A 71,865-nucleotide genomic window follows, 5' to 3' on the forward strand; every position below is an offset into this window, starting at 1 on the left:
TAACATATTCATTCTTCAATTGTACAAAAATGAATGGTTATCTCCACCACTATAGTTAATCAAACTATTAGTATTGTTAATATGTAGTCTAAATATAAAAATTTGTGCGAGCTATTAGTGTGCGTGTGTATACGTGTGTGAACCCCCCCTTTTTTTGATGATGCGTGTGTGAAATTTCATCTCACAGAATTTAAAGTAAGGTCCATTTTCTCTTGACTTAATTTTAAGCGAAATTCATTGATCAATAGATAATGGGTTAATGTGTAAATTTTTTCTAAGAATTTTCACTCGGGAGTATTGGGTATCTGAAAGTTTTTTTTGGGAGTAAATTTAAAAGTTGGGTATCTGAAATTTTTTTGAGAGTAAATTTGTCAGAAAAGTTTAAAATTATAGCAATATTACTCTTATTATAAAAAAAAATTTAAAGTTGACTGTTAACATTTTTAACCGTATGAGATAATATTCTTACAATTTGAAATTTCAAGGTCAAATTTGCTTTTTTTTTTAAAAAAAAAAACTTCCGCAGCACTTTTGAATAAAAACTTCCCCATATATAATTCAACTAAGGCAAAATCATAAGTACTGCGATATTAGGCTTCAGCTTTCGAAGGTCACTTTCTTTTTCGTTTTCAGTTTTTCCATGGGATTGATTACTATGGACAGCTACTGATTATCTGAGTACTGTTTATAGTAAATGGACAAGACATGAAGATTACTTGCGTTTTCATGCTTGCTTCCATTTATATACATAGACAGAGAGACATCATTATTGTGCTTCATGATTATTCTTTATATATATATATATATATATGTTGTCGGTTTGTGAACCAAGCTGATTGCTGCGTAAAAAATTATGAGCTGCTTCTTACTTCTTAGTGGGGATTTGAATTGAAGTAAGGTTGGAAACGCGTTAACATGCATCAAAATCTTGACTTTGGTAGATAATCAGATTCCAATGAATGCACTGATGAAGACCTGTGGTTGGATTATAACCAAGTTTGTGTTGGAGCAATAGGATGCTTCAAAGTAGCATCACACCTTCTTTCATATTGAATGCGTTAGGTTAACTTACAAGCAAGTAAGGGGCAAGAAAACAAGTTAGGAAAATTGCTACGAGATTTCGAACATTAATCACCAAAAATTCTAATCAAATGCATCGTCATTTTTTGCATTAAAACTTATTATTCACTTGTTATAAAATTTTCTAATAATTATATTTATTCCTTGAAATTATACAGTAATTTTGCAAAAGAGTTTGGCACTTGGCCTAGCCTACCCTCATCAATTTAGGTGGGGCTGCATAATAAATGTAAATACATTTTTTTTTTGGAGAAATTTGGTAAAAAATTATTGTTTGAAGACTTAGGGGGTGTTTGGGAAACTCAAAACCATGGTTTCAGAAACATTTTTCCGCAAAACGAGGTAATTCCTCCACATATTTATTTTGTAATCCGTAAAAGCACTTCTAAAACCATGGTTTGGTTTCTATCCAAACACCCCTTTAATTGGCTAAAAAAACCCTAAATTTAAGCTCGTGAAATTATAAACTGTGTGTGCAACTTTTCTTTTATTGTGTACAACATATCTTTCGTTATATGCCAATGACTTCTGTATTGATGATTATTGCACACAGTGAAAGAAAAGTTAAACTTATGGATCATAATTGCATTTGTTCAAATTTAGGTCTTTTTAGCCAATTGAATTTTTAAACAGGGATTTTTAACTAAATTTTTTTTTTCTATCCTCATTATAAAGACTAGTTATGAAATTTCTTTTGGTTTTATTCATAAGCTTTTAACCTACTTTATTTATTTTATTTATTATTTATTTCCTAGGCTACCCCTCGTCAAGGATCAACAACTAAATGCGAATTTAAATCATTAAACGCCAATAGTGGGAGGGGTATTTCAGAGAAATCAGATATGAGTACAACTTTTTCCCAAATTAAATGCAAATGACTCAACCTATGTATGCGTTATGCAATAACAGCTTACAGCAAGGACAGGAGGTAATACTTGATGCAGGGCGGTTCGTAGGCCATATTTAAGGGAGAATGACAGTCAAAACACTTTGATAAAAAAACATTGAAAATGAGGGATGAATTGAGATTGTGATTAAAAAAAATGTTAAAAAAGTATTTAGTATGCGTGATTGTTTATTACTATCTCCGATCCTTAATACAAGACCTTATTTGACTTTTATTTTGATATTAAATATAAGACCCCTAATCCAATTCGTCTTTTATATTTATGTATTTTTTTTCAAAGTAGTCCTTCTAACAATTATAATTCTAGTCAATACACTTGATTAGTAAAGATATTTTAGAAAAGACAATATATATTTATTACAAATAACTAATTTAACTTCTTTCCTTAATCTCTCAAATTAGTCAACTACCTCTTATGATTATGACAGGAGGTAATATTTATTTAGAATTGGACAAATCCATATATGTAAAATTAAGAAATACCATCATACTTATATGAGATTTTTTAACCTCATGTAATAAAAAATTATTCATACTAAATACTCTTTAATAATTTTTTTAATTCTAATCTTTACCCCTCATTTTTAATGTTTTGTATCAAACAGAACCTAGAAAACTGATCTAATAATAATTTAATTGAATCCTGAACTAGTGATATTTGCAGCTCATCTTTAACAAAAAGTTTTTTAATTCCTAATAAAATATGAGTATTTAACTTTTATTTGGCAGGTTTTTTCAAATCGCTTTTATTATCCATGCGAGAGGGGGCGATGGGTTTGGCAAGGGCTACGACCCTTTAAGCTTTTAATTTTCCAAAAGAATTATATAGGCATTATGTGTGCTCCCTTCTTAAAATTAAACATTATATGTCTTTTTTTAAGTTGAGGTTATAAATTTGAACCCGGATATGAGTTATACAGAGAAAACCTGACCGCACAGAATAACCTGACATGCTCATGATTTACATATTGCCAGTAACAACAATTTCTCTTCTTTCTTGATGCCTTCCGCAACATAACATATTACCTGCGGCTGGGAAGGCATAGCCAAAGGCTTACTTGTTAGCAAGAGAAGTTGTAAAAGCACCGCGTGAATCTTCAAATGAAGATCTCAATGGCATTACCAAATTCAGAAGGCTGCTGATGCGGCCAAGGAACTGTTCAAGAGTATCTGGGCAATTGGAAAGGGAAGAAGGCTACTGTTCTAGACATATGTATCATAAATAAGTATACATAGATTTAACTTAGAATGAATAAACATATTTAAAAGAAATATATAGACTTGATACTTGGCCTGCTGAACTTATCTAAGAACTTCTCCATATTGACTTGTAATGGAAACTGAATGCTTTGATTATTGTAATGATAGGTCCGACTGATCGAAAAGCATTATTATGACAACTAAACATCACTCCGCTATAATAATTCTATTATCACAATGCATCTAAGCATAGACGGGGGAAACAATAATATTGGAAGCTCAATCCAATTTTGCATAATCATCCAAGATATCAGCAATCAACTTCGAGACAGAACTCCCTTTGAACTGCATACACAAAACAGAGCATGATATTATAATTTCTTTGCACCATATAGACTAAACAAAAGGCTTGATGACTTCCCATAAGTGAATACAAAAGCACGAATCAAACAAAATGATGATAGTTCCAACGTATACTATGCATCATCAGGACAGATACTAACAGGTATTTTTCAAAAGATTTTATTTTTCCAGTCGGGGTTTGTCCAACAAGAGCCCCAGAGAATGATAAATTGAGAAAATGTTTTGTTAAATACATTGATTCTGGATATTTTTATGAATAAACAAAACCATTGCAGTTTTCATCTCTTGAAAAACGGTATCAGTGATTTAAAATATAAGAAAATCATTTATTTCATTCTTTTAGCAAGGAAAAAATATTGTTCATTATTCCGTCATCTGAATATAGCATATACAAAAGGAACTAAATATCTGATAATAGAGCAGAGAGATCATCCCATCTTGCCATCAGGAAACGAAGAAACTGTAAACAACTTTTAAGCAGTGGTGGATAAGTGATATAGTCGACATAATTTAATACTCCATATCTTAGAATAAATTAAAAATCAGTCCAAACAATATCAGACCTTGGCACAGTCCCATGACGACGTGGATCATACTCTGTTGCTTGTTTGAGAGCTCTAGCAAAAGCTTTGAAAGTTGCCTCAATAATATGATGAGAGTTTTCCCCAGCAAGCTGCGTGAAAAAGATTAAATATTAAAAAGAAAGAAATCATTCAACAACAACAAGAACAAACCTTATCCTACTAAGTAGAGTTGGCTATATAGATTGCATAACGCTATTATACTTTGTCGACAACCAAATCTTTAGACAAATTGTCACTAAAAGATTCTGTTCAATAATGAAGTGTTCTTTTTGGTCTTTTTCTACCACTTTACATAGGATTCAAATTTGTCTGCTCCATCCTCCTTATTAATGCTTCCAATGTTTAAACCACTTTAAGCGATTTTCTACCATTTTCTTCTCAATAGATGTTATGCCGACTCTTCTTCATACATTGGTCATTATGGATCTTATCATTTCTCATATGTTCAGGCATCCATCTCAATCTTCATCCGGGCTACCGCAACTTTATGTTCTTTTTATTCCTTGTAAAGCCCTACATTCACTACTACAAAGCCTGGCTAGTCTTATAACAACTGTTCGATAAAACTTTCCTTGAAACTTATTAGGTACTTTCTGATAACAAATAATTCATATAGCCTTTCTCCATTTGGACTATCCAGCTTGTATTCCATGTGTAACATCCCCATCAATTTCACCATTATTTTGTATAATTGATTCCTATTATCTTAACCTTATCACTTGTGGCATGATATGGTTTCACATTTTAATCTCCAAATCACTTTTAACTTGTCTCTTATCGAATTTTTAGTGCATATATTCTGTCTTATTCCAACTCCAGTGAAAATCCTTCAATTCCAAGATTTTTCCTCATAACTCAGGTTTAACATGATATCTATAACCTTTCGACATCCTTATTCATTCATTTAAGAATTTTGAAAGTTCTAGTCAGTAGAATATGCAAAAACCACAGGCTATAATGCAGGTAAAACAGAAAAATCAAGTGGGTATATCAATGCACTTAGAATATATGAAATAATATGAAATATCTTCTCAGTCATATATGGCATAATTGCAAAGAAGTTTAATATGATATCTATAACCTTAAGTTTATATTTTCACAGTGATGCATTTATAATAGCTACATAAGAAGATTAAAAATGAAATTATACGCATTAATACCTGCCGAATGTGGAGCGTCATACCGGAAGTATTCACTAGAGACTGGAAAAAATGTTCCACCAACTACAAATAAGGATGGCCAGAGAATTTATCAGAATCAAATGAGATTAACAAATAAGGAAAGAGAAATAAGCGCCACAAAAATAACTGTTAATTTGAAGCGAAGGCATTGTGGTTGTTAACTGAAGGGGGGGGGGGGAATGAAATACTAAGAGATGTGCACAACCTGAGTGTCATAGGTTCCAACTCTCTCTGTGGGTATATCCAAATTATAACTTAGATGGGGTCGACCAGATAAATCCTGAAAAAGATAAGTGCAGATTGCCATTGTAAACCATAAATTAAATTATAAGTGAAGCTTATGAATGTCATAAAATTTTGATTGAATGCGATAGAATTGAGGACTAGAACAACTAAGATTAATGAGACTGAGAATATTAGATCATGGAATTGCCATTGTGCTAGAGTCAAGGAACTTTATTTGACATCTTAAAGTCGACGCCAACATTTTCATAGTCCATTTAACATAGGTGTGGGAGTAGTCTACTTCACACTATTTTCCTCCCCAATCATTGGAAAAAAAGGTATATCCAACTTACCAAGGAAACATGTATTAATGCTTCGTCAAGTGGGGCAGAAAAGTCACCAAACCGATATATACCTTTCCTATCACCAAGAGCTTGCAGTATGGCCTGCAAATTAAGTAACATAAAACTATTAATTTCAATAAGATGATAGATGACAGCAGATTCAAAGAGTCTAAACTATGCACAGCCCATGGTTTTCAGATTAGAATATGCATTATAATTGTCAAAGTAGTCAATATCGCTTAGATGCCATGTGCAAGGATGGATGAAAACAAAATGTAAGAGCTTGAGCATAGGGTAACAGAAATTTAGAGTTTTAAAAAGAATCCTTGCTACAGAAGTCACCAAATTGAATCAAATAGTACTTCATTCAAATTCCAAGCCAAAATTTTGCAACTGTCGGTTTATCATAAAATAGAATAATTTTTTATTGGATCAAAAACATATTTTGAATTGGTATGCTGGAAGTACCGTTCCAATAGCAAGAGCAATATCTTCATTCGTGTGATGATCATCAATGTGAATGTCACCAGTTGCCCTCACATGCACGTCGAACAGCCCATGCGAAGCAAGTTGCTGAACAATCAAAAGCAAGTTTAGTTTCAAACTGTTACTCCAAACGTCAATTTTGATTCCGTAAGAGCCATTACTTTAGTTTCCAACATAGGTATTAGAGGAAAATTTCTTAATTTATGATCACATCATGACAAATAGAAACTTCCATTTAACACAGGTAATTAATCAGAAGTGAATTTGTTATTTACTCAACTGATTTCTGCTTACAATGACCTTATGCATTTACATATCAAAGAGCTTAGTAACTAATAACACTTATATGGTCCTATGTATAGTGCTGATGTGCACAATAAGTGTGCCAATACAATTAGGTCCATCTTCTCAATACACATCACAGATGGACATCCCCTTCAATCCAATACTGCAGACCTTGAAAAGAAACAAAAACAAAATATAATCTAGACAAGAGTCGAAATCACTGACATCGAGCATATGATCAAGGAACGGAATTCCAGTGGTGCTATCAGCAACTCCAGAACCATCCAGGTTTATTTTGACCGACACATTAGTTTCTTTTGTGACTCTCTTCACCTCTCCGATTCTAGTAGTTCCTGAAGATGATCAAACAGGCTTACAAAATCATTGTTTCGAGCAACTGAATTCGAAATAGAAAAGCAGAGTCTGGGACAGACCTGAATCAACTGAAGACGTCGTAGTGGATGAACCGTTGTGTTCCACCCAGCCAGCAGAAGAGATAGTTCTGAGAGGGTCCATTCGAATGAGATTACAATGATTTACCGCAGAGATGGAGCGATGGAAAGATGTTGAGGTGGGAAAAAGAGTTCTGGCGAAAACCAGAACCCTAGATTGAGGAAGCAGGAATGAAGGGCACTTCGAAAGACAAGGAGTAGCAGAGCCGAATAGCTCCATCCCAGTGGGAGAATCAGGAAGCAAACCCAGGAAAAAAACCACACTCGTCCGCGGTCACTTACAATATTTTAAATCCACATAATATATATATAGGCAGGTCCCTGCCCTGTCTGGTCGCGTGCAGGAACGAGAAAATGCAGACCATTGGGCATTAGCAATTGGATATTCTTCCGCATAAATATAAAAAGCCTCGAAGAATGATTTTTAGGAGTTACTAGCTCTACGTGTTTGATTTTTATTTTGATTTTAAATATAAGACTACAATCCATTTTATCTCTCATATTTATATTTTTTTTTCGAAGTAGTCTTTCTGACAATGATAGTTCTAGTCAATACAATTAGTAAGGATATTTTAGAAAAGACGATACCTATTTAGGGTAAATAACTAACTCAATTTACTTCCTTAATCTTCTCAAATTAGTCAACTGGCTCTTATAATTAGGACCGGAGGTAGTATTTGTTTTAAAAGACGACCACTCACTCAAGGAATGGAATTTCTGTGGCAGAATCTTTGAGGCCATTGTTTCAGGGGTGTTTGGCTATCTCCCCAAACCATGGTTTGGAAAAAAATTTACCAAACACCCTATAAAAATCTCAAACCATGGTTTTGCCCCCTAAAACCATGGTTTTGGATAAAGCCACCAGGAGCTGCTTCTACTTCAAATTATTGAACGTTGGTGGTGGGTCCAGGAAATGTTACATAGAGCAAGCATCAATTATTCATTTATTTGCTTCCTCCTTCACTCTTCATCGAGCTCCTGATAAGAAATAATCATATTTTTTGTTGGCAAAATAAATTATTTTACAAAAAACATATTTACTTATTTTATTAATATATATACGTATTAATTTTTTTTATTTATATTATTTATGTCTTATTTATTATGTTGTCAAAATATATATTATTAACAAATTTATTACTTCAAATAAACATATATTATGAAATATATCTTATATGTAATTATCATTTAAACTTGTGTCTTTTTTAGTAATTTCTACATATAAAAAAGCACTTCTGACAACAACTATCCAAACACTCTCACTTTATCAGAATCACTTTTTCAGAAAATCTATTCTTTCAAAATTTATTCTCTCAAGAATCTATTCTCCAGAAATTATTCTCTAAACCATGGTTTGGCTTCGTCCAAACACCCTATAAATATCTTGTTATGTTGAATGCATCATTCTTCTTTATTGCATTCTGCTCATAAAGTCAATTTTTAAAGTTCACTGTGTCAACAAACGTTTCATTCATTCAGATTCCAACACACTTGTCACTTTGGCTAGAAACTTTTTCCCTGTTGTTACAATGTTATTTTTATGAATTGCTTTCTTAGCTTTGATTATGTAAGTTTACTTCCCTTTTGTAACCTGTAACTCTTTTTAATTAATTTCATTTTCTTTTTGGTTAGCAAAAAAACAAACGGGAGAATGAGGGTTCAAATTTCAAGCTTTGTAAAAAAAATTATTTTTTTGGAAAAAATTAATTACCATACAATGAAAATTTCTGATGAAGATTTGTTATTAAAATGTTTTTTAATATTTATTTTTAGGAGTTCATAGTAATTTTTTTACAGTTAAAAAAGTTATCAACTCGAGCACTTATCACTGTCAATAATAAAAATAAAATATTCAAACTAAATTAATCCTAATCATTAATTGATATGTAGAGAGTTTAAGATAATTTTTGTCTAACAAGTGGCAAATTCACAGGAAAAACCACCTCAACGGACTCCAAATCAACATCTCGACATGTTTTAGGCCCAAACAAACCGAAAAAGGACCTTTGGCCCAAAAAAAAAATTCCCCTGGCTCCCCTGCGTTTATTTTCTCCGCTGCTCGAGCGCACCGAGGGAAGGGAGCGCTCAAACACAAGCCCTGGCACTAAAAACAATTTCCCCATGCGGTGGGCGAATTTCCAAGTAAATCTTTTGGCACCCTTCATAAAAACTTATTTCCTTCGTCCTAAAGTGACTTGTGGTTGTGTTTTGCTGCACGAAAGGGGAGCAACCACGGTCATGGTGCAGGCAGAAGGAGAAAATTTCAAGTGTGTAGTGTGTGTTTAGCAAGAGGCACAAAGTGAATGTAAGAGATATTCTTCTTGTTATGAATTATAAAAACCTTCGGTTGAGGCATATTATATGCATTCTTATTCAAGCTTGCTTTACAGGCTGCCGCTGTGGCGTTAAGAAGGAAGAAAGATGAAATTTTTTGTGTAAACTTAGCTGCTAGAGGATTGTGTTGCTGAATTCTGAGGTAGCCTCCCACCTTTTCAAAACTTCAAGTTTGGTTGTTGAATTAGAATAGTCGTGATCCCATGAGTTGTTCTCTTATGGCAGCAATTAGTGCTAAACTACAGCCAAGAAAATTTAAGATATTTGATCAATAAGTCAGTGGAGGAATAGGAAGAACATAACATGAGGATATTACCTTTTGGTCGGACTTGAGTTGTGTGTTTGGGAATTTTGTTGATTGGCACAAAAATGGGATTCATGGAAATTGGTATGCTAAAAATCTGAGCTCTTGAAAGGTTAAGAAACTGCGGTATGCGGAACACGTTGGGTATGCATGAGTTGTGAAATGTGATGGGATTTTGATGTATGTATGTGGGCTGTTTTTTGCTTTACATTTGAGCTGATAAAATGGAGTGGGCTAAGTACATTTAACGTTTGCTCTTATTTCCTCAGTAGGCTGCTAACTTGTGGCTGTTTAACTTAATCAAAATATTGCAAATGAGGGGTGATTGGTTTTTGGATCCGAAGATTTGCGTATAAGACAGGGTTTGGCCCTTGTTTTTTGTCAGAAAAAAATATTATCATAACTTAATTGAAGATCTACACATAATAAAACCAATGGAAAGGCACCAGAGTAAGAATTTATTCAAGATTTAAGTGGAAGGGGAAAAGCCTTAGTTTAGAATATGTTGAGTTTAGGTGTTACATGAGTTATTAAAAAATAGTCTGTGTTTTTGTCTTTTAGTTCTTAAGATATTTTAATATGGGTGATTCCTTCAGTGGTTTAACCAGAGTTATAAATAAAGTCCGTTTTACAATCCATGAAAATACCAATTTCAGGTTAGTGACATTGTGTTAGATTTCCTTGCCAGCATAGCATGCGTTGCAAAGTAGAGATTTTGTTCTTTTCCCCCCGCCCCCCGGGGGGGATTGGACGCATTGATATTTCAGCATGATTTTACTGTTTTATATCCATTATTCCTGTATCTTTTGTTGCTAGATGCTTTCAAGTTTCAGATTGAATTTATCAAGTTCTCAACAACTTGAAATTTGTGGGCACGGTGATGGAGAACCCCAAACCACATTCGGCTGCCTCCCATTCAGATTTATATGTCTATCTCCTCCAAGCAGGCATCAAATCCAGAGACACCTTCATTGGAAGATTGGTTCATGCTCGAATAATCAAAGAAGGGCTTTACCTGGGCATCTTCTTGATGAACAATCTCGTTAATTTCTATGCCAAAACTGGGTCGGTCTTTGATGCTTGCCATCTATTCAATGAAATGTCAGTGAAGAGCACATACTCTTGGAATACAATTCTCTCAGCATTTGCCAAAGGTGGCAACATGGAAGCTGCACATCACATTTTCGATGAAATTCCTGAACGTGATTCTGTTTCCTGGACTACCATGATAGTGGGTTATAACCGGATGGCTCTTTTTAATAATGCAATACAGCTGTTTTTGGGGATGATTTCAAATGGAATTTTGCCAACTCATTACACATTTACGAATGTTCTTTCCTCGTGTGCTGCAATTGAAGCACTAGATATTGGCAGGAAGGTTCACTCCTTTATTGTGAAACTTGGGGTCTCCAGTTTCCCTCCTGTAGCAAATTCATTGCTTAATATGTATGCAAAGTCTGGGGATTCAATGACTGCGAAGGTTATTTTTGACAGGATGAGTCTGAAAAACATATCTAGTTGGAATACTGTGATTTCGATGCATGTACAATTTGGTCCACTTGACCTTGCTGTTTCTCTTTTTGAGCAAATGACTGAAAGAGATGTTGTGTCCTGGAATTCAATCATCTCTGGGTACAATCAGTGGGGATTCGACATAGAAGCCCTTGAAACCTTCTCTTGTATGATTAGTAGTTCTGCCCTGAAGCCAGATACTTTCACTTTGACTAGTATATTATCAGCTTGTGCCAATCTTGAAAACTTGAAATCTGGGAAGCAAATCCATGCATATATGATAAGAAGTGGCATTGACATCAATGGGATGGTGATAAATGCACTAATCTCAATGTATGCGAAATCAGGTGGCATTAAATTTGCTCGAGGAATTGTTGAACTAACCGGTACTTCAAATCTCAATATTATAGCATTTACATCCCTATTGGATGGCTATGTCAAAATTGGGGATGTAGAGTCAGCCAGAGATATATTTGATTCAATAAAAGGCCTTGATGTAGTTGCTTGGACGGCCATGATCGTTGGCTATGAGCACAATGGCTTAGTAAATGATGCTTTAGAGCTCTTTAGATCAATGATTAGGGAAGGTCCGAAGCCAAACAGCTTTACTCTTGCAGCCATATTAAGTGTTATTTCAAGCTTGGCTTCTCTGGATCTTGGCAAGCAAATTCATGCAACTGCCATGAGATCGGGAGAAGTATCATCAGTTTCTGTTGGTAATGCTTTGGTTAACATGTATTCAAGAGCAGGAAGTGTGAAAGATGCAAGGCAAGTATTCAAACAGATATGCCGCCATAGGGATACCGTGTCATGGACTTCCATGATTATAGCTCTAGCTCAGCATGGTCTTGGGAAAGAGGCCATAGAGTTGTTCGAAAAAATGCTGAAATTTAATATAAAGCCTGATCACATCACTTTTGTTGGTGTGCTATCTGCATGCACACATGTGGGATTGGTAGAACAAGGGAAGCGCTATTTTAATTTGATGAAAACCATTCATCATATTGAACCCACCCGTAGCCATTATGCATGCATGGTTGACCTATTTGGACGTGCTGGATTGCTTGAAGAAGCATATAATTTTATAAAAAATATGCCTATCGAACCAGATCATATAGCTTGGGGTTCTCTTTTGGCTTCCTGTAGGATTCATAAAAATGCAGATTTGGCTAAAGTGGCAGCTGAAAGGTTGCTTCTTATTGATCCCAACAACAGTGGGGCTTATGCAGCACTTGCTAATACGCTTTCAGCCTGTGGAAAGTGGCAAGATGCTGCAAAAGTTAGAAAGTCAATGAAGGATAATGCAGTGAAAAAAGAACAAGGATTTAGTTGGGTACAAATCCAGAACAAAGTCCATGTTTTTGGGGTTGAAGATGGGCTTCACCCACAGAAAGATGCAATCTACAACATGATTTCAAAAATCTGGGAGGAGATAAAGAAAATGGGTTTCACTCCAGATACTGATTCTGTACTGCATGATCTTGAGCAAGAGGTGAAGGAACAGATCCTTAGACATCATAGTGAAAAACTTGCTATTGCATTTGCATTAATAAATACTCCAGAGAACACCACACTGAGGATCATGAAGAATCTTAGAGTTTGTAATGATTGCCATTCCGCCATAAAATATATCTCTAGGCTTGTAGCCAGAGAGATTATAGTTAGAGATGCTACCCGTTTTCACCATTTCAAGGACGGTTCTTGTTCATGTCAGGATTATTGGTAGAGGAAAGGACAAAATTTTCAAGTTGAGTATGACTGCAAAATTTGTCAAAACATAGTTTACAAGTAGTTGTTGTATTGCATCTGAAACACGAAAGCATGTATACATATGCTGTCATTTTCACCCTTCTATATTGTATTAATTGGCCCTTAACTGAGGTTTTGCTTCATACGTAAAGGAACAACTATGACAAGAATTTTAAATTAGTTGCTTGTGCTTTGAGGTTCAATGTTATGATCCATGCCTAGTCAACGGTCTGGATGGAGAGCCACTCATGATCTTCACATGATGTAATTTCTTTGATTTGGTGCAGGTAGGTGAGAATGTAGACGACTGCTTTGTTGATTATTCGATTCTTCTTCCCAATGTATCTAGGTTAGGTTGGGAAGTTTTGAGTAATGAGTGTAGAATCGTATCTGAACTTCAGCAATGAACGTGCTGTGAATCTTAGTTCAACGGTCATGATTCCTTCTTTGAACAAATCATTTCCTGTCTTTATACACAAACACCAATCTTCTGATGCCAATGCCCTTTGAATAATTGGGATTTCCGCCGCAATTCTTTTAGGCAGACCGTAACCTCTTTTTCTTTTGTTTTTTTCCCCCTTTTCTTTCTTTCTTTCTTTTTGGAGAATATATCATTGCTGGATTTAGATTTTAGTAAGAGATAATGAGAGTTTATTCCAATCATCTGTCAACTAAACAAATGCTTCAAATTACATGAAATAAAATGCACTGTTTCATATGAATTCTTTTACATGAACTTAGATATACTTTATGGCTATTTATGAGAAATATTAATTAAGATACAATTTTTCTTTATTACGATTATAATTGATCACAACCATAAAACTGTAACGAGTGCAAATTAGATTAGTTAGTGGAAGAAAAAACATAGAACGAAGGGAATTAATTAGCAGAAGAAACTAGAAGGGGTGTGTGCGTGGGATCATGCGGTCAAAGTCAACATTTGGTAACGAGGAGAATTTGTGGGCGCAGAGATAGGTGTGTACTTCCTTTAATTTCTCAATAATTTAATTGTTAGAAAATTATATTGATAGGGTAAATTGTTCGATTTTGTCAAAAAAAAAATTAAAAACAAATCAAAGATATTCGAGCAAAACGTTATAGCTATTCAAGGTTGTAAATAAAATTAATGAAAATTCATTGAAGGCTGGGTCAATGAATATATTGGCCTAAAAAATATCTGGAGAGGCCTAATGTAATTCATCAAAATATATACTAGTATTATATTTTCAATTCACAATTACTTTTCCCAAAATTGTTTGGGAATGCATGCGGGATACCACCTTCAATTTTTAATATAAAAGTTAGTTTGACATTTAATTTATTTCTAAATTAAGATTTCAATCCACTTTATCTCTCATATTTATTTATTTTTTTAAGGTAGTTATTGTAGTAGTTGTTCATATCAAATGCTTCATCAAATGGTAGTTCTAACTAATACATATAATTAGGAAGGGTATTTTAAGGATAATAACACATATTTATTGTAAATAACTAATTTAACTAATTTTTTTAATTTATTCAAATTAACCAACTAGTTTTTATATTTAAAAATGAAGGTGGCGTGTGTATATATAAAATATAAAGAAAAAGGTAACAAGGTCGTTGAGGGTGGTGGTAATATCCTCTTGGAGCACTTGAGGGTGCCATGGTGGGCTCGTGTGTTTAGTGACAATATCATGAAAGTTCTTGGATAGTAATGTTAAATGCAAACTAGCAAATAGAATAGAGTGAGCACTCCTTCCCATCTTTGTTGGGAGGGCATTTTTCAAAAGTAATTTTTAATCTTAAATATAAGTTGCTAATTACGTCATCAATTGTCAGCAAAAAAAACTAACTCATCAATTACTGTTTTCTCATTTTCTCATTAATTCAGACTGAATGGAAGTGCATCTGAGAGCGTGGAGCTGAAGCTGAATTTTGTTCATTGTGACTGAAGGATTGAACATCCATTGATGAATTTTTAACTTAATTATATAAAATAATTAAATACGTTTTTGTTTTTTTGAGGGGAGAGAAAGAAGCAGATTGTCACACCCAAAAATAAAAGATAAAAAACAGAGAGGAAGCAAGAAACGGAGCATGAGAAAGCGGGGCGACCAAATGATGAAGTGTCGAACAGGAAGGTAGGCCACGTCTTTGAAAATCATTCATGAGGAGCCCCTCTCTGTTCACACCGCGTGCTTGTGTTTTGGCGCGTGCTCCGTTTTATTTTTACTAAAATTAGCTCTTTTTTCCCTCTTATTATTCCTTTTTACCCCTTTTTCTTGTTTTCTTCTACACAGCAAAAGCTACCGAAATCTGCAGTTGGTTGCAACCTTTATTCCTATTAAAAGAAGTTCCCAATTTTCACACCAAAATAAGAAACCCGACACAACAACAACGATTGATGATTGATTAAAACGTCGCCACCTCATTCCTACATCGTCATTCCAACACTCGATGCCTCACCCTTTGAGCTGTTAAGCTTCTCCACGCGACAGATTACTCTCTCTCCCTCCCTCGTCCCCTTCCTCTTCATTTTGCCCCCAGAGTCCATACGGTCCCCTTTCCCCATCCTTATCTCTCTCTCCCTCTCTCTTCCTCTAAGGGGACCCCCATGGCTTCATGAGCTTGAGATTTCTGATGGGGTTTTCGTTCTGAAGAAGAAAAATTCATTTGGGGCTCCAAGTTTGACACTTTTTTTTCTTTTCGTGAATCTGGTTGGGAATTGGATTGGATACTGTGTGAGCTTGAAGTTTGGGGCTCTATCTGAAGGAGGATTGAGAATATCTTTAAGTTTTGTGAATATTGTGGGATCCAGAGATGTCTGCGGGGGCATCTTCTTATTGGTGTTACAGATGCAGTCGGTTTGTGAGGGTCCGGAGGCAGGACGTGGTGGTGTGTCCCGACTGCGACAGTGGATTCGTGGAGGAGATTGAGCAAATGCCTCGGCCTGCATCCATTGTGGATTCGCGGCCGCGGAGGTTCCCGGCGGCTTCTATGTATATGATCGGCAACAACCACCAGAATTCTGGACGCACTCTGCGTCCTGCTTTGAGGAGGGCTCGTCGGAGCGGTGGCGATATTTCTATGGTTAATCCGGTTGTCGTGCTCCGTGGATCTCCTAACCGGGCGAGTCATGATTCCGGCGGTGGACATGGGCGCGGGTTCGAGCTTTACTACGAAGACGGCCCTGGCTCCGGTCTCCGGCCTCTGCCTCCTAACATGTCAGAGATTCTTCTGGGATCTGGAATTGACAGGCTTCTGGAACAGCTTTCTCAGATAGAAATGAACGGTATTTCGCGATACGAGCCACCTCCGGTTTCCAAAGCCGCTATAGATTCATTGCCGACGATCGAGATTCACGAGAGCCATCTTGCGACGGAATCACACTGCGCCGTCTGTATGGAGCCTTTTGAATTGGGCACAACTGCTCGTGAATTGCCTTGCAGGCACATTTACCATTCGGAATGCATCTTGCCGTGGCTCGCTCTCCGGAATACGTGCCCTGTTTGCCGGCAGGAACTCCCGGCAGATACGCAGAACGTTAATGGTCCTGTTTCCGGGCATTCTCTCTCTTGGAACGACGATGACAACGTGGGATTGACCATTTGGAGGCTTCCTGGTGGTGGCTTCGCGGTGGGCAGGTTCGCCGGTGGGAGAAGAAGCTCTTCTGATCGTGAGCTTCCTGTTGTGTACACAGAAATGGACGGTGGCCTTGGAAACGGCGGCGAACCGAGGAGGGTGACTTGGTCGACGACGACAGAGAGTCGAGGAAGAGACAGTAGTGGAGGTGGAGGATTCCGCAAAATGTTTCGCAATCTTTTTGGTTGCTTCAGCCCTGGAGCTCGAGCTCAATTCTCCGCTTCTTCTTCATCTTCTTCTTCTTCTTCCCCAGAACCTCGAACCTTCAGGAGTAATATCTCTCGTTCTCGTCCCATCGTGAATACCACAATGCGCTCCCGAAGAACCTGGTCTCTGGATGGCAACGGCGGAACCAGACCTTGGTAACATAACAGAGGGAAAACCAAGAAGAAGAAAAAAGTCAGAACTTTGTTTCGGGGTTCATCAACTGGTTCAATTGACTGTTTTGTTATATATTCAAAACACTGAATCCCCATTTTTATCTTCTAAACATGGTCCAAACTATCACTAGCTCTGTTCTTCAGAAGGTAAAACATAGGGTTTTAGTCTAGATTCAAGCATGGTGGTGAAAGTGCACAAGGGAATTGGGTCTAAGCGGGACGAAAAGCACTGTAACAGGGTTAAGCAATTCGAGATATGTACTGAATTGTAAAGGGCTTGATTTTTTTTGTATGTGTCAGAGAGCAGAAACGAAGCAGCAAAACTGGGAGAAAACCCCGTACTGTATATTGGCTTTTGTGGTGGCAAGGAAGGGGAAAGGGGACTTCTCACCATAGTCATCACAACATTTGTATTTTCTGTAGCTATAGCTTCAGGTCATGTTTCAAGTTGATTAAAAATTTGTTGTTGAGAGTATATATATAATCTTATACCAAAATCATAGCAATCTATTGTCTACTTTCCCTGTGCTCTCTCAATGAACAGATGATGTTTATGGCTGCACCTATGAGTTAAGTTACTTGAAAGTAGCAACTATTCCTCCGGTTTTTAATACAAAATATATTTATTAATTTAATTAGATTAAGAAAACTAGATAAATTAGTTAATTATAAAAAATATGACATGTTTTTCATAAAACATCACAACCATCTTCCTTAATATCTTCCTTCTCTCTTTTACTTGATTATGATTGAGGAAGTATCTATAGGAGTAATTTAAGAAAAAAATAATAAATATGAGAGATAGATCTTATATTTATGATCAAAATCAACTTAATAATTAGATTTTATATTAAGAATAAGAGAAATATGATATAAAAGTCAGGAACCAAGTGGGGCACACTTGCACGTTGATTCGGCTCCACCATTCCTGTGTATCAGCTGGTAGTAGGTGCCAATCAAGACGCATTTGACTCAAGCTACATATAATTATCCATTCACATAAAGCCCATAGTAATTTGATATTTTATATATTGATTGGAGTTAGTGCTGTGTGTTTATGCCAGTGTCCATTCTAGTCTCTCTCTGACTCGGATTCATCAATCAGTGTTGGCTGAAGGCTGAGGCGCTGGGGAAAAAGTGGAAAAGGACGAAGTCGGACACATGCTTTAACCTTTACTAAGGAAATTAGGAAAAGGTGGAAAGGGAGGGATCTTATGCTATGGCATATTTGTGTTTCCATAGAGGGAATATGCCCATTTGTTTCAAAGAGAAAGTCCTCTTTTCTCTTCTAACTCCTCTCTTTTTTTAATATTAAAAAAATTAATTGAGTTAATTATTTATATTAAATATGTGTTAAAATTTTGAAAAAAATTATTTTTTAAATTCTTCAACTTTTATAACTTAATCTTTTAACTATAACTCAATTCTTCAACTTTTGACTCATTTGTAAGTTAATTTTTTATCTTTTTATTTCTCTTACATTATTATCCTTATCACCTATTACTCAATCATTACTCATCTTGTGTGCTTCAGCTCCACGTAATTATTTTATAAGATTTAAACTAAATAATGAAGAACCGAGTGATTCTGCTCACATAGGAGTTCGCCGGCAAAATCGCTAAGATTAACTCCGACTTGCTTCAGACGGAGGAGGCCGTGAAGAAGAGAGCTGTGCGAGTACGTTGGCTTGAAGGAAGACGAGGCGAAGCACAAATGAAGGAAAATCAATGGAGAAGAGAAATCGGCTCTGATCTGATCAAAGCGTTTTCGGAAGAGTAGGGTCCGAACTTGCATCCCTTATCTATGAGATTTGCTAAGAAGATGATGGAGGAGTATTTGTGAGGAGAGTTCATCTATGAAATACTCCGTGCAATCCAGCCGCAACTAGGAGATATGAAGTCTCCCCCAGTTCATGTTCAATCACTAACACCAATGCATCATCCACATCACAGACCACAGATGCTAAATGGGCATCACCAGCGAAGAACGTGAAGGACTGCTAAGAAACCCATTGACATTGCCATTCACCAGCATTGGAACCCCATTCCGTGCTCTCTAGTCTTTCATTATTTTGTTTAAATTTTATTGTGAAGAAGCCATGTGGAACTGAGTTGGAGCCACATGAGATGAGTAATAACTAAGTAATAGATGATAAGGATTATGATGGAAAAAAAACAAAAAAAAAACAAGAGGCTAAGTTGTGAATAAGTTAAAAGTTGAGTAACTTAGTCATAATGGGTTATAATTGAGGGATTGAATTACAAGTGATTTAAAAGTCAAATGAGTGGAAGATTAATTTTTCCTAAAATTTTTTACAATACCATTTCTAACCACATGAATTTTAAACACCCTTTAATAGAAATTCTTTTGTTATGTGTAATTAATATGGATAATATGAAAAAAGAGTTATAAATTTGGAAGACCAATTTAATTGAAGCCTTATATTTTTTAAAATAAATATCTTGTTTAACTCTTATATTTAGCAACGAAAGTAATACTCCTCCGGTCCTTATTATAAGACCCAATTTGACTTTTTATTTGGTCCTAATTATAAGACCCAATCCATTTTCTCTCTTATATTTATGCATTTTTTTCCAAGATAATCCTTCTAATAATGATAGTTTTAGCCAATATACTTAATTAGCAAGGATATTTTAGGAATAACAACACTTATTTATTATAAATAACTAACTTAACTTACTTCCTTAATCTCCTCAAATAAGTCAATTGGGTCTTATAATTAGGACCGGAGGAGTACTATTTATTTAGGTTTATAGCATCGCCACGCTGTAGTAGTATATAATGGGCTTCGTATGGGTTTGTAAACTGACCAATTTTTCAATCATTAATGATAAGTTTAGGTTCTCTTTGGTGTCGGTTTCATTTTGTTGGCCTTTAAAAACACAAGAAGAGGAAGAAGCCCGTCATCTCATCAGGTTGTTTGGAAATTTTTGGAAGTGCAAGGTTGTATGTTTGATTCTGTTAATAACTTTAAGCCCTTGACTAATATGCTGTTTTGTATTATTGTACTGCCTCCAGTTTTTGTGTAAGAAAAGAAGCCCGCAAAATAAAACTAATACCTCCCCACATGATCCGTATCCACGAAAGCCTTCAAACTCTATGGACATATGTCAAAAAAAGAATGCTGGGAGAGGCCCATCTTAGCAAGTGCATCAAAAGTTTTACCAACAAGATTGGGTCTAATAAAAAAGACTAGTCCTTCATAACGTGACGAACTAAGGTTTGAATCTTTACTAAGAGAGGTGTCCACGTTTAGCACCTAACAGTATCTCGAATAGGATTACCTCCAATAGAAGGATACATATGCTTTAACAAAAAATATACTCCTCCGGTCCTTAATATAGGACCCAATTCTTGAGTTGGTTTTTGTCCTAAATATAAGACCCATTTATCATATTTATCAATTTTCTCTAAATTACCCTTATGGATACTCCCTCAACCATAATCAAGTAGAAGAGGGAGAGAGGGTATTAAGAAAGATGATTATGGTGTTTTAGGAAAAATGTGTCACTTTTCTTATAATTAACTAACTTACCTAACTTCCTTAATATAATCAAATTAGTTAAATGGGTCTTATATTAAGGATCGGAGGAGTATATATAAGACTTCAATTTATTTTATTTTTTATATTTATTTTTTTAAAATAGTCCTTGTAGTAGTTACATATATTAAAATTTTTATCAAATAGTAATTGTAACTAATACATATCATTTGTAAGGTTATTTCAGATAAGACAACATCTGTTTATTACAAATAATTAACTTAATTAATTTTTTAATATATTCAAATTAGTCAATTAACTGCTATATTAAAGACTAAATGTAGTAGCATGTTAGAAGTAAAAAAAAAAAAGAATGGAAAAAATGATTAATTGATTCATATAGAATGAAGTCATGAACTAAAAAGGCACAAATTTCAAAATAAAAACATATTATATATTTCCCCATTTTGATTAGAGGGCAAAGGTGCATTTGGCACTTTGATCTTATTGTTTTGGCTTTTTTGGTGCATTCAACATTTTGATATTATTTTTTTTAGTTGCAGTCACTATTCTTAAAAAAGATTGGGGTGTTGGATGCATCTTTACATTTGATTACATGTATTGTTTCTTATATTAATTCAAGAGATTTAAATATTAGTCAATTTATTTTCAGTTTTTTATTTCAAGGAAAATGTCATATTCATATTAAGTTTAATTTTTTTTCAGCCACGCTAATTGAAAAAATTCGTCAAAAAGATTACAAAATTAATTGTGCAAAGATATCTAAAATTTATTGAATAAAATTTTTCTTTAATCACGCGCAACTCACCTTCCAAATGAGAAATTTTTGAACATTTTTTTCATCAATTTTCAGCCATGTAAATTCAAAAAGAGAAAAGCCACGTGGCCAAAATGGGGTGGGTAGTGAAAGAAAAATCAGATGAAGCGAATGCTGCCGAACGCATATATAAGTTTTAAAATAATATTATTATTGTCAGTACTGTTCTTATTATTAATTATATTGTCCAAAACCACAGCGAACATCGAACGCGTCGTCCTGGTGGCAACGCAGTTTCTGATCACCTGAGCCTGCTGGAATACGTAATCTAATTTTGTAAGTGTCTCTCTCAGATCATCACTGAAGCTTTCACGAAGCATTGAATCGGTTTCCCCTCGTAAACAAATGCTTGCTGTACTTTTCTGGTATTATTTTTTGTCGTAATTTCTTCAAAATGTTGAGTCGACGAACGTGATTTTGAAATTGGGGTTTCTTTGTTTTGATTATACGGATGATCTGATACTTTTTATTTTTCTTTTGATATTTTGGACGATCTGAAGTTGATGCAATGTTATAAGCAAGAATATATGACGGACTGAATGGCCCTGGGAAATACTCGAGTGATTAATTATTTATAGTATTTCTTTGAGTGTGGGCGTAGAAATACGCGTATTCAATCTACGCAACGAGCATCGATAAAAGAAATGGTGGACATTTTTTCATGGACACGGCCATCAGCGTACTGCGTTAACAAATTTGTTTTTGTGATTATTGACGTGATTTGGTATCAAGATTGTGATATTTGATTATTGTGGGGGAAAACTCACTTTGGAGCAGCAAATCATGCAATTCATAACTGGATTTGGCTGATGATCATTTTTAAATGGGTGGAGTGTGTCAGAGTGACTCCAACATTATAGAAGAGGGATCTATATCTCTCACCTGATTCTGTCAAAGTAGGTGTTGTATTAACCATTATAATTGCAGCAGGTACAATACAATTTCCCTAAAAATGCTGCATCAGATGCAGAAATATGTTGTAGGAGTGTGGTCTTTCTGAAAACTATAGCCAACGAAGTTGCAACGATATAAGTTATTCATTATGATTCCAACTTCCATTGTGTTTGTCTTGCCTAAGTGGTTTATGATTGACACCATCAGTGATTGTGTCTTATTGTAACTTCTAGTTCTGGACCTGTCAAGTTCTGGAGAGATAAGGGAATAGATCTAAATTTCATGAGTCTTGTTGGAAGTTGTGCTTTGAGATTATTATCAAGTAGTATTGGGTTGCCTTCGTTTTAAATGTATTTGTGGAATTTGTACCTCTTCATTTTCTGGCATCAACATGACAATATCATGTCAGATATTATGATACTACCATGTCGAAAGAAGATAAACTAAGAGGTGTGAGTTGCATACAATCTCTCTTTGAATTTTATTATTGGGCCTCTTACCCTATGTCTATCTGTCTCCAAGACTCAAACATGATAGGATTATATCGGCATTTAAAAAAAAAAAAGAGGATCCATTCTGGTTTTAAGTGGCAGAACTCATTTGTTTGAACCATATAACTCGTTGCTCAATGCTACAGCTCTCAGCCATACCACATGCGAAGTGTTGCAATGTATATGGAGCTGCCTTACACAAGTTAGTTTTGTGTAGCTATAGCTCATGTTGCATATAAATAGGGGGACAATAGAACTAATTTAAGTGATTTTGCGTAGGCTACTGCTGGGGATTCTTTTGATTCATCTTTGGACTAATTTATATTTGATGATTTAGCACTACTTAAACATATCAAGAGCACAAGAGGTCAATGCTGTCCTCATTTCATGCTTTTGTGTGGCGCTACGATTGTGATATGTGCCATTAATGACCATTTCCTGAACAATGTTAGAACTAACATCTTGGAACGTGCATGATACTCAACCCAGAATTGGGGAAAGGCCACTTGTTTAAAAATAAGATGGAAAGAGGTCACATATTTCATAGTTCGTAGTGGATTCAGTTGTAACAAACGCGTGCATGAAAGTCCCTTATTTACATATGGAAAATTTCTAAGGATGTGTTAGCGTAAGTTAATATATGACTGTGATGGGTTTGTGGACCTGGGCCCAGGTCTAGAAGTGAACTATAGTTTAGTCTGCATTGATGTACTGATATATAATTCATTTAACTCAATATTGAGATCAAGACTGGAATGAAGTGAATTCTCTAGACTTCGATATTTACAAGATATTGAGGGGGTGATCCTGAAAGAATGCTAGAGGCACTATATTTTGATATGATATCCTAGTATCGTTTTTGTGAATTATGTTGAACTTTTCACTTGAGCATGTATTTGCAATTGAGTATTGTTTTCTGACTATGATTATCTGATTTTCTGAAGTATTGTATATAATCTGTTCCAGTTAACGGTGGAGTCTCAATTCACGTTTCCTAAGCAGAGTCATGAGCTTTGTTTTGAGAGGAACAAGAGCAGACATAGAAAGCGGATTTCCTGGATTTATTCCTGAGAGGCATGCATTGGTATGTAATTTGTGTCTTGGTGTAACACCTATAACGATATGCTCTGTTTTGTGTCATGAATAAAATTAAAGTAGTTTGTGTGTAGTTATTGAGCAGTGTTAACCAAGGATTGAATTGATTTTGTTTCTTCTTCAGCGTGTTCATGCAGCACGACCTACTAATTCCAATTCACTTACTTTTCTTGTCACAGGTACTTTCAAAATATCACTGTATTATTTTTGTAGATATTTTATTTATATGTGATTTGATGTGTCATGTATATCTTACAATTTGTTTCTTTCAGTTCTTCTGCTATTCATGATACTGAACTCTCACCAGATGTCACCAAATTTTCTGGTATGGCCATCCTGCCAAATGATAACACTCTGAGGAATGCATTCTTTTTTATATGAATAGATGAATTTAAAATTATTAAATTGATTTGAGCTGCTGTACTGATATATGTTTGTAGCTTTGGCTAGTGCTAGCTGTCTTCTTAATGGCTACAATGTTGAGGATGTACGCAACTTGTCAGCAGCTTCAAGCTGAGGCTCATGCCCATGCAGGAGCAGGCAGTGGTGGACTTCTTGGGCACACTGAAGTACGGTTACATATGCCACCATCAATGGCACTTACCACCCGAGGACGTCTACAAGGCCTAAGACTTCAGCTTGCACTTCTTGATCGGGAGTTTGATGATTTAGGTTTTGTAGTTTTATCTATGATAGAATTCCTATTGTGCTAGTACTTAAAAAAAATTTCTCTATTGTAATGTTTTGTATTTAGAAATGTTAGATATTTTGTTCATGTGCCTTTTTTTTTCGTTTTTATTTTCAGATTATGAAACTTTAAGAGCGCTGGATTCAGATAATGCTCCGCCTGCACCTTCTATGACTGATGAAGAGATAAATGCTCTTCCTGTTCACAAATACAAGGGTTCTGGCCTCCAAAAGTACGTAGTCAGTCAGATCAGTCGTTACATTCTTACTAATTTTAAAATTTTATGAGTTATCTTCAATTATAGAACCACTTATCTGATTAGAATTTTTTTTAAAAATGATAGTTTCCTTGCCAGGAAAGGCATGTCCAAATTTTCCGTACATATATTTCAAATATTTCTAGCTAACGTGTATTTTCAATATGTTGCTACAATAGTTGCATTGCATATTTTTAGCTATAAATGTAAAGGTGAATAATGTGAGAAATCTTCTGTTTATTCTTACATCGATTGAAGGACATCATATGCTACATTGATGAATTCTAGAATCATATTACTTTTTGGGTTTGGCCATTGAGTTGCATTTCTATATGCATACTGACTGTTTAGTGCTTTAATAGAAGAATAGGCGGGGTAAACTTAGAGAATTGTTTAAAACTGATTAAAAAAAAAAAGGGAATATACTCCATGTTTTGTGAATTGCCAGAGTACGTACTTCTGGAATTATGGTACTGAATGCTGATTATCTGACAAGAAACTGCTTCTGTTTACAGCAGGAAATCCTCAATGCAGCAGACCTCATCTTCCACTTTTGCCGAGGTAACCCAAAGATCATTGATCCTTTTTCATTGGCCAAAAGATCAAATGAATTACTCTACTTGTTAAAAGATCAGTGATTCTCCGAGGCGTCGTTCTTCTGCATTTGTTTCCCATATCACACACTATCCCTTATTTTAAGGTTAAATTCCTTTACTTTGGTGCTAGATAGATGTGTTAGAATCTACACTTTTTTTCTTTTTTTAAATTATCATCCCATTTGAAATGCTTAATTCTCTCAAAAAGAATTTTTTTTTTGGGTATCAATTTTTATATTCCCTGGAAGAGAATTTATATAATAAAGTTCATAGCCTGCGCATAAAACGTGTACTGCATTTTACCACACTTTCATTGGCAAGTTTTTCATTTTCTGAGCTGTTAGTAGGCAATTATAGATCAACTTAATATCTTCTTTTATGGCAGAAGAAGCATGATACATCAAATGCAGTTGGTAGTACAAAAGCCTCTGATGATGAGCTGACCTGCAGTGTATGTTTGGAGCAAGTTAACGTTGGGGATCTACTCCGTAGCTTGCCCTGCTTACATCAGGTTCACACTGTCATAGCTTCTATGCATAATTTTTTCAGCACACCCTTCTGGTTACCATTTTATTTTATGTTTTCTTTATCTGTCTGCAAGCTATCATCCGAGTCAGTTTGAAGATGAGAAAACAAAATCAAGTTGCTTTAAACTGTTTGAAGTAGAGCAAAACATGCTTTCACCATTGAAGAGTCTAAAATGGACTGGACCTGATGAAGTGATTATTAGTTTATTCCTGGCATTCCCATTTTCGGTCAATAACTTAAGTTGTTCCATCACATGCTGAGTCAGTCATATTATCTTCTTTGTTTTTTAAGTTTTACAGTCATATTCTGTTTTATAAAGCATTCATTTGTTTACTAGACCCGTTCGGGAATGCTATGATCTCCATGCACATGCGATTGCACTGCTCAGCTTTAGTGATGTTTTTAGGTCGACGTGTTCTGTTAGGGCAGTCTTGTTAACATTATTGCACTACTCTCTTGAGAAATTGAGCAAATCCTGTGGATATGCTGAGATTACTATTCATAATTTGTTCTCTAATTCTGATGCTTAAACCTGGTTTATGTTCTTTGAAGTTTCATGCCAATTGCATCGACCCATGGCTGCGGCAACAAGGAACATGTCCTGTATGTAAATTCAGAGCAGGATCTACGTGGCATGAAAGTGAACAGAATGAAGTTGATGCTTCGGACATGGTTTGAATACACGTTCTTTTTTACGAATATGTTGATACAGTCAACTTTAACATACGCTTTTGCTGCAAAACCAGTGGTTTATGACTACTATTGGTGTAACTACCTTGACAAATCCACATAGGCAATGAGTAATAGTAGAATACAGTGTAACAACTAAATGACTTCTTTTGTTTGAGATTGCTCAGTTTCTTTGACCCTCTAAAATTAATAGCTTATCCGCCCTCTCATCATCATTCAACCCCGGTTAGATGTATGGTGGGGGGGGGGGGGGGTGGGGGAACCAGTTAGATGCAGTTGGTATGGATTGCTTTGTTTTTTAAATTTTTTTGAGAAAAATGTGGAAAAGTCTTTATCAAAAATTTTATTGATGAGAATAACCTGATAAATTTTTATGCACACATACCATTTTATTTTTGAATGAGGAATTTTCTCGCGCTTCTTTTTTCTTTTCAATTCCCTCCAGTTTCTTTATTCTACCGTTAAGTGGGGTTAATTCATGATTACATGCGCTATCTACTATCTGGATGGTTCTGGTCCTCGTTTATTGAGAGGCTCAAGGTTAAACTTTGGAGTTTGGACTCCACCGAATCTGTGAGAGTCGCAACGAAACGAAACATTTTTGTGTAAAGTATAAATGACTTTACCTCCGGTCAAGGCTTTCTATGATTCGTAATATAAGACTTTCGTCTAAAACATGTAATTTGTCCCGAGATGTATTTTGCTTTGAAAAATGGTTTTTAACTAAATAAACCAACATTTCAAAATATTAAATAAATTAAAAAAGAAGCCTGTCCCACCCCGTCGCTCGCTAATAAAGACGAGATTGAAATTTTCACCGTCGGGAAACACACGAAAGATTAATTAAAAATGCCAAATAAATTGATATCAAACAAAAAATAACAACTAAATTTGTCTACTTTGTAAGTTCCAATTCGCCTCACCGCCGGCCGAAAAACCTCAAACAGTTCCCGAAAACATTTTTCTTTGCCCGCACAAGCGGATAGCATTGAACCCTGTCATAGTCCAACTCCAGAAGCCTCCTACAGGCTCTGGGAGCCGGGAGAATAGGTAAATTATAAAAAGTTGACATTAATATCATGAGCAAATCTGACAAACATATTACTACATGCATTGGCTTCTCTGTAATCATGGCCAACAATAGTATTCCAGCCCCTCATAAGCATATACGGATATACCTGACATCGTTAACAAGCGCCAACAACGACGTCATCACACGAGGAGGAAAGACATTAACTATCTGATGCCTTTTGCGTCCTCTTCATTCCGTTATAAAGGCACCATACATAGTATAGTATAATCACAACAATGAGTAACTGAATTCAGTCTAGAATTTTATTCATCCCTTGAATTAGAATGGACCCAAGGGCAGGACATCACAGCTTTTCAATTATCATCATAAATATCAAATCAATGTAGGACGCTTTTCATGAGTCCCTACTTTGCTTTGGCTTTACCCTTTCCTTGACCTTTCTTGGCCTCTAACTTGGCTTGCACACGAGCAGCAGCTGCAGCTTTTGCTTCCTCTCTCTTCCTTTTCTCCTCCTCTTTGGCTGCAGCAGCAATCTCTCTCTGCTTCTTCAGCTCTCTGACAAACAGTCACAGCAGAAAATCATGGTCCCGTCCAGTAAAAATATACATTTCAAGTGAACATTGATTAGCTTCTGCTACCGATGATGCACAGATAAAAGAAATTAGGAAAGTGCGTAATTTCTGACTTACTCTAGCCTAGCCCTCTCGTCAGAAACACTTCCCAGACTGGAACCCTTCCGGGGCCTACAAGCCACTAGCTCAACTTCAAAAACAAGTGTCGCACTGTGACATGGAAAGAAATACAAGAACAAGTATTAATCCGCATTCACTAAATTCTTCTAACTACAAGGAAAGTGGAACGGAAAGGAAATTAAACGCATTTTAAAAACTGATGGCACAATCATCACTTATGCCTACATCTTATTCATCTTTTATTATTCCTGGAAACGATTAGAAACTTCAGGAAGAAAAGCTGAAAGAAACGTATAATGTTTTGGTCCACGGCATGGCACAGGTTACCGTTAACTTTTTTTTTTTTGGGGGGGGGGGGTTCAAGATTCACGGTAATTGATGAAATTTTGAATAAAACGATCCTAATAAATGGCTTATTATATGCTACTCAAGCAATTTTACTTATATTAAACAATTGTGTTTCCAAACAAAATGCTAGGTGGATAGAGTAGACAGAGTACTCTGGGGGGATATCTGGTGGAGATCCTGCACTGCCATATGCATATTCTGGCCTGCAAGTAATTTTTGCAATTTCTCCAACCTAATGAAGACAGCAATAAAAAATGAGATGAAAACTCCAACTAGTTAAATACAGCATCATAAAAATTTTGGGTGGAAAAGTGCCGTTTGACCTTCATGGTCTTCACTGCAATGTCCCAAGCCTTGATAACACTGCCCTTTCCAAGCTCAAAAGTGAACACTGTGTTATCCTCGTGTGTGGTATCAAATACTTCACCAGTATCAGCAAGTGTTCCTTCATAATGAACTGACCCAGACAAACAAATAATCAAGCAGAATAAGATTAGCACGCTCAGCTAAATGGTTTTTTTATGGAAAGAATATGGGAACACCATATCCAACAGTTATGGTCATAATGCCCATGACCAGGTTCGAATTTTCCACCAAATAATTCCTTAAAATCCAATTGCATGGTTTCTGGTTCTTGTGGATAACTAATCCTAGGAACTTAAGTTTATTTTTGAATTTTCAGGATTCAATTGTAGTAAGCAAGTCGTAGTGTCTATAGTGATCAGACTAGGCAATGGACTTTTAATTCCAAAATTTGCCAACTCTAACTTTGTAGTATCAAAATTGCAAATTTGCTAAACTATTTAGATGACAATATCACTTTATTTTGGCTTTACCAATTGTTTTAGATTGAATTTTGAAGGATTATGAAGTTTGTTTTCTGAGCACTGCGCGATGCCTAGATTATCCTTGGTTAATTATGTCATTAGCATCACTATGGATCACTTTATTATGTTTTCAGAGCACTACTTTGCACTGCTATTACTGGGCTTATTCCTTTTAATCCGATATCTGCAGTCTATGCCTTCCTTTTGTTATCTTGGCCTCAGATCCTAAAAAAGTTCCACCTGCAAAACCCTAATCCATCAATCTCCAAATTTTCCCTGAAATGCAGGGAACCCATGGCATAATGTTTGAAGATACTGACTACACTTGAAGACCTCTGACACAACATTTTTCTTACCCAAGATTTATTTCTCTCAGTAACAAATATAACTTTCAGCATCAAAATTTGATATAGCTCAACCCTAACAAAAGATCCTAATCCTTGGCTTTTTAATGTAATTTGACTGTCAGCGTCAAAGCAAAAATGCATCCTTTCCATGAACCAAGATCACTCCCTTGAAGAAAGCCCAACTTCAATTACAGATCAGTATATCTTGGTGAATAAGGAGACAACGTGTTAATTGTTAAAGGCAAGCATTTTAGTTATAAGGGACAGAATGGATTTACGGATATTTACTCCAGGAAAAAAAGGGACAATCAATATGATAAGCTTTGATCAAGACTAACGCACAATTTCTTACCAACAGGAAATAAGAGAGTTTATCTATCGAAAGCACAGGATGAACTCAACTGCACCTAAAAGCGGACAGCCAATTTGGAAGATGTATACAACAGAAGAATAAAGATCAAGGTCCTGATTTTCTAGAATAAATTGTCTTAGCTAAAATTCTCTACTACCGTAGTCCATATATTACTACTACTATAGTAACACGGGCAGAACAAACATACCATCAACAAGAGGAAAATCTTCAGTTGGACGTTCAGCATCAATTTTGCTGCTTTTCACAATGGTCTTTATGACACCTCCGTCACCAGTCAAATCAATAGCATCGCCCATGGTTTAGAAACTGTTAGCAACAAAGAAAAAAGTTAAAAATGCCAAACGCATATAAGTTGAGTATTGCCTTAGCCAATAGTCAGTTAACCCTCGTAAGGTCATCAACCTCCGAAGAGTATCTAGTATGCTTAAAATGTTGAATAGCCAACATAAACATAATTAAGATAGAAATATTATTAGTGTATCTTCAAGAACTTTTCAATGCCAAACACAAAAAGGGAACCTAGCATGAAGGGAAACTGCTTTATTCGCAGAACACGTGAAGGGAAGACCAAAGAATCCCTTAGACCTTTCATTCTTGAACGGTCATTACGGTTACAAAATCTTGTGTACAAACATGCGTATTCTTGAAAGCAAAATATTTTAATCACTATGCAAATCAAATGGTCCCTCAGATACGGTAGTGAATAAAAAGAAATATGATTGAATCATGGAATGTCCTGATTCATTAAAAGTCAAAAGACATTTTAACACCAGCTTGCCGTCACCCTTTGGTTAAAATGAATAGATAAATAAATAAAAGGAATCTAACAACAAAAAGATCAGCCTAGGATAAAAAACACCAAACTGACCAGAAATTGACAGCGTTATGAACAGAAATCACTAAACGTATGAATCAGTTTTATGTTATGGAACTACGCAAGATAACACAGTTCAGACCAGTCTGCATCACCGAGTTAGCTATTTATAACACGATACAGGTAAAAGAAACAGCAGCCCGATTCTCCGCCATATTAAGAGTATTAATTGTCAACTGTTTCAAAATCTCGAGTCCTATATTTTAAGAGTTTCTTACCCGAAGAGACCAATTTTTGCAATCAATTAGGAAGAAATGACGTAATTATCAGCAAGTCAGCAGAGTATACAACACCACAATTTCGCTTGCACAAAACAAATTGCAAATCAATCAGACTCAAACGAAATAGAAATTAAGCACACTGGTCTTTATCTAAGTTCGCTTTCTTATACAGAAGCACACATATCTATACATGCAATCGCTAGATGCACAAGGATTCCACGTTCACAGTCTAAAGCCGAACAGTTCTTGACAGGAAAAGGGGATAGAGAGTGAGGCATCGATACTGACCCGTTTCAGCTGGATGGTGATGGTAATGCTGAAGAAGAAGGCGAAGCTTCTGGAACGAAGCGTATGAACCGGGTAGTCGGGTCGCTAGACGGGCACAAATTTCGTAATACTTCGGTGGCCATATGCGTCTGACAAAGCTCTGCGCAGGAAGAGGATTGTTGTTGAGGAATAAAGGGCAACGGGGATGACGACGCACACGCGTGGATAGCGCGTGAAACTGAAATTTCGAATAGGGTTTGTATCCCCACAAAGAAAAAAACATTTAGGGCCCCATACAGCAAAATAAACTCATGCAAGGACCCAAAGGTGCAAATCACAAGATGATGAAATTTTCGGCAAAAAAAAAAAAAAACGACGAAATGAACACGAAAGCACAGCATCTCTTTCTTTTCCCATTCTGCTGCGTTTTTTTTTTTTCTCTTGAAGTGAACACAAGATGAAGTGTTATTTTTTTAAAATCTGTCGTAATTGTTTCATTTTCTGAAAATCATTGTTAAAAAATCTCAGCTAAACCACTAAATCCGTTTAGCCCGTAAATTTTGTAGATTTCATCTTTGAAAAATCTCTGTGTGGGATATGAATTTTATGTTAATGAAAGTTTTTCAACTACAAAATAAATGAAATTTATGCCGAATTGAATGTGGTGAACTAGTGGGCGTGATACCAAAAACTAGCCATCATAGCCAGCAGTAACTGGGCTGGGCCTAAACGCCCATAATGATCCCCGAGTGTTGGTTTTCTGGCTAATTGGTCTGTTCAGTCTCAACGATGGCCCAAAAAAATCTCCCTAATTAAATATTGACCAAAAATACGGACGATCCAAAGCTAAATTAACATGAAGGACAATTATGATGATGGCTGGATTTATATGCCGTTGCTAGTAATTTTATTATTTAGTTTTTAAAATGAAAATTAGTAAATTCAGGCGACAAATAAACTAGATCATTTTAATAATTAATTTAATGGATTTTTCTGCCAAAAAAATAACTTAATCGGCGTCGGATTCAGTTTAGAATCTATACAGTTATCTGAAAAGAAATCATAAACTTATCAAGTTGTAATTAAAGAATCACATTCTTATATTGGGGGGATTCTCTGAGTTTGTGGTACCACTTCTAAATATTCCATATTCTTTGAATGAGAAATTTTTGTATACTACGAGAGTTCCACCTTACTTGTACTCTCGCCAGTACAAAAATAACAAATCATAGAGTGTTTTCTTGTGGGACCCATGAGGTGTGATTTGTCATTTTTCTACTGGCCACGGTATAAATGACATGGAACTCTTTGAGTATGCACAATTTCCTAAGAATGAAAGCTTTGTTGGTCACAACTAACCTCTAATTATCAATATAAAGCGAAACCAGTATGGCCCATTATTTTCATTTCCTCACTTTCTTCCTCTCTGCCTATCATGCCAGCTCCCAAGCATGTCCTTTTTTCCATACTTTTATTTAATCATTTGTGGTGCTTAATAATTAGTTGTTAAACAAGCCGCGGATGAATTTTTAATAATTATTAATTTTAAGTTCAATTTTAAATGTGTTTTAAAAAAACAGCATGATATAATTTAGAAAATGTTTGGCGACGCTAATGCAAACAAAGGAATGGGAAGGCAAATTCACCACCCCATGTTCATGTGTGGGCGCGCGCATCTGACTCTGACACAGCTTCATGAGTATGGGGATGATCCAATGGACGAACGCCACATGTGAGAATTTAATTTGGTAATGGCGTAATGATTCGCGCAGACGCAAGCGTGCGATGATGTGACCATTGACCGTAGGCCGACCTCGAAAGTGGGCCCACCATGGGCCTACTCACAAGGTAGGTGATAGGCCCACCTTAAATGAAGTCCTTGGATTTTACCCAACTACATTCGGCTACTGGGCCCACTATCCAGCCCTAACCCAACCCCACCAGATTCTCTCTCCTTTCACTTTTCCCATCTTGGGCCCTTTTAAATTAAATATTCAAATATTATTTACGATTTAACTTTATTTTTAAAAAAATAATTTCGACTAATTTATTTTCCAAGCCTGAAACCTCTTGACGCATTGGTTTTAATTTCCCCCCCCCTCAGATTGCTTTGCAAGAACTAAACTGTATTTTTTTTTTGTAAGCCATCAAAGGATATATTTAGAGAAAAATGGAGTCGTTTGGTTATGATATAATATTTCCCTTTTTCAACAGTACATAATAAATATAGAAATACGCCGTTGACTAACAATCAATAAATACGCAAGCTTCTTTTTTCAGAAACGGATAAGAATGCTAAACAAGAACTAAAATAAAATATGGGTATTTCTTAAAAGAAATTGTAACTTTATATTCACTAAAAGAACCGTGACTTTATTGTTCAACAAAGTGGAGATTACAATTTGCAGCATTGTAAGTTGCAACTGAGTCCCGTGATTTTGAACTCTATTTGGAACATTAATTTTCTTGATTTTGTGGGGGCATTATATATTTAGGCATGGGCACGCAAAGTGAGTCAATTTTCTCTGGGTCAAAAAAGCTAGTGGAATGGAGATTTGGGGGCGAAAAAGCAAAAAAGAAAAAAGAAAAAAAAGAAAGTCTGATGAAAATTATTCATAAGCTTGACCTGAGGAGCTTAGCAAAAGACACAAATTATGAAGCGTGGGAAAAAGAAAGGGACAAAGGGAGGGCAGGGACGTTTGATAAAAAAATAAAAAGGAAAGAAATAATTGAAAATAAGAGGGAGCTAGCTAGGAGCAATAATTAAGAGTGACTTAAATAGGAGTTTGGAACTCAATAATTGAAATGACTGTGAATGGGTGTGCTGGATGTGATTCGAGCAAGCAAGACAAATATGAATCCGGGTGGGGACAAATGGCTAATGAAACTAGTTTGATTACCTTTTTGACCTTATTATTCTCAAGACTCTACTATATAACACGTCCTTATCAAACAGTACCTAAGTAATATACCACCGATCCAAGGAACATGCCTACCTCAATTCCCTTCTTAATTATTATGAGACCCATTCCATCCGCCTAAAGTTCTTCACCCGCATCTACAGCCGTTAAACTCATTTTCACCTCACATTCCCCCCCCCCTTTTTTTTCTTTTTACAAATAATTTATTCTGAACAATCTCTCAATCGCTTTTTACATAGTTATGTTTATTTTCTAAAATAATAATATTTCTTTTTAACTTGCTTAAATCAATTAAGTTGGCCGAGAGGTTGAATTTTGCTCAACTTGGTTTTTCCTTTAGGATTAAGAAATTTTGAAAATTATTATTATTTTTTTATTTAAAATATTTTTAAAGAAGTTCCCAACTAAAGTTAAACCAGTCAGTTCAGCTGTGATGTAACTCACTTCGCTGATATGTAAAACATACACTCTTGATGGCCAAAAAGAAAAAGGAAAAAAAATCACTTTTCTGTTAATGCGGATTGACAAAATTAGTCAGAATTCCAACTCAGATGCTTGCATTTAAATTCTTTAGAAGTCATTCAAAGCATGATATAATGGGGATCTATACCTATTTTAAGAAAGATAATTCTTGAAAGGGAAGATTTTTGCGGTTCTAGCCATAAAGTGATGCACTTTTTTATCCACAAATTAATTTTAAACGGGAAAAAATCACCCCATGAAATCCCATTCCTTTTCGTGGTCAACAATCAAATCCCGTTCTACAGTAAATAAATTGATTGCAAATCATTTTGTGTTGACGACACTGTTAAAAAGAAAATAAGCAAGAGAAGATTTTGACATAAAGCAGAAGGCAAATGATTTTAGTGCCAACTTAAAAGCGATCCGCAGCTAAATTTTTCAACTTTTATGGTAAGAAAAGTCTGTAAAATATAATATAAAATTATCCAATCGAATCTTTCTGAATTATCCAGTGATCTTGACAATTGAAGATCAATGATGACAAAGAACAAAATTAACATCACGCCTTGTTTACCCCTATAAGTTAATCTGTGACTTCATTTTCTGTTCTTTGGAAGACTTCTGGCTATGCTTCTGATTCGAACTCACAAGCCCAACCAAGATTCGAACACATCGTGACAATCATGAATAAAAAACCGAAATGCAAAACATATTAGTCTTTCAGTTCTTAATATAAAATCTATTTAATTAATTTGATTAGATTAAGAAAATTAGGTAAGTTAGTTAATTATAAGAAAAATGACATATTTTTCCTAAAACACCATAATCATTTTTCTTAATACTTTTTCTCCCTCTTTTACTTAATTATGGTTGAGAGAGTATCCATAAGAATAATTGAGAGAAAATTGATAAATATAAGAAATGAGCTTTATATTTACGACCAAAACCAACTCAAGAATTGAGTCATATATTAAAGATCGGAGGAATATTATTATAAGTAATTTTACTTTTTATTTATTATGTATAAATAGTTATTTTCTTTGTGGGGAGAGGGGGGAAAAAAGAAAGGCAGCAATAGTGTGTGATTGCGTGAGGGTGAAAACATGTGTTGATTGATTTTGTGGAGGTGAGATGCCAATGTCAGCGTCCATGCCAGCCTGCCATTTCCAAAGCTACATAATATTCCATTATATTGAAATATTATATTAATTAATATTTTCTTTTGCGAAAAAGTTTCCATGAGGACATGACCATGACACGCCAAACAAACAAATAAATCACTTGTTTAATATTGTTTCTCAGAGATTTCTTATTATAGAATCTGAGGCTTTAAGATTCCCAAAGCAAATTCCTTGCTTCTTTTTTTTTTTTTTTTAAACGACTGGTCAGATCCATATGATCCCACACCACTTTGGGTTCACAACTTCACAAGTACTATTATCCCCCCACCCCCGGGTAAACTACAGCAATACCAGCTGTTTTTACTGTTTCTGCATTGCCCTTACTGCCCTCCCTCCTGCTCCCTAATTACGATCGAACCCCAGTTTGCCTTTTTTAACGTGGACGGTTACAGGTGAAAACTCAATAACGCCCTCAGTCAAAGTGGTCCATGTGGGGGTCAAAGGGGGGATGCTTCTAGGACATTTTTGTCATTTAGGTCACAAAAAAATCGAGAGGGACGAAACTGCTTGGGGAATCGAGCCAATTAATTTCTCCAGCCAGCGGCGTGGCAGTAGTAACTGACACCGAACAACTTGGGATATCCCCACCACACCCCTCTTCCACGCTATCTTCCCCCCGTATATTTCTATTACTCGTATTTCCTATAATTAAAAAAAAAAAACTCCTTTGTCTCGTCAATTTATTTTCTTTCCCCACTTTTATCGGCAACCAACTACAATACAGAAAACACTGAAATTTAATTTTTTGGCCAACGAAAACACTACAACAATTTATTGAACTTTAATCCGAAAAAAGAAAACTAAGTCCACTTACCTGTAGTCTGTAAATTTAGTAATTTTATGTAAGAATAAGATTTGGGAGATCAAAAGATGACAAGACTGAAGAAAAGCAGAGAGATGAAAACTCAAACTAAGTTCTCAAAAATTTGGGAACAACGTTTATCCTTCAAAATAGCTAATTTTTGGGGTTACCCAATTCCCAACTTACAACTCTGAATTGTTAATATGACTTATTAGGGAAAGAAGTACTAAATTGAATCAATAATGATAACCAAATGTGGCAAACAAATTGTAAAAGATTACACACTTGTTGCTCATTACACCGTCTTACAAGTTAAAATCAAAATTTTCCAAATGTTTTAACATATTATCGTGATTAATTTAATTTTTAAGTTAATGATAACTAGAGGTATCAAGCTGAATTAAGACATTAACCGACCTATAAAATCGGCATCAAAATTATTACGAATTTTAAGGACGGACAAGGGCATCTTTGTTGCCGTATCGGCCTTGCCGATGAGTTTTCTATTCTTTTCTCTCTCTTTACCTTTCTCTCTCTCCCCCCCCCCCCTCCTCTTTCATTTCTTTTAAAAAAATTGAACTTGGTTTTCAGCTTCCATGATCCAATTTTTTTTCCCCAGTAAAGAATCAAGCGTGGTTGCGTCACCCTAAGAGGGCGTTAGATCTAACACCCACCCCTAGCTTACCTCACCTCTTTCCTGCCGCTGATTGCTTCCATGGAATCTCCCTTCAGATTTCAGATCTCAAACCGCCCCCAAAACCATTCACACCCAGAAATAGCAAACAGACAGTGCCACAAATTCAACTCCACAGTATCACAATAAAGCCAAGAAGATTAAGCACCAAACAAAACTGTATGTTAATTCATAAATTCCTTCATTCTAGTCCCTCTTCTATAGCACTATTAACACTACCACCACCAAGAAACCTCCGTCAATGGAGGTTCAGAGCCCTTTAAAAGAAAAAAAGAAGGAAAAAAAGTTTCTATTCCAAGCCTAAACCACCTGAGAAAAACAAAGAGAGAAAGAAAAAGAACTTTATATGTACAGGTGTATAATCTCTTCCGAGTCTTTCCTCGTCAAGGATCTGGAAAAAGGAGGTGGGGAGAGAGAGATAGACTTTTCTGTTGCGAGTATCTCTCGGAAATCGCCTTTCTTAGCTGCGTCTTCAAGAATCGCCATAGTCGCGCCAGCAGATAAGCATAATGACGCAGCGCCTCACGATGTAGAATCGAGCCCTCTGTTCCTTCACGAGCCTCGCGCACTTTCTGGCGAACGCACACCGCCTCTGAGTGGTGCTCGAATTCTTCATGAAAGACGAAGAAGAAGAAAGAGAAGAGCGGCTTCTAGAAGAAGCCTCTTTCTTGGACAACTTCCACTTCTCGTCGAAGTAGAAGGGAGGCACACTATCCGCACCACACGAATTCGCAGAAGCAGCCATGGATTACAGAGCGAAACAGGGAATAAGGTCAGGAGATAGAGTGAGAGTAGCAAAACAGAGTGAAGCAGAGAACCAAGAATGAAGAGACGGGAGGTGTGTGCGTGTATATATATAGATAAATAAAAGGAGATGGTTGAGATCGGAAAAAGGAAGTAAGCAGAAGGTGTGGCAGTGGGTATCACCTGGGCCTTCTTTGCCTCGAGAGGCCCACCACTATTTTAATATGATTGAGATAATTAAAAAACTAAAAATTATTTAACTAATTTTTTTTTTTAATAATTACAGTCGGTGTTATTATAATGTGGTGGGTTCCCAAAGCGGACGTCAGTGGGGAAAGCGAGTGAGAGGGGAATTCAATGCGGGAATTCTCTCATAAATTTCTGTGTTTTTTGGGTTTAATCCCATGAAATTTGAGTAAAACTCATTTTAAATACTACATAAAAAATATATATTTAATTAGGTCAAAAATAATTTTATTAATAATTAATTACGCCTATTATTATTAGCTTACTAGTAGCAGTTTAGTAGAATCACTCAAGAGATTTAAGAATGGATAATTGTGTAACGTCTCTCACTGCCATATCCCGTGCATGATGCTATGCAGAGGGAACACCCAATCCAAGGCTTGCCAGGCACATGAAAATATCAGAGTCATAAAAAAAAAAAAATACTACTGTATTATTTTTTTTGCCAACCATAAAAGATTAAATATATTATATAAATTAAATTAAGGAGGAAAGCGATTGAAACGCAGAGTTTACGTGTTAGGGGAATGTGTGGATTTAGTTATAGTAAATATCTCTTTCAGCGCCTTTTTAGTATATTCTTGTCCTGTATGCTCTTGTTTTAATCGTTACTGTTATTGTTATTATTATTTTTTTCAAAAAATTAAAATTATAAATGGGATATGAGGAAAAAAAAAGTTACAGTGGGTTGATGAAAGTGGCTGGGATTTAAAGCTTAAAAGATGAAAAAGAGATTCTAAAGGCCGAGAGGGGCAGAGTTTTACTGTCATCAGAATTTAACTCGGGGGTTGCCTGATGCCCCCACTTTTAACTTGTCTTTTATTACCTATTATTTATCACCATGCTTATCTCCTCCCTCCACTTTAAAGATTCTCCTTTCTCTTCTTTGTTGTTTTGGGTGTTGTTGTTTTTATTTTCGCTTCTATTTTTAAGAGAATATTTTTATTCTCATCTTTATCCATGATCATCCTGTCAGTTATTAACTTATTATATAATTTGAATTTGAATAATAGAACATAGAAAAACAAGATTAATTTAAATAATTAAGACCCTGTTTGAATTAACATGTGCAATTTATCCCCATTTACCAAGAAATTGTAAATCATAAACAAGAGCCGGTAACAAAACCAACAATTGTGTAGAGAGGCATCACGATACCCGGTAAAAGTGTTTTTTTTGTCACAAGATAACTCAAAAGTTTTAATCAATAAAAACCCTAATAAAATTTAAAAAATAAAAGATAACAGCGCAGCAAAAATTATTTTTTGAGAACACATAAAAATAACCCAATCAAATGAATTTTATTTTATTTTTTCTTGTTTGTGAATCAACCCTCTCAGCAACTGGCATTATTATTATCTAATTTTTTAAGATTAGTAATTCATCGAATTTTGGAATTGAGATAAAAATTAATGTAATATAATTTTTATTGAGATAACATAATGAAAAATCATTTTTTTTAAGTTGAAATTAAAAAAGACCAAAAAAATGGCTTGAGCTGATAGTTAAAATTATGGATACAGGAACTCAGTTTGAGATGAACGAAAGCTGATTTATTGTTGGCCATAAATAAAAAAGGAAAGAGAGAAACGGATTGCGTTTGCATGAAGGATAGTCTCGTGGATGTGACCCTACCGCGTTGGATCTGTAGGCTCCCTCATTCGTTTGCCGTTTTCGTCATTACCACTTAAATAATTGACTGTCATGAAATTGTCTTCGTTGATACTTAAAATAATTTAACCATTCAATTCTAATATGATCGGCATGCATGCATACATTTTTGGAGGTGGAATTGAAGTACTATCTCTAATTCTAATTATAAAGTCTTATTTAAAACTGTAACAGCAAAGTCGAATTCATAAAACCATAACCTCTAAATTAAAATTATTCTCTGATGAGCTCCTAAATTTCTACATGAGCATGGCGAGACATATATGAGAGTAAGTGACGGGGATTTTTTTTTTTTTTTTGGGGGGGGGGGAGTACTGGGTGGCTTTGATTAGGGAGAACTAAGAAGGGAGCGTGTGTGGTCACGTACATGTAAGAGGGGAGATGAAGTTCGTGTGGGACCCGTGAGGGGCTTGTTTCTTTGACGATAAGGCCCTAAGCTTTCCTGACGACGGGCATTATCGATCGTTATTCAATGCTTCCATGCTTCCTCCTTCTCTCATCATCGCCTGCCTCGTTATTCCTTCTTCCTTCTTCCTTCTTCCCCCAGTTCATTTCATCTTCACTGTGTATTGCTTCTCAACTTGCTCCTCCTTTTTTCACGACGCTACTCTCCTTCCTTCGCAACACGTGTCTTGGTATGTGCCATGGATCAATAGGAAGGATATAAGTACTAGGTACGTATTCTATGAATATTAAAAAAAACTAATTAATTATTTTAAATTTAGGACACAAAATGAATTACCGTCGAAATATTAATTCGCAAGAATATGACATAAGCTCATCATATCATTTACACTATATTTTTTTTGTTCCCTTTTATTCTTCACTAATTAATATATATATGTGTTTTGTATGTGTGTGAGTAGTTCAATTTAGGAGTCGGTCAACATCAAATTTCCGCCTTCATTTTCATGGCAGTAACAAAAGTGGATAAAGAAAACAAGTGAAGTGAAAAATGAAGTGCCAGCTGGAGGGTCAGTGATATTGAGGCCAGAGGGAAAAAGGCGGAAGGGAATGGGATTGATATAAATGGAACGACATCGTCCCACACATCCGAAAGTGAAAAAGTTGATTTCTTTGACACTGAATGAAAAAAGATGTGAAATTGTGTCCATCGCAATATTGTGATGTGTGACTCATAAGCCTGTCATCACGATAAGACCTTTCATACATCTTATATGGCCTCTTTTCACCCTCATTTCACTTCACACGCAATTACGCTCTAAATAACCAAATAAAACCATCATTAATCTCACACATATAAAGAAACTACACTAAAGAAAACGACTTTTTTGAACTAAATAGTGATCAATTGTGATTTGGCAATAATGGATGCCGTTCCACCTTATGAGTTGATTTGTCAAGTTTATTTAAAAAATCATGTGAACTTATTCTTAAATTTAATTTGTATTAGTTACGAAAAGTATCTATAAAAGAGAACTTAATAACTGGAATTTTTTTAGCTTTTATATATCCTGAAGGTTTATTGTCTTAACAAAAATATCCTGACTGTTATCTTTCATTAAATTTAACAGTTAAATTATACAGTTTGATTGGTGTCTTTAACTATATATGAATTTTATAGAAATTTATATATTGACTATGATAAATTATGAATGTTAATATGTTTGATTTTAATTATTTGGATTGGAAATATATTTGAACCATTATGAATGTTAATATATTTAATTTTAATGATTTGGGTTTGAAATATATTTAAACCAAATTGTGGTTTCTCTTTTTGCATTTTACTTATTTAATCATATACTTATAATATAAATAGGGATAAACTCTTATGAGTTTACTTAACTCGTGAGTTTCATAGCTTTTTGAATACCATATAATTATTAAAAAAAAATTATTGATATGTCTTAATAAGTGTGCGCATGCCAACATATAATCAAATTAAAATAATACACAGGAGATATTCTTGATGACGAGAAGAGTAGTCTCAATCCTTTGATTTTTTTTATTTTTTTTTGGTTTGATGCGTTTATATGCGTGTGTGTGTATAAAGACCATGAAATGTGAAAATCAAGATGGGCCCCATTGAAATTAAAATAAAGGTGGAGAACCACGGACATAAATGAAAGGAGATGTACAATGAAGAAAGGAGGGTCATATTCACAACATTATTAAATAAGATAAATTATATTGCACGAGTGGGAAGCACAACTTTGACTTAGGCTCTCAAATAATTCCATTTTTCAATTAACTCCCACCTTATGCATAAATGCATCTCCTGTTTATATTTTCCCCACTGCCCATGTGACTTTCATTACTCCCTCTGTCCCATATACTCCCTTCATTTTCAAAATTAATTGAAATCTTCCCCTTTTCATCATTCTTCAATATCAGTCACCACTTAAATTTATAATCCATCAACTCATAATTCAATTATTTTCTCAACCACGTCATCACATCATTTCCCTTCTTGTTGTTTCTCTGTGTATATATTCATCACCTCTCTTTCGTATCATATCATGCATGGAATAATTAAGTGAAAATGGCAATTTTCAAGCCTGATTTAAAATGGTGACATGATGCTCCAATAATATCGAAATATCCTTTAATTAGAAATTGTCTCAACAGAATTAAGTTAAAAACCTGCAATGAATCCATTATTTAATAATCATATGTGTATATATATTCTTAATTAATATAGGAGGTACGTAGGTGGTTGTTTTAAGGTTTAATTACTATATTAGTTTATCCCAACTACCATTTTATAGGCTAATCATAGAACCTTACTCTAGTCAAATGCCATGTGAGCATTGTATTTCATGGTAACATGTAACCACCTTTTTGAAAATTAATTTATAGGTTGCATTTGAATATTGTCAGTATAAAGCCAAGTTATATGAGAAATAGATAAGTTTTATAAATATTTGTGGAATGGAGAACCACTAACCTTGCATGTGCTTTTAAGGAGGAAAAAAAAGATCACAACTAGTCACGATATTGATGTTAAATGTAAATTAATTAATAATTACCAATAGAAAAGTGGGATTTTTTTCATATAAGTTAAAAAAAAATTTCCCCAAAGATAGCTACTCTCTAACAGGAGACAACTCTATTTGAAATATTATCGGATACTTAATATAAATATTTTTTAATAAAAATTTAAATTTAAATTTATCATATTGTAAGAAATTATCCCTTTCCACTTGATCTAACCGTTGATAGCAAGTTGCAAAATCGTAATTAGCTGAGTTTATGGGTATACTGGCATTTAAAACGGAAAAAACCAAAAGGCCGTAGAATCTAGAATGGTTTCACATGGAGCAGAGGTGGGCCCGAATATTGTACAGTATAATCAGACGAATATAGAGGTGAGGGGTGGTCAGTGTTCACACGTGTCGGTCATCGAAAGGGTAAGCTTTATGTTCCCTCACGAGAAAGAGCCGTAGGCGATCAGCTACCTCTCGTTTAGTCAACCGTCAAACGAGCCAGAGAGAGAATCCGGGGCACCCCGCATGCGTATTTGCCTTCTAGAATACTAGCGTTTTTTAAAAGAAAATGCCAAAGAAGTGTAAGGTAGAAAATTTGGAAAAAAAAAAAGGCAAAAAAAATTCTAACAGATTTTTTTTTTGTATTCAAATCTCGAAATGTATTCAGAGAATTATAAAATCGTGGGTCAATTAGAATTACTTTTGGGAGAAAGTTGTGATGCAATTTAAAAATCATATTAATTATCAAAATAATTAAGAGATAGGGACATCAATAAATAAAAAAATAGAGTAATTAATAATGGTTAACAGTTTCTCCCAAAACAAAACAAAACAACACGAATAATGTTTGGATTTTTCGGCCTGAACCTTCATTTGGATTTTGAACATCTGTACGCCTGGCCAGTAGCTCAGTTCAGTCTTTTCTTTCTTTGTTTCTTTTCTTTTCTTCTTTCACTTTTCTCCCTAAATTTTATAAAATTTTGTCAACTTTTGTAATACTAGCTCCAATCTTTAAGATTATAAAACATAGTTGGCTAATTTAAAAAGATTAAAAAAATTAGTTAAATTAGTTACTTATTATAAATAGGTGTTACAATCATGTATATTAATTAGAATTACCATTATATGAAACATTTTATATGTGTAACTATTTTAAGGACTACTTTAAAAAAAATAAATAAATATAAAAAACAAAGTGAACTGGAATCTTATATTTAGAACTAAATTAAAAGTCTAACAACTCTTATAATAAGAAGCAGAGGTAGAACTTACAGTGACAAAGCTTAAGAGGAATGTTATATAATAAAGTGACAAGACATATTTGATTCGATCGGGTATTCGCACAACAGATTGATTTGCCCCTAAAAAAATTCAGAATGATATAATTAGCAACACTTTTTAATGTGAAGGTTTTTCTTTCTTGCGTCAAAAACCCTTAATTATTGATAGAAACAAATCGAGTCGAGCTAATTTTCTCATTCAACTAATTCCATAAACCATAACAAAATGAAAAAAATTGAGCTGAGTAACCTATGTTGGTCGATGTTCACAAAGTATTTTAATTACTTATTAATTATAGATTTAATGCCAGTTGTTTTTAAAGGAGCCAGTCGTTATGGATACACTAAGCCTGTGTTTGGTAAGAGAGAATTGAAAAGAATGAGAGAAAATTTTTTCAGGGCATGATGCAAATATAAATAAAGCAGTATAAACGTGCGCAACAGTTGTCTTTCTGATCAGAAGTTAACTTTATCACAAAACATAAGTATAAATTGGGACAGCTTTTACATCTGTGCATCCAAAGTATGAAACATTATGCTCTCCAGTTTTGTGATATATATATATATATATATATATATTTATATCCTCACTCACTGTAAAGCTGCTTCTCACCATTCCAGTTGTAGCCACTTCTTCCTTTTTAATCTCTCTCTCTCTCTCTCTCTATATATATATATATATATATGTTTCTCATTCATCTTCCCACTACCGCACAATCATCCAGAAAATTTGTTCCTTTTTGTGAAGGAAATTTTTCTGTAGAAATAAAACATGTCTCAGAGGTTTTATTTAGCCTCAGTTGAAATGGGAATGCTTCTTCACTTTATAGCCTCAGTTGGTTTGCCTTCAAGGAGGGGGAAAATAATTGAAGGGACAATGAGCAGTCTATATCAAATGGATACCCAAGACATTAAATTCAAATTGTGACTTCTTCTTTTTTTCCTTAATTTTTGTAAACTTTTTACACCCAAACATTAATGTAAACCCTGAAAAAAGAAAGGAAAAAAGAAAGAAATGGAATCATTAAGATGAAACATAGTACACTGCCTAGCTCCTTTACTGCCACTTTCTGCTCATGTTAATGAAAATTTTTTTCTTTCTCTCAGCCTGGTCTTCTTTCTGAAGAAACAAAACACTAAAGCCTCTCTCTCTCTGTTATCGGTGAAGATAAAGTAAGAAAAAAGAGATAGAAAACAAATCTTTCTCCGAACCCTACTTTTTCAGTTCTGGCACAGCTGGTTAAGAGAGAATTCATGGCTGCCCTTCGCTTTTTCTTCTTCTCCTCCTCCTCCTCTCTCTCTCTGAGGGCGCATGAAAGTACGGGACCCCACTAATTAAAATCTCACAGCATCTAACTTTGTTCATTAAATGGGGAACACATATTTTCTTGACCAATTCTCCAATCCAATGGATTCCATGATTATACATCTTTGTTATTAGGGTTTTTGTTTTGTTGTTATTTTTGACCAGTCAGAGCTATAATTATATTTTCCCTGTTTTGTTAATAACCTCTCTCTGCCACATGAATTGAAGCATGCTTAGTTGTATTGAATATTGTTTTCTCCCTAATGGAAGGAATCTGAGATCATGGGACTACGTGGTAAGTGGCAAATAACTAATTAACCAGCTTCATTTAAAATAATGACTAAATTAATGTTGGATTAATTGTCTTGTGATTTTTGTTTGGGCATAGCCTCAAGCTCTTTTGTCTTATTATGATCTGATTAATTAATAAATGCTTGGAATCATATCCCGGAACATGCAAAAACCAAGCTAGTTGTTGATAGGAGAAAGCAATCATTTTCTCTTAACAACTTCGCGTGATGCCAATTATCTTTTTCAGAAAGTTGCACGCCGTTTGAATTTTAATTATGATTATTATATATGGTCTGTTTAATTATTTCGCGTGTTGGAATGGTTTCTTAGTTGAATATATTAATATTGTGGATTTGACACATTAAAAACTATTTTTTCCTAACTTCTTGTGTTGGTAGTTTGGTAGTCAATGAATTGAGAACTTATTACACTTCATCATGGTCAGTCTGAGATTTTAAGGTCAACATATAAATAAGCTTGATGTGTTTTCCTATTGAAACATATGGAAATTAAATAGGCGGACTTAAACATTTTTCCCTATTTTTTTAATTAAAAATGTTTGATCTTCTCGTCTTTTATACATATCTGAATGATTCTCTCCAAATCATAATGGTGTCAGCATGATATCCTTAACATCTTTACTTGGTGTGTGTGTGTGTGTGTGTGCATATATGAATTTATATGTTCTAATTTGATTAATGCAGTAATTTAAACTTCAAAGAAAATCCAAAAAAGAAAGAAAGAATCGCATGGAATCACAACCTTCTCTTTTGTTAATGATGCCTTGTTTCCTGTCTCCAAAAGCTATATAGATTTCGCATCAGCAAAAAATCACACCAAAATACACCCTTTGGTGTGTTTTTTTTATCTTAAAAAAAAAGGACACACTCCTCATATGGTCATCTTCTTGATGGGCTTCTTCCCAGTCTTCATCAATTCCTATATGAAGAAATATTTGAAAAAAAATCTATCTTTTTCTTGAGCACTTCATCATTGTTTAGCTAGATCTGGTAGGCAGAGAGACCAACTTTCACCTTCTTTTTTTTTTTTTCCCCTTCTTTGCTTTTTCCCAACACAGATAACCACTTGTGATTAAAGACAGAAGCAGCAAACCTTGTTGATGACATAGGGAACATACTTCCCACCGCTCCGTCGTACTTTCTCGAGCTCTCTTCCCCTATTGCTTTGGTTCTCTTCTGTCTTTTTTTGTTCTTTATTAGCTTAGCTGTACAGTAAAATATTAACCGGTTTTGCTTCTGACCAAATGCATAATTAGGTTCTGCAATAGATGACCTTTTCCTACGCTGGGAGATCAAACTTTACCATCATTTTTTGAGCTATCAGTTTATTTACAGCATGTTAATTACGTTTGATGTTCCTATAGTTTCTGCATCGATTAAATAAATTACAAGTCAACTTGCTTGTAAATGACGTCCTCTCCGAAATTACTAGCCTTGCACGATAACTGGGGAGTTTCATTTGTTTATTGGTTAGTTAATTAAATTAATTATCTACAATATACATATATATCCCTAGTGCTGTGTACGGGGCATGATTATGGATAATATATAATCTAAGGTCTAGACTTGAGGGGACAAAAAATCCTACTGACTGAAAAGCATTTTCTTGTGTAATTAACAGACGAAATCTTTATTGATGTTGCCGCTCGCTACTAATAATGAACAATATAATCGGAAGCTATATTTTATATACGATAATGTATATAAATTAAGGAGGGATTTGTGGGCAGTGTCTAAATCCACTACATCTATAGATTGATGAATAATGATTAGTCTCTGATCTATTTGTCTTTCTTGGCTTTATCTTAACTCAACTGCTATTTAATTTGTTGAGTTCTGCGATTTTGCAAATGAACTTGGAAACTAATAATAACGTGCCAACCATCTTCCATTCACAACGGTATCATGCACCGGATCATGAATTGATGTTGATACGTTAATTAATTAGGGAAATCTTTCCAAGAATTTTTCTACTTTAGTATGTTTCTAAACAATAATGACTCTGCCAGATCACATTAATTAATATTTTGTCAAAATGGAGGTTAGTTTTAGCTATATGCATGAATATAAGGGTGATATTACTTTTTTTTTTTTGGTTGAGCTGAGAGTATTTACTATTAATAGCAGTGACCAATCTTCTCGCACTGTAAACTTTCTAAATAGGCTTAGTATTGACCACAAGACTCTTTCTATACACACTATTACTACTAAGTATATGTTGGATCAAAAACTTATTTTTCTTTGGTTTTAAAATATGATGACAAGTATATATGTTGAAATCTATGTTTTCTCTGTGTAAGTCAATATTGGTACCCAACAGAACTCCAATTTCAAACCAAAATGACTTCTCACATAGATATACTTTAATTCTTTTTTAACCATGCACACTCTTTATTCTATTTGAACTTCATGTTGATTAAAATTTCACTAAGTGTTGATTCAACTACATGTTGATGATGAAATGGGAACAAAGCACTTCCATTTTTTTTAATGGTAAAATTACTTCCAAATTTAATTGTACGTTATAATCGGTTTTCTTGAACTTAATATCATTGTATGGAACTCTTTGTGTGGAGATTTTTTTTATTAACTTCACCAAGTGGGCGTGCATGCATGCAACTGCAACAATATAATGATCCTTGCGAGGTCCTCTAATCGAAAAATCACAAGGTAATTAACACTAATATCGATCATGTGGTATAATTAATTAATTCATTAAACTAAGTTTTATATTATGCGTACATTGTACTAAATCATATGTTGTCATCCTATATAATTTTGTCATGTATTAAAGACCGAAAATAACATCCTATATAATTTTGTCATGTATTAAAGACCGAAAATAATATTTAGGGGGTGTTTGGGTAACCTCAAAAGCACTTCTCAGAAGCTTTTTTTTTTGCAAATCGAGGTAAACTCCTCCACATATTTACTTCGTATACTGTAAAAGTACTTTTAAAACCATGGTTTTATTTCTATCCAAACACCCTCTTAAGCTCGGGGTTATAAATCAAAGCACAAATTAAATACGCCCAAAAACTTTGGAAGAAGGTATTCATTCTCCCTTACCTTCTATATAGCTAGCGTCATAGTTTCTCAATGCAGATTTATTTCTACTGCTACTCGAGGTCCTTTTCAGTAATTTACCAACTTCAAAATTATTTTTCTCTCATGCGTGTAATTATAATACACACACACACACACACACACACACACACACACACACACAAAACTCTGGGTGATGATTGGAGAAGGTTTTTGTGTCCCTTGTGTTACAAGAAAGCCAAACTCTTGAAGTTAAAAAATCAGCCTAGAAGTTAGCAAAAAGCAGCAAACTCCTTGGAGATATGAACACATGCTAGTTATAAGTTTTTCAAAACATATATAAATACTTGTATGATTGCGTAATTTGGTGTTGGTTTTCTCTTTTTAAGGTGCTATATATGGAGCATGTATATAAGAACAAATCAACTTGCCTTTGTCGTATATAATCAGTCGTACCCAAACATTAATACAATGGACTTAGACTGAAATTAGTTGAAGATATAAATAGACAAGAGAAGATACCATGTTTCAATTCAACGTATTCACAATCGGCAAGCCATTAATTATTTCCTTTCCTGTAAGTAACAGTTACTCAATTTGCATGCAGGAAAACCAGCCTATTTCCATGCATTCATGTACCCAGGAACCACTCAAAATTGTGCAGTTCACTTGTGTGTCTCTATAAATATATATGTGCTCGAGTTAAGTATTAATTATAAGTACTCAATTGATGATATCCTAATCTCAAATCAATCTTTAAGAAGACTGAAGACCCAACTAGCTGGCCTGATAAATCATCAATGTACAGTAAGTGATACTTGCTCTTAATTGTTATTATGTAGTCTCATACAACCATCCTTATTCTTCACAAGTAAGACTCGTAAGTCTCATGGTGATACACTGGGTGGTACAAGCCCTTTCTCAAGTAGTTCTATATAGAGAGTGATCGTCAAACACAAGGTTGAAGGACACTGAAAAGAGCATAACAACAGTTGGGTTAATCTATACTGTGTTGTGCTAATTAACTCTCTTGACCAATAACGGCATTCATCCTCAAAATTCATGTTGATTACAATGCAGAAGAATGTTAATTATATATTCAGACGCAAAATTTCAAGTTAATGAAACATGGAAACATAAAAGTAAGTCAACCAGTTTTTCTTGGCATCAAGTCTCCCCCATCTCAGACAATGCATGTGTGAGCATTATATTTTGCTCCTCTAATTTGGACCGGCTCTTCATCACCTTCATTAATTAGAGGTCACTCAATATAGGAAATTTGCCATCAACACTTGCAAATACTATACATGGTTTTATTTTGGATTGTGCAAATCAAATCTGGTTCATATATATGTGTGTGGTAAGTCACAAATAATAAAATAGCGTGTGGAAGCTAGTTTCCAAACAATGGATGGAGATCTTGAAGCTAGCGTGCGTACATATTATTATTGGCAAGAAAACCAAGTCTTGGGTACGCTCAAAAGTTTTGGGATCTGTAATGAGAGTCTGGGAACCAACGAACTCATCATTAATTGTTTATAATTACGAGCAACTAGTGCAATGTCTATAACTGATCTAACTCTATAAAATAACATTTGACTTGTTCATCTCATCTGGCCGTGGATAACTTGGCACCTCTCGTTCGTGCTCTAGTAATTGACATAATAATAATACATAGGGAAGCAATATATATATAGGAACTAGAACCTAAAACATATGGTTCACCAATAATCCTTCCACTGACTCGAACTTCAGATCGAGAACGTGCAAGATCACATGCTCGCCATTGAATTATTACCACCAGGAATTCAATATACAAGGAGATTCAAAAGGCCACCACCGTTAATTAGTTAATTTTTGGACCAATTCAATAGTATATATTCGCTTGTACATGTAATTTCTATCTTAAATTCTCAACTTCAGATTTGGTTGCTCTCTGGTTGTCCCTGTCGCTGGAGACCAGAAGCTGAAAATGCAGAAGCTTGCAAGCATGTCTTGTTAACAGAAAGTGATCGATGATAAAGGAATGATGCCTCCACGTCTTCTCATGTGAACATACATTAATTAAGAACCAATCATGATTCACTTTTTTGATTACTTCGTCAAACTTATTAACAGCAAGACAAGGACAACCTCATTCCCAAGAAACAAATTTGTTTCACTGTCTGGCAGTCATCGACCATGCAACACGGTGCTCTCGCAAGATTTTCCAACAATCAGTTCTTATTACTTCTATTTTTCAGTCCCCAACTAATTAAACCGTTCGACGAGCCTTCAATTGTGCATTACATTAAGGAAGTGTTCACAAATATGGAATATATACCACATGGAAACATGTCAATGCAAATACGTACGCCTCCTTTTTTTTTAATGTATCAAAGCTTCTTTTCATTTGCTACATTATTTCATTGAGTCAAGCGGAAAAACACAAGCTCATGACATGTTAAATCTAATTTTGATTAAGTTGATCATATTTATTTTTTAGCAGGTGTACTCTAACTGAAACTAATAACTTGAAGTTCCCACTTTTAGTTATACAATTTTCTGATTGGGCAAAAAGAAAAACCAAGAAGTTCTCACTTTAGTTTACTATGCTAAAGTGTTGGAATAAGGGCCTTGGAACCATGGATGGACGTCTGTACTACGAAGAGTTTGGAATTGAAAAGGCAGAAACTTGTTTGGTTAGCTTTTTGTGAACACCGCGTTTTAGACAAATAATAATAAGTTCTTGCACTACAAAAAAAAATGACTTTAGGCGATGACTTTCGGCGGTGACAAAAAAAATCGCTGTTAAAAATCAATTTTTTTGTAGTGTTGGCAACTCTGAACAGAAAACACAGGATTTTCTGAAGGCAACAACCATTTATTTTTGTGCCATAGTCTGCTCACTCGTATAGGGACAACCATCCTAATTTCCTCATAATAGATGCAAATGTTCAACAACAAAACCTTCTGTAACTTATTATCACATCCTTCTCTATATATATTTATATATATCGTTATTTGTTGTTGTTTCAAGCTTATTGGGATTTATTTGATCCACGACCACTTCGATTCCACCGAACCCTATGATAATATATATATATCAACAAAAAGCAAATTCATTACCTCTTTTGTTTGTTGCTAGTTGCTACCATGCATGCAAGTATATCGATCACATGCTTCCATGTGAACACACCCTTTGAACAGTCCCTTTATATATATATATATATATATGTATGTATATATTGAAAAACATTGATTTTTATGTAAGAGAAATATTGACTTGTGATATATTATTATGAATGGTGTATATGAAAAGTGCCAATTTTATAAAACATGCAAAAGCACACGATATCCACAACTGGTCAAAGTATGCAACAAAGCCAACTTCTTCATGTGCCCCCATGTGTATTATTGTTTGCATATCTGACACAGATATTGTACTAAACGATCAACGGTCATATAATATATATATATATATATATATATATATATATATATATTGAGCTGAAGATGATGATGGCGTGGCTCTTTTCAAAACTATTGTTTCTTTATTTTGCTGTGGATGTCAATAGGGTTTGGAATGATTTTATGAAAGCATCCATGTGAAGATTAATGCTGCTACAAATTAGTGGTTCCATTTATGTTTCATTGGAATCATTTATAAACTTCATTCTTATATATATATTCGTGGCAGTTGGCAGGTAATTACCGCAACTAATTTGCTACCCAATAAAACGTTGATGTGTCTTCTAAACTTGCAGTAACTAGGACATATTGAATAGATAATTGAACGGAAGTAATTAAGTCCAATAAAAATGGTTGGCAAAAAAAAAAAGTCCAATGAAAAATATTAGGCTTGCAAAATCACACGGATTAATCAGGTGCTTAATATAAAAGCTACTTAATAAATTTGAGTAGATTGAGTAAGTTATATAAATTAGTTAATTATAATAAACGTAACTTAATTCTTTTAAAATACTACTATGTATTATTATATTATATTTAAGTAAATTAGTTTGGAAAAATAATAAATATGAGAGACAAAGTAAATCGAAATTATATACTACCTCCGGTTCTAATTATAAGCCTTCATTTATACTCTGCAAATGAGTCTTATAATTAGGACTGAAAGTAGTATTTATGATTAAATTTAACCCTAAATTTGCTTTTTACATTAGGGACAGATGTGAGTAAGGGTGGAAACAGGCCACGCCAGGCCAGGCTTTACTCTTAACAGGGCAGGCCTGTTTTGTAGCCTATAGGCCTGAGCCTGGCCTGTGGCCTGTTACAGGCTTATTTTTCAGCCTGAGCCTGGCCTGTATAAAGGCCTGGCCTGGCCTGGCCTGAAGCCTGTTAAAAAGCCTGTTTTTTTTTAAAAAATTCAAATTACAATATTTTTTTTTAGAAAAAAGCTAAAATAAAAAAAGTATACAGAATAATTAATTTTTTTATTTTTGTCTTTTATTTAAATTTTAGTATCATAGGTGCTGTTTTAAATCTTAATTATAATTTATAAGGATATTATTAAAAACTAATTCGAATTATATGTTAAAATTTGGGACAAAACTATGTTTAAGTACCAAAAAAATTAAGACAAATAAATAAAAAAAAACTATTAATTTTACAATGAATAAAGAGAGTATCATAATTTAATTAATATAATACATAAGTTAATTAATCTGTCATTCTTGGAACAAAAATTTTCTTTCCTATTTTATTTATATTTTAAGATTTAAAGATCATATTATTTATTGATATTTTTATTTTAAATTATATTTTTATCTTTACTTGTCAACTAAACTTCAAAATCTAAAGAAGAACTAAGCTATTAACTATATATTAAAATTAAAAATAAATTAAAAGTACACATTAACAATACCATTAACTAATTTTTTTATATATTATAATTATAAGTTTTTAACAGGCTCAGGCCGGCCTAACAGGCTTAACAGGCCTTTTAGAGAGCCTAAGCCTGGCCTATTAACTTAAACAGGCTTTCAAACAAGCCTGAGCCTGTCTCTTATGGAAAACAGGCCAGGCCAAATACAGGTCAGGCTGTAGGCCCCTGACAGGCCGCCTGGCCTGTTTCCACCCCTAGATGTGAGTAATAAATATAATGCAATATTATATTCAAGTAAACTAAAGGGGCATTACTATTTGTGTTTGAATCTTCTTCTTGGGCGGAGTCAGTGTTCTATTGTATCTATCTAATCCAAAAGAAACAGACCGAAATCTGTTATTGGCCTTATAAGAAAATGGGCTTAAGCAAAGCCCAGATGGTAAATATCGGATTTCATTTTGCCACAACAAACTCTGGATCAGATTAGTTTGGGCCCCCACATACCACAAACTCCTTGGGCGTCAACTGAAGTTGGGCCTTTCTTATGTAAGTAGCCATAAATGTGCCACCCGGCCGTTAAGGTTTTTTTTTTTTTGCCCTTGTGGATAAAGAAAGTCCCTCGTAAACGCTTCATAAAATGTTAGGGCCAAGTTTTCCCAAATAGAAATGCTGTGGTGATAAAACAATGGCCTATGAGTCCAACCGCATAAACCGCATAATTAATACTCCCTCCGACCAACGAACAAGTATTGGTCCAAGTAAAAAAAAAACTTGAATACTTTAAATATCATGTCTCGAGTTCAATTTTTGGAATGGTGTGTATGAAGAAAAACATTGTTAAAAGCAGCATCTGACAGTACCTCACTTTTTTTATGTTACCAAGCACCCCTTAGACGAGGAGGGAATACAAAAAATAAAATGTTATTTGTACTAAAAGAATTTCATAAACGTAAGGAGGATTAAAAAATGTAATTAAATTTAATGCAATGCCCGCAATGATACGCAAAATTTCCATAAGACCTATGATTTTCAGACCCACTCTAGTCTCTAGTTAAGAAGAATAAAAATAAATATAAATAATAAAAAAGAGTCAAAAATCATTTTGTTATTTTTCGGAGAAGAAAACAAAAGTTGGAAGTTGAGAGCGAGAAGGGCAGTGCTACTTATGGATTGCTTTCTGGGCTGAAAATTTTGCCAAACCAGTCACTGTCCAATGCCCTAACTTGTCACCCTTTTCTTACGCATTCTGCTAATGGACCCCACTTGTGATTCTTCATCCCCCATGGATAGCAAATGAAAGGGGGTAAACCCAATCCATAATTAATAATCTTATATATTTAAGAGTATATATGATTTTAATTTTTTGCACCCAATATATTATAAATAAAATCCCACTACCCATAAATTATAAACAATATATTTTATTTTATTTTATTTTAAATCTTATGTAAAGTATATATTTGTATAACTTTTAGGATCTAGCTTTTATTATGCCTAAGGTCCTTAAAAGTGGCGGTAATAAGATGAAGGTCTATAAGGGGAAAAAATCCCTAAACATGTGAGCATAATTTTTTTGGTAGGAGAAAAAAAGGAAAGGGGGGAAGAGTAAGGTGACAAACTAAAAAAGAGGTTGTGGTAGACATGAAATGAGGAGTGGATGTCATGTCTTCTTCATCGCATCACACTAACCTTGTACTCTCCCACCCCCACACGCAACAATTATATGATATTCATCATCACCCACACGTAATCACCAAACGACATTGCGTTTCATTTCCCTCCTCCTCATCTCTTTCTCTCTCTACGTCTTTTTACCCTATTATTTTTTGGGGCTAAACCCACTTCAAGTTTTTACATTCTTCAGGAGTTTTGATTTTAGTTTATATGTTTTTAATAAGTTTTGATTTTAGTCCCTATGTATAAATCACATTATATTAGTCTGAATCAACAGTCCATCTCGGTATGCTTAACAATGTTAATGTCACATTAGTGAACTTAACATTGTTAAGCTCATATTCAAGTTTTATACTTAACAATGTTAATGTCACATTAGTGAATTTAGCATTGTTAAGCTCATATTCAAGTTCCTATAAAAAATTATAGGAAAGAAAAACAATAAAAAGTACGGAGGTAAAAATTAAACTCATATAGACATATCTGGAGTATGTTTATCCCTATTCTTTTTTGCCATGAGGTCCTTAGTCCCAATTTTCCCTTTTTCTAATTTATACACTTCTTAATATTCAATGCAACTTTATAATTCAGGAATGGAAAAGTAAAAAAGGAGAAAAATAGGGAGGAGAAAGAAAAAATGAAATTAAAAAGAACCCCAAAGGCAAAAGCTGAGCTATTGAGCTCTACAAGGATGGAACCCCCATGTGAAGTATTTTGGACACCAAACACGACTTCCCAAAAATTCCGCATTCTTAATTCTTAATCTTTTCGTACGTCCCATGATCTAATCCCCATTTGCACCAAATTTTATTTCGTCATCATCATTCCTACCTAATTCCCCACCTTCTTCCTCAAATGAGATTCTGAGTTCCATTAAAGTGTTTGCATGGAGCTCTGCGAACAATGCCTCATCACAACCACACAACTTTCATTTCTTTCCACTTTATTTTCGATATATATAACATATATTAAACATTTCACGTTGAATCCACTTCATATGCACATACTCTTTTAACCCTCTTTACATGACAAAGAAATAAAATATTTTTTGATCATATTTATAGTGCATTTATAAAGTTTAAAATTTTTTCTGGTCTTTGTGAAACATGTTAAAATTAATTTATAAATAGAACCAAAGAAGTAATATTTATATCATGTTGAGAAACATGGAAATTTCATCATGCCTCTCGGTTGCTTACATATATATATATATATGTAGCAAACATGAAATATTATTTTTAATCTTAAATATAAGAACTAATTTGTAATGTAATTTACACACAACAAACTAACGTTTATGTTTAGGATTGGAGGTAGTATTAGGTTAGTGTTGAAAATTCTCACCAATGCGAGTTGGTCATCAACCACTTCGTTTAAAGTATTGTTGATTAAGAAGTAATGATGTGATGTGCAGCTGATTAATCAAGCAGATTAGGAAAAGAACACAAACTTTGAAACTAACCACAACTATTGAAGCAGTAGGGATGGAAAGAGCCTATATATATTGATTGTTTTGATGCACATGTGATGCGTGGATCCATCACATGCACATGTCATCCACGTCAGAGTCGAACATTTCAAACAGACGTTCATCAATCTGTCAAAAACAGATTCGTGATGGATTCTTGCAGAGCAGAATGCACAGAATGGTAAACATTTTTAAAAACCCCATAATATATACTGTCATTGTTGGACCCCTCAGAAATTACCTTTTAACAACAACAAAACATGTCATTGTAAAAATTGATGAGGGACACAAACTAATTACATAGGCCAACGTAATCTTAGATATGGTCCACAAGAATCTGTGCTTCTACTTTGTACAAGGTTAAATCGAATTCTTGTCTCGTACCTGCCACTTGATAATAATTCCAACTCCAATCATAATTTTTTCCCCCTGCAACTTACGATGAGTTCGGGGAAGACGACTATTCATCAGTTCCCACTCGCAAACACAGACCAAATATTAAACATATGCCGACATTTCTGTGATGTGTGTGTGCGTGTTTTTCATTTGTCATTAGTTGTGGTATATATTTATTACTCACAGGTTCTATATAGTTTTGATGTAACAAAATTTACTCAGGTTATATATAGTTTTTATAAAATTTTCCTAAAATGTAACGACCAGCCTTTTAAACAGTGAAAACAATAGGAATTAAGTTGTACCGAGTGAAAGCTCAAGAACCGATCGATTTCAACTGAGATAAAGCTATAGAAATTAAGTTGTATTGAGTTGAAGTTTAAGGATTAAGTTGCAAGAAAGTCAAGACGATAAAGACCAAATGATTAATTTTCTTACATCTATTTGTACTTGTAAGGTCTGAAACCATTCAATACGAGATATATATATATATATATATATATCCACACCCCTTTTTTATTTTTATATAGGTAACATTGATTAACACCCTGCAAACTCTGATACATAAGAAGGATTAGTGTGCCTTAATTTACAAACCTGAAAAGGTAACATCGAGTTGGTAACACACATTAAACTCATTTATTTTCATGTGGCATAATCAGAAGTAAAACGAATAATGTTGTCCATTAATTAGATATTAATATAGCTACAGTTGTAGGTCAGGTGCCCCACATGTGATAGAGTTGTTACTTCTTAAAATGATTAACGTAATCGCTTAGCTTCAAAATGGAATAAACTCTCAAGAAGGAATTGAAATATACTCTCTCTCTCTCTCTCTCTCTATATATATATATATATAATTAAGATTTTCAAAATTTAAAAAAAAGTGGCGCTTGGCTTTGGCATGTCTATATCCTTAATTAATCAATGATCTTAAACATCAATTTTTATAGTTAAACATTTAAAGTAAATGCTTCTTCTAAAAAATTTTATAGTTTTAAGATGACGTCGTCACCCATGTTCTAGCTAATTTATCACGAGTACTAGATGGGATTTAGTGAGTGGACCATACACACGTACACTTTCTTTTCCTCTCTTTTTCTTGTCCTAGCTTCATATGAAATTAATGAAATTAAAATATTTTACCTATGAATATAAATAGATGGACATATAGAGTGACAGAAATAGAGAATAATTGATAGTGAAGAAGCTTTTGCTAAACATGAATGAGCTTTTTGAGTAACTTTAGGCTTTTATTTTACATATCATGTCAAGTCGTGGTGACAACCAAGAGGAACATCCGACTCACCACCACCTTTCTTCTACAATGTGTTCTTTTCTTAATTATCTTTGTTTTTAGCATTAATTAATTATGTAACCTTTTTTGACTTTATAAAATGTGGTTTGAAAAAATTAAAGCAAAAACAAAACAGTTCATCACTACTATCCAAAGCTAACTCAAGTAGTTAATAATTATTTTTTTTGGGTCCAAATCAATATGAATTTTGTCTAGAGTAAAATAAAAGAAATGGAAAGAAAGTTAATTATGTTAGTTTGAAGTTTGCACACGATAGTGTAGGTATCAATTTCAAGTTTAGTTGGCAGACATAATTAATATTATAGAATTGTACGCATTTTCATTAAACGTGAGAAACAATTACATATATTTAGTGCACTTGAATGGAGCAAATGCTAAGCGAGGAGTTATTAAAAATGGCTCTTTTTCGTTAAACATTATTTATATTCAAAGTGATGACTCAAAACTTATCATTATTATTGACGCAAAGAAAGATTCTTTTGGCATATATATTAATAATATCACGATTGTCGTCGGCATTAATTTTCAACGTTAAAATTGAGTTTAGTTTCAATAATCAATTCGACGACCCTTAGAGCTAGTTAATGAACATATGAAATTATAAATAGCTTACCTATTATCTAGGGTGCATATCTAAGCAAACGTTTAATATAATTATTAATATTACTCTTTTCACACCACCATTGGCATTGTTATTCATCACGAGGTACTAATTTATTCAGAAATCAGGACGACAAACAAATGTGTGACCTCTGCGACCATCTATAGTGAAAGATTCTTACATATATATTATATTTGAATTACCATTATGCCTTTTAAAATCTGTTAAATTACAGTAATAATTTTCAAATTTCAACCTTCTAAACAGAAGTATGCATTAAGTGGGGTAGGAGAAATGGTTTCAAAATATCAAAAGCCACTCGAGGGAAAAGGGTTTAAAAAAAACGAGTGCATATCAAAACCGAATAGCTTCGAGCCAAGTAGTTTGGAGGAGAGCAAGTGGTAATTATTATTTTTACCAAGGGAACATTTTCTTCGAAGGAAGTGGTGGTTTTTGTGGCAATGAAGCGACAATTTTTACTGAAATTGACGTTGGGTCCAATTCTTTTACAATTTATAATTATAATAATATAATTTCACCCTTCGATTCCTAAAAGAACGTTAAAGCAAAAGTAGATCATTAAATTAATTTGAATAGAGGATAAGAAGCAAAAGTGGGTACGAGGAAGAGCATTAATATATTAATATATTATAGTACTAAGCGGCAATCTTCCACTCCTCCGTGTTCAACGCTCAATATATATATATATATATATATATATATATATATCTTTCTCAATTCTTGCTCGTCTCTCAAGAATTCAAAAGTGTTGTAGATCTCCAAAGATCTTTAAAGATGTACATAACTTAACTAACTAAATAAATAAAGACCTCATTTTAAAACTAATTAAATTTAATTGATCTGCATATATGATATAAAACTTAGAGAAATAATAGAGACCCATAAGAGTAGTGAGAGCGATTGAGAATAAAGAGCATGAGCTGAGAACACATAATTTAAGTGAAGTGGTAAAGGCAAGAAAAACAAAAGGAAAAAGGGAGCAAAAAAGATGAAATTATTAAGATTTGAAATGCACGGTTCAATCAATGTGACTTGTGTGTACGGGTTAAGGCAAACCCACAGATTAACTTCTCCAACTCTATTAGTTAGCTAGTGGAAATACTAATCAATGCATATTAGTCACTCTTAATTAATCACTCATCGCTGGTCTCAATCCACTTTAATAAAGCCTTGACCTCCTTTTGCACTCAAACAACCTCTTAATTACTTAACCTATAATTGATCTCACTTTAAACATATGGAATCCTTCACCACTTTGTCCTAATCAAAGTGTATTATGTGTGAACTAGATTCGAATTAATTCACTTAATCATCTTTTCCATCTCTTTGATTAATCCTTAATTTGTCTTTTCTCAAAATCAGATATTCTCTATTAACAAATGTGGTTACGTGTAAAATCCTCATCAATCTCATAATTATATTATTTACTTTGTTCTATTTATTATTTTAATAAATCATATACTTTTTTCTGAATATAAAACATCTTAAGTGATCACATCTCTTCAATTTTCGAAGCGTCGAGCCATGTGTATGCACGTATAAAAATCGCTTTTCAAAAGTAGACACCATGTTCTTCAAAGTGTATTAATAGATTCAAATTGATTCACTTAATTGCCTTTAATCCTCAACTTGTCTTTTTTAAATTGGATATTCTTCGTTAATGAATGTGGTTACGTGCAAAATCCTCATCAATCTCATAATTATATTATTTACTTTGTTTTATTTATTTATTTAATGAATCATATACCTTTTTGTGAATGTATATAAAACATCATTAATCACATCTTCTCAATTTTCAAAGAGTCGATCCATGTGTATGCACATATGAGAATCACTTTTTGATAGTAGAAATCATGCTCTTCAAAGTGTTGTATTGATAGATTCAAATCAATTCACTCATCAATTGCCTTTCGCATCCCTTTGATCCTCAACTTGTCAAATTTTATTCTTCATCAGTAAATGCGGCTAAGTGTAAAATCCTCATATATCTCATAATTATATTATTTACTTTGTTCTATTTATATTTTTAATAAGTTATATATTTTTTTGTGAATATAAAACATCTGAATCGATTACATTTCTTCAATTTTTGAGGCGTTGAACCATGTGTGCGCGCGTATCAGAATCACTTTTCGAAAATAGAAATCAAGTTCTTCAAAAGGTATTGATAGATTCAAATTAATTCACTCAATTGCCTTTCGCATCCCTTTAATCCTCATCTTGTCAAATTCTATTCTTCGTTATAATTAATGTGATTATGTGTAAAATCCTCATATATCTCATCATTGTATTATTTACTTTGTTCTATTTACTTTTTAATAAATCATATACTTTTTTGCCGATATAAAACATCTGAATCGATCACATCTCTTTAATTTTTGAAGTATCGAACCATGTGTATGCACGCATAAGAATAGCTTTTTGAAAGTAGAAATCATGTTCTTCAAAGCTTGTTAATAGATTCAAATTGATTCACTTAATTGCCTTTTGCATCCCTTTAATCCTCAACTTGTCTTAAATGGGATATTCTTTGTTAATAAATGTTTGCGTGTAAAACTCTCATACCATAATTACATATATACATTTATTTTCCTTTCAATAAATCATATATTTTCTGTGAATATAAAAGATCTGGATCGATCACATCTCTTCGCTTTTCAAAGCGTCGAGTCATGTGTATACATGTGTAAGTGTCTCAGAACAACTTTTCAAAAGTAGAAATCATGGCTTCCAACACTATTATGATTAGAGTTGAGAAAATATTCCATAGCATGCAAATGATTTTCATGTTGAAAGTTTAGGATTCTCTGCTCAAATATATGTACTAAAGTTATCAATTAAACTGGTTTCATGATCATAACTCATAAGAATATATTCCATTGAGGACTTGAAGTAGACAAGCAAGGTAATAGTTTCTCGAGCTTGCCCTTGTGAACTTGAAGATTCATCAGTTAATTACTTAACTTTTCTTACAAGATGTTTGAAATTAACTTCTATTTCTAATCCACTTTCAATTTCCAGCTGAAAGATCGTACATTTTGAACCAATCCTAAGGCTATGAATAACGACTAGGAAGTACATTCATTATATAGCTTTGTTATGCCACCACTTTTTTATGAAAATAAAGAAAAATTAAACTGTGGTGCCCATATTGTACTAATAGTGTCGGCTAGTAGGCAATGATATTGATAATCGGAATGAACATCCAAATTCAATCAGCAGTGATTAATTAAAAAAATACAGTTGTCATATTTTAGGTATGTAAAATTTGCCCTGAAATATATTGGAGTCTCGATCATAGTGACATCCAGCTAGATAGGCTTTTCAATATTCATCCTCGTCTGATCAATATTAGCATTGATATCAATAGTAAAAGTTCCTTACTTACATCAGCTCCTATTTTTTTCAATGAAATGGATTTATTTTAAGTTGGACGTGCTTTTCAATATTCATTCCAGTCTTATTAATATCAATATCAATATTAAAATCGCTGAGCTCATTCCTCTACATTTTTGTCGATGAAATAGATTTCTTTTGAGGTTACAAGTTTTTCAATATTTGTTTCAACTTTGTTCGCATCAATATCACTATTAAAATCCCTCACCTCCCTTTTAATTTTTTTTCCCCGTTGAAATGGATTTATTTTGAGGCTGGACATGCATATTCGTTCTAGTCTCATTATATCAACATCAATATTAAAGTCCCTCACCTCGAGCCCCTCCTTTTTTTTTTTTTGTTGAAATGCATTTCTTATGAGTTATACAGGCTTTTCAATGTTCGTTTCAGCCTTATTAATATCAATATAATATTAAAATCCTTTACCTCGCCTTTAATTTTTTTTAATTGAAATGAATTTCCTTCGAGTCAGGCAAGCTTTTCAATGTTCGTTCTAGTCTTATCATCAATATCAATATTAAAATCTCTCACTTCCCCTGCTATTTTTGTTTTCCTTGAACTATATTCTTTTGAGTTCGACAGACTTTTTAATATTCGTTCGAATCTGATTAATATACATGTCGTCAATATTAAAACCCCTCATCTTTCCTCCAGATCACTCTAATAGAGTTTCTTCTCTCCTTTCCTTTTGATGAAGCCAACATTATTATGTTAATTTTTGTGCAATATAGAACCCTTGTTAACGTTGCTTTTTAGTTTTTATCATTCAATACTTTAGCTCAGCAACTCTTCATATAATCTAACATAACAGTAAATACGAGACTTTTTTTAATCATTTATTTCCACATTTTTCCTACATTGGCATGGCAAGATAGTTCTTTTCAACATTTTTTGTGCTATATATACAGAAAATAGTTCATCAAAAGTGGTGATAGAATCTTGGACAAAGAGATTATGTTATGAAAATTATGCTAGTTAAAACTAAACATCTGGGGCTATAAAATTAAAGAAAACCAAACACTTGGAAGTTGGGTTTTCAATTAATAAATTTTCAAAATTAAGAGAAAAAACTTATACAACCTCATTGAAAATTAAAAGTAATTACGTTTTAAAACCATACAGATATACACAATTATATCAGAATTTAGCGTATCGATGACGATGAAAAAAAGGAATGTTAAAGTTCAAAAAGTGACGTTTACGAGTTAGGTATAAGAAGACTGTGGCAAAAAAAAAAAAAAAGGCCTAAGAAAACAATAATTAATATTCGAAGCTGTCTTCTATATTATTTCACCCCAAAACACAGCATAGTTCGTCAAAAAGACGAGATGACCCCGAGAATTAATTCCTAGATTAATCGCCATAAACATAGGTTGCCTTTGGAAATAAAAATCTGTACTTGAAGAATCATTTGACTGACAATATTAATGAATAGATCCTCAAGAAATCAAGCACTTAAGAATATTTCATTTGCTGGTAGTGCGGCATTTCTTTGCGTAATCAAGTACCAGGAATTTAGATAAAGAGAGATTCGCGCCAGATTTTTTTTCATTATATAATAATATCCAGATTTCTGGGCAAATCTTTTATTTTCCCCCCTTAAGGATCTTTATACGAGTTATTTCATGGCTTGTAATTAATTATGGCGAGATCTATGGCCACTACTCTATTGTCATGTTCAATTCCCACCCAGTTGGTCAACCTGTGATATTCTGTTGCCTTTCAAAAATTGAAGAGTCTTGTTCTTAAATCTTAATTATATGCAGGAAAGGTTACAAAGATTCAAACATTTAAAAATTTAGGTTATTAAAAAAATCGTTGATATCTCTTAGAACAAAATTATACCTGATCTTAAAGGACTCCCTTTTAAATTATCTTTTTTTTTTTTTGGGAATATCTAGATAGTATACTTTTTTCATAAAATATAGAAGGGTGTATGTAGGAACTAGGAAGCCATAGTAGTCAGTATTCACAGTCACAATTTATTTAAATCTTATCACAACCGACCTCAAGTAAAATTCACAGATCACACCCTGCTTTTAATTATAATAGGTAAATAGGAACTGCGCATGGGTTTAAATATGATGTAGCCAATAGGAGTGGTGTTTTGGATGTGCGTATCTGTATCTGTATATAAATAAAACTGCTAATTAACCCCATACTTTCGAACTAATTAATTAATTTGCTAACATCCTCATTCCCAAATAAATTAAAAAGTATTTGTACCTTCACAGTCGTACATTGGTTATCCTAATTAATTCCAAAAATTTTAATTTTAATATAATCTCCTAATAACGCTTTGGAACTTGAACAGGCCGCCAAAATAAAATAGCACTCCTCCATCGAGAAGAAGGAGAAAAAAAATTTAGGGCAAGTGATTTCACTAATTAAGTAGACGTCTTACGTTCTACACTTGGTATTGGAAATGCATCAAAGTATAAACTGCATATATATATATATATAGGTTGTTAATTTGCTACGAGAATATTGAAGTTGGTATACAACAATAAGATTTGATTCATCCAGCTGTTACTCTCACAAAATCATAAACACAAAATATTCATATAAAAAGAATAAACTGAGATGAGAAAATAATTCAGGCGAGATTTAGAAGAGTTTCTTTTTTTAAAAAAAAGAACTATACGGCAACGACATAGATATTAATACAGTTGAAGCCTAGACACTAGGCTACTATACTACTGTTTGTTAGTGCAACTATGTGTGGTCGGTACTGTTAGTGACTTTATTTATTTATCTGGTGTGCTGCTACAAATAGACGTATGTTCATAGTGTTTTGTTAATTAGATGGCAATGGAAGCAAAGAGAGAAGGTGAAAGTGAACAAAGGAAAGGAAAAAATAAAAAATCAAAAAGCGTGTGAGTATAGGAACCCACACTTATGAAACCATATGGAAGAGATCGGTTGGAAAATGACTAGCAGCACACATGGCCCATTGATGAGAGCCAGAAAAGTTGATAACTACGTTTCTTTGAAAAGTGTCCTACGTCAACCCTCTTAATTTCTCAGCCCATAACCATTCACTGAGCTTAAAGCCTTTAACCCACACTTCTGGTACTAATGTACTGAGTACCTTACATATATTCACGCCAAGTGGATTACCCCAATATTCTCTGCTTGGTCAGTCCGGAAATAAAGGACATGTATGTGCATGTTACGAGATGTTTTTAGCAGAAAATGGGTCATTATATATGGTGGAAGAAATCAAAAGTAACATCAACAAAGCAAACAGCCAATATTCATCAGTAGTATCAAACAACATAAAAGACGAGATCTTTATTCATTATTAAGCCAGATTTCTTTCTTTAATGGGTCTAGGACCATGAATGTTATTAGCCCAAAATCTGAAGGCTATGTTATGAGTTTATGGATCTTTTTACTTATATATACATATACTATTTTATTATTGTTATCAAAATATATCTATACTATTTTATGAAGCCAGCAAGTTAATTAGCTGGATGATACACATGGAAAGAAGGTTAAAGGGTTGGATTAGATGTGAATGGAACTTGAAAAGATTCCAAAAGAGGCAAATCTGTAAACAATAGGAAGTTGAAACTTGAAACTACAGGGGCAGCCTCAGAGATATCAGTTTGACATATCTGAGAAGGGCTTGTCTGTCACTTTGAAAACGCTTGTAGAGGACGCAACAGAAGCTCCAATCCTAAACGCCAACCGATTCCTGAGCTGGCTAGCTACCTAGCTTGGGTAAGTTTTCATATTTCCAAATCTCGTCCCTTCCGAAACATGCGATATACTTGGAACGTTTTTCAAATCTCACAGATCCTGGCTATTATTCTCTTTCCTTCTCTGGCAACAAAGGACTCAGTCCCTCAGATTTTAAGTTTTTGGGTAATTTTGGTACCCTAGGATTACGATGTATAACTGTTATCCCTATTTTACCTCTCCTTCTCTCTCCCCCTTTTCTCTCTGATCTCTGCTAGCTTGGCACCAACTATTCCCCTCGTCATTTATTACTCGTTCACATTAATTCTCATCTCCTTTCTCTCTATATATACACCCCCTCTACCTTCTTCCTTCTCACTTCTGTTTCTCTCTTCAATTCTATTCTGCTTCTGATTCCAGACTTTAATGTCTTGATTTACCTCTTAATTCTTTGTGTTTTTGTTTCAGCTTTCTGAAACCTTCATTCCTTTCTCCTGCCCCCATGCTTTCCTTTACTGTTGTTTCATTAATTAGAAGGGATATGATTTAGGGTTAGGGCTAGGGCTTCTCTCTATTCTATTCGATTCTATCTCCTGATTCTTCATTGTCTTTCTGGCGGGTAGAGTGATTAAACGAGCGAGATTACTACGATATGAGCAGAAGTCGCAGGGAAAAACCAGTCACTGTTTGCCGATGGAGCATCATCAAGATTCACAAGGGCTTTTTGTGGGAAGCACAGGGTTTCGTTAATTATTTGGTGGTGGTGGTGGTCCCAAATTATTCCATGCCCAAACCCAATTAATTAGCCCCTTTAAGTCACTTTGAGAATCTTGATGATGCTGCAGCGGCCATCAATGGCTTATATATGCTATCTATCAGCAAGCAGCTTCTGGATCTTCCTCCACTATCACAGTCGGTGATGTATTCTATCTCTCCCTGTGTGTCCTCTTCTGTTTACAAATAATTTCAGAAATTACACAGTCTAAATTACTGTAATTGTGTTTATAAGAAGAATCTGTATATCTGAATTTAATTTATTTAGGCCACTGATATGAGGATTTGGGTTAGAATTGTTTGGCGGAAAGATTTAATAATACTCAGGTAGCTTATTAACAATATGGGCTGTGTGTAGTAGCACTAGTAGCTAGTAGTACTACCAGTGTAGTACTCGTTGGTGCTATTTCGAGGTCTGATGTTTCACTGATGATGGAATATTGGGGGCCATTTGCTACCATTCTGGGGAACTAATTTGTACCGCAAAGTTCAGCAGGTTATGTCTTTTTAACTTGGTGGAGCTTTTTTAAGTTGTACCACCACCTATATATATATTCATTGCTTTTTTTAATCAATTTCTTGGGTTTTTTGCAGTCTCTCACACTATATACATACTTCTCTTTCCTTTCCCATTCATATATCTTCGTCTTTCATTCCAGTGATAAGAAAAGCAGATATTGTTCTCACTTCTCACCCAGCTTTTACTTTTATCGTATCATGGATTTGGGATATACAACATGAAGTTTACTTCTGTTCATGAAAGATATATACATAGACCTGACGTTGCTGTTGATATTGGATCCTGCAACTGCAACTGATATATGCATCAGATATATATACATATTTGTTCTTTGTAATTGATGTGCAATATGGTTCTTTATTATACAGTACACGTTATAAAGTACTTTAGATATCTGTGAGCGTGATTTAAAGAACAGCATAGGATATGTTCCCAGGGAATTTAATTCATCTTATGTTCTAGGGAAACCATTGCTTTGGCTTCTGTTCCCTTGACATTATACATATAGTTTCACATCACCGTCCTAATCTGTAGGGCCTTTACAGTATGATACAAATTCTATCTGATCTTAATATATATTTTATTCAGTGACTAATTTTAAACATGTTCCTCAAAAGTTTATGATTTCAAATATGAGATCTGGTTTTTCTATTGCTCTTCACGTCTGTGTGTTCTTCAAAATTTTAATTAATATACGCCATAAAAAGGGGCCCTGAATCTCGTCTTGATTCTACAATCTTGAATGTCCGAGAAGTGAGGTTTTCACTTTTCACGATTAAAAACACTACGTCCTTGGCTGACCACAAGATATGATTTCATTTGCTATTGATTATATACATGAAAAATTAAATATTATTGGGTCATAAATAAGGAACATCAAACATGTATATATTATTTATGAAGACCAAAAAAAATGATGCATATGGATCCATAATTATTCGTGATTATATATGTTGCGGTGTTTTAATTACTAATTCTTTAAAGGCGGTCAACATCGAACATTTAATTGCCATGCGATTGCCGACATAAATGATGTTGGAATTGTACTGAGTTATGGTAAATGCAAATATGTTTCAAACTTGTTTAGCATATGTAGTCATCATAGTGTTATTTTTGGAGACTATTCTCAATAATTTCACCTTCGCCAGAAGTAATGTGTCAGGAAAGATTCTTTGGAAGTAATTATATCTCTAATTACGTCATAATTAAGGGATTTTGTTTAACTAAAATCATTATAAACCTATGTGTTCACATATTTAATTACAGCCAGCCATTATTATTGAATCTTTCTGCCAACTTTGGTAAGACAATTCTGGACGTAGTTCAGAATCATACTCTCGGATAGGACAACCCTGTATTGCTGTCATCTTCGTTTTTAGTAGAAAATAATAAGTGAACACACACACTCTTTTGAAGCTTTTTTTTTCCCCTCTCTCTCCAAATAACAAGATATGGCTGGCTTCAATTAAGTTGATAACTACCATAAGAGTCAAAATCCATTTGACAAACTTCTTGAATATGTAGGATATAATTGGGATTATGTTTGAGGGTTTTGAATTTAGCTAACAACTCAGGAATCTCACATTATTAATTAATACATATTTCGTTTCAGGGGCCACGGATCTAGTACAATCTAGCTAATGACGATCTTAGATACGTCGTTTGAGTGTTCACTACGATTCATTGTTGTGCTTATACACTAGGTTCCCCTCGTCCGAAAGCTCAAAGTCGAAACTAGCCCTACAAGAGTGTGTGTGTGTGTATATATATTGATAAAATGAGAAAATGATATATTAAATACAAAAGATCTTAAAGTACAACATAAGCAAACGAACAAAAAGAAAGATTATAAACGTGCTGCAAAAAACTAACATGATTGGTAGAAACTGAAACTAAAGAAAATAATCTGAGCAAAGAGAAGATATCTTGACGAATGATTGCAGGGTGAGCAGACTTCGCAACCCTAGCTAGGAGGAATGAATTATTTGTAAATGCAAATGATATTCAGCTGATCTTAGACACTGCAGGTAGAAGTCTTTGATCGCAATTCCACACTGACGCATAGTTAACAGAAGGAGAAGGAGGTGAGGGTTTTTGAATAGAAGAATTATGAAAAGCAAGATTATATTTACTCAATATCTTATTGCAGTAGTATTATTAGTGACAATTTGATCCCTTCTCATGAATATCTTTTGCATTTCCGTTTTACTACCGCAATACAAAAGCATTCTTGCTGTCTTGCGTGCTATTTAAAACATACCAAACAAGGTTTTAAGTAATGTCTTTACATATTTCATTTCCATTTCCATTTCCATTTCCATTTCTCTTCATATCTTTTTCAGATCTCTTTCAAATCATATCCTTGTTTATCTCTTCCGAATTATTTGTTTTAAATCATATCACTAAAATTTATGATGAATAATAATATTTGATTATCATAAATGAATTAGACACAAACATTCTTGCCGATAACTGGAATTTTGAAGTGCACTACTTCTGATTTGGTTATTAATTTTAATTAAACTATAAAATAGATTTTATATTAAAAATCAGACGAAGTATTCAAGTTCTACATTTTATTCCTCGTTGTCATTGAAAATTTTCCAGTTCTAATTATATGAAACTGACTTTCGAACTTAAAAGACTCGTGTATGAGCTTTTTCTCTGATTAGTGTTGATTCTTGCCTCAAATTTGAAATGTGAGGATTAATTTTTTTCCCTTTTATCCCGTTTTTTCCCAGAATTATTAGCTTATTGGCTCCATTTAAAGAAGATGGATATATATGAGTAAGGTTGGCTTCAAAGGTGAAACTTAGCTTGATGAATGAACTCCATTAGACGTGTGTGATATGAATATTAATACTTTAATTACCTAATTTTTGCCAAGCAGGCCGTCATCATAAAAAAGATTATATTAATTTCATTTCTTTGAAAGTTGAAATCAAATGTTTAATTTTCTCAGAAAAATTCCTCGTTCTAGGATGAAAGGATTTAATAGTAAAAAGTGCAGATTAATTCCATTAAAAAGAATATGAAAAAATGGTCATACAAATATAATAATTTCATTCTGCAACATTATTAATAAACCACGGAGAACATACCTTTTCTCAGACATCATGCATTATTTCGTTCGAAAGAATTATGTAATATTTTTGGTACAAGCATGATTTTTTATTGTTACAATAGTTTTTTAACATATTTCATTAAACGTTTTGTATTTTTTTTTTTAATTTTGGCATTATGTATTATTAGTGTTTTTACATTATAGAAATTATATAAATTAATTATCTTGTTCTGTCCCCCACTACACATGACAAAAATTTAACGTAGATCCTCTTCGATTGAAATTTTGTTATTATATTTCCCCCCTTTTTATGTCATAGAAAAAAGTTTTAAAATTCTGAAACTCCTATTGTACGGAACACCTGAAAAGAAAACAAAGAAGCATGGAGCACCATGAAGGAGAATTATTTATTTATTTTTTTGCCCCAGACTCTATGGAGACTTTTTTTTTAAATTAAAAAAAAAACACAGACACCGAGATAGATAATGCGGGCACCGAATATTCTTTTGATTAGTGAGCTTTGTTAGTTGCCCCTCTGAATCGGCTGTTGCTCTTCCACTCTGATTTATGAATTTCCCAAAATCAAATCCCATTCTTCTTTACAATATTTTATAATAATACTAATTAAAATTACTCCTCTGGTCCTTAATATAGGACCTAATTATTGAGTTGGTTTTAGTCCTAAATATAAGACCCATTTCTCATATTTATCAATTTTATCTAAATTACCCCTATGGATACTCCCTCAACCATAATCAAGTAGAAGAGAAAGAGGAGGTATTAAGAAAGATGATTATGGTGTTTTAGGAAAAATGTGTCACTTTTCTTATAATTAACTAACTTACCTAACTTCCTTAATTTAATCAAATTAGTTAAATGGGTCTTATATTAAGGACCGGAGGAGTACTATTTATTTATTTATTTTTTGCTAAAA

General features: G+C 34.0%; 6 protein-coding genes across 13 annotated transcripts; 3 read left to right on the plus strand and 3 right to left on the minus strand.

The window, feature by feature from the left end:
- Window positions 1–3,064: 3,064 nt before the first annotated feature.
- LOC114732967 (imidazoleglycerol-phosphate dehydratase, chloroplastic-like) lies at window positions 3,065–7,486 on the minus strand. Of its 2 annotated transcripts, XM_028920379.1 has the most exons (8): window positions 7,090–7,485; window positions 6,881–7,008; window positions 6,353–6,457; window positions 5,894–5,986; window positions 5,521–5,595; window positions 5,295–5,357; window positions 4,114–4,223; window positions 3,065–3,532 (listed from the first exon to the last, which is right to left on the minus strand). In XM_028920379.1, exons 1-8 carry the CDS (start codon window positions 7,325–7,327, stop codon window positions 3,505–3,507), a joined length of 840 nt encoding a protein of 279 aa, XP_028776212.1. In that variant the 5' UTR covers window positions 7,328–7,485; the 3' UTR covers window positions 3,065–3,504. The 2 variants fall into 2 exon arrangements, with proteins under 2 accessions (XP_028776212.1, XP_028776213.1); XM_028920380.1 differs by lacking the exon at window positions 5,521–5,595 and having other exon boundaries at window positions 7,090–7,486.
- A 1,698-nt stretch (window positions 7,487–9,184) lies between these two features.
- Window positions 9,185–13,151, plus strand: LOC114732975 (pentatricopeptide repeat-containing protein At2g22070). 3 transcript variants are annotated; one of them, XM_028920388.1, is made up of 3 exons: window positions 9,185–9,412; window positions 9,498–9,583; window positions 10,562–13,151. In XM_028920388.1, exon 3 carries the CDS (start codon window positions 10,626–10,628, stop codon window positions 12,981–12,983), a length of 2,358 nt encoding a protein of 785 aa, XP_028776221.1. In that variant the 5' UTR covers window positions 9,185–9,412; window positions 9,498–9,583; window positions 10,562–10,625; the 3' UTR covers window positions 12,984–13,151. The 3 variants fall into 3 exon arrangements, with proteins under 3 accessions (XP_028776221.1, XP_028776223.1, XP_028776222.1); XM_028920390.1 differs by having other exon boundaries at window positions 10,632–13,151; XM_028920389.1 differs by having other exon boundaries at window positions 9,192–9,249; window positions 9,330–9,412; window positions 9,498–13,151.
- A 2,248-nt stretch (window positions 13,152–15,399) lies between these two features.
- LOC114732935 (probable E3 ubiquitin-protein ligase RHC2A) lies at window positions 15,400–17,530 on the plus strand. Its single transcript, XM_028920331.1, has one exon. The coding sequence runs from the start codon at window positions 15,812–15,814 to the stop codon at window positions 16,997–16,999; it is 1,188 nt and encodes a 395-aa protein (XP_028776164.1). The 5' UTR covers window positions 15,400–15,811; the 3' UTR covers window positions 17,000–17,530.
- A 3,997-nt stretch (window positions 17,531–21,527) lies between these two features.
- LOC114732977 (E3 ubiquitin-protein ligase SDIR1) lies at window positions 21,528–26,777 on the plus strand. 5 transcript variants are annotated; one of them, XM_028920396.1, is made up of 9 exons: window positions 21,528–21,629; window positions 23,705–23,822; window positions 23,958–24,012; window positions 24,106–24,158; window positions 24,274–24,505; window positions 24,639–24,753; window positions 25,296–25,338; window positions 25,762–25,884; window positions 26,454–26,777. In XM_028920396.1, the coding sequence occupies exons 2-9, from the start codon at window positions 23,745–23,747 to the stop codon at window positions 26,577–26,579; spliced, it is 825 nt and encodes a 274-aa protein (XP_028776229.1). In that variant the 5' UTR covers window positions 21,528–21,629; window positions 23,705–23,744; the 3' UTR covers window positions 26,580–26,777. The 5 variants fall into 5 exon arrangements, with proteins under 5 accessions (XP_028776229.1, XP_028776225.1, XP_028776228.1 ...); XM_028920392.1 differs by having other exon boundaries at window positions 21,529–21,629; window positions 25,293–25,338; window positions 25,759–25,884; XM_028920395.1 differs by having other exon boundaries at window positions 21,529–21,629; window positions 25,293–25,338.
- An 865-nt stretch (window positions 26,778–27,642) lies between these two features.
- On the minus strand, window positions 27,643–31,739 carry LOC114732925 (peptidyl-prolyl cis-trans isomerase FKBP20-1). The gene is made up of 6 exons (XM_028920313.1): window positions 31,595–31,739; window positions 30,399–30,517; window positions 28,988–29,121; window positions 28,817–28,896; window positions 28,314–28,406; window positions 27,643–28,179 (listed from the first exon to the last, which is right to left on the minus strand). The coding sequence occupies exons 2-6, from the start codon at window positions 30,505–30,507 to the stop codon at window positions 28,029–28,031; spliced, it is 567 nt and encodes a 188-aa protein (XP_028776146.1). The 5' UTR covers window positions 30,508–30,517; window positions 31,595–31,739; the 3' UTR covers window positions 27,643–28,028.
- A 5,990-nt stretch (window positions 31,740–37,729) lies between these two features.
- LOC114732974 (uncharacterized) lies at window positions 37,730–38,437 on the minus strand. The gene has a single exon (XM_028920386.1). It carries the CDS (start codon window positions 38,376–38,378, stop codon window positions 38,106–38,108), a length of 273 nt encoding a protein of 90 aa, XP_028776219.1. The 5' UTR covers window positions 38,379–38,437; the 3' UTR covers window positions 37,730–38,105.
- Window positions 38,438–71,865: the final 33,428 nt, after the last annotated feature.

Source organism: Neltuma alba, unplaced genomic scaffold (genome assembly GCF_004799145.2).
Source record: "Neltuma alba isolate B1F8T4 unplaced genomic scaffold, ASM479914v2 tig00012957_pilon, whole genome shotgun sequence".
Taxonomy (NCBI): domain Eukaryota; kingdom Viridiplantae; phylum Streptophyta; class Magnoliopsida; order Fabales; family Fabaceae; genus Neltuma; species Neltuma alba.

What these genes read in the sequence shown, in the direction of transcription:
- LOC114732977 (XM_028920392.1), top strand. Translation starts at nt 23,745, where the DNA reads ATGAGCTTTGTTTTGAGAGGAACAAGAGCAGACATAGAAAGCGGATTT. An exon ending in TCGGGAGTTTGATGATTTAG is followed by an intron (nt 24,506 to 24,638) that starts GTTTTGTAGTTT and finishes TTTTATTTTCAG; the next exon opens with ATTATGAAACTTTAAGAGCG. An exon ending in AAGGGTTCTGGCCTCCAAAA is followed by an intron (nt 24,754 to 25,292) that starts GTACGTAGTCAG and finishes TTCTGTTTACAG; the next exon opens with CAGGAAATCCTCAATGCAGC.
- LOC114732975 (XM_028920388.1), top strand. Translation starts at nt 10,626, where the DNA reads ATGGAGAACCCCAAACCACATTCGGCTGCCTCCCATTCAGATTTATAT.
- LOC114732974 (XM_028920386.1), bottom strand. Translation starts at nt 38,378, where the DNA reads ATGGCTGCTTCTGCGAATTCGTGTGGTGCGGATAGTGTGCCTCCCTTC.
- LOC114732925 (XM_028920313.1), bottom strand. Translation starts at nt 30,507, where the DNA reads ATGGGCGATGCTATTGATTTGACTGGTGACGGAGGTGTCATAAAGACC. An exon ending in AGATTTTCCTCTTGTTGATG is followed by an intron (nt 29,122 to 30,398) that starts GTATGTTTGTTC and finishes TGTCTGGGTCAG; the next exon opens with TTCATTATGAAGGAACACTT. An exon ending in CCACCAGATATCCCCCCAGA is followed by an intron (nt 28,407 to 28,816) that starts GTACTCTGTCTA and finishes TCCATGTCACAG; the next exon opens with TGCGACACTTGTTTTTGAAG.
- LOC114732967 (XM_028920379.1), bottom strand. Translation starts at nt 7,327, where the DNA reads ATGGAGCTATTCGGCTCTGCTACTCCTTGTCTTTCGAAGTGCCCTTCA. An exon ending in TCCTTGATCATATGCTCGAT is followed by an intron (nt 6,458 to 6,880) that starts GTCAGTGATTTC and finishes TTGATTGTTCAG; the next exon opens with CAACTTGCTTCGCATGGGCT. An exon ending in TTGCTCTTGCTATTGGAACG is followed by an intron (nt 5,987 to 6,352) that starts GTACTTCCAGCA and finishes CTTAATTTGCAG; the next exon opens with GCCATACTGCAAGCTCTTGG.
- LOC114732935 (XM_028920331.1), top strand. Translation starts at nt 15,812, where the DNA reads ATGTCTGCGGGGGCATCTTCTTATTGGTGTTACAGATGCAGTCGGTTT.